Genomic DNA, 72089 nt, shown 5'->3' with positions numbered 1-72089 from the left:
CCAATGGAATAATATGGTGTCTTTAGCTATTGAGTGAAAATGTTACATTTCAGTTACATGTCGAGCCTGGTACATAGTCGCACATGGATACTTAATGAGTGCCTGTTTTTCAGTATCCTGTCCTTGTCCCAGTTAAAATGAGGAGGACCAGCTCAGCCTGGATCATGTATCTTATGATTGAAACAACTTAAATGCGTGACTATTGGATCTTAACTCCACTAATAACGGCTCATGGGCTAGGAAGATATGTAAAAAATGTTTACTACATGTAATTTTTATTTCATAAGCTAGTTTTAGTCTCAGTTAATTATACTGTTGTCTTTATGATGCCTAAACAGTAAATCAAAGGTGGGTACTTTTAGAGATTAATTTTATAATTAAGATAATGGGTAATAAACACCATAGTCAAAGTTCTGGTGCCTCCAATCAACAGAACTTTTTAAGTTGTTCTGGATTAATATAACTTTTTTCCCAGCATGTAATATAAATTACATAATCATGAGAATACTCATCAGTTTTTAGTAAACAATAATAAGACAATGTTTACATCACTGTTACTGCAGAATCAAACAGTATTTGGAATAGCAATGATTAATTGTCTCTTTGCCCAACTATCTCATGCTTGATCTCTGCCCAAGAATCTCATGTTTACCATATGATGCACTTTGGGGTATAGCTGATTCACAGAAAATAAAAATATTATGCAAACTTCACCAAGACTGGTGTTTATAAATGGACTTGAAGTCTGTGTAAAGCAAAGGATTTTTAATGGGTAAAAATTAAATGCTTAAAAATTAAGTGATTTCAGATTATTCAATAACTTCTTCTGACCTTGAAGGCTTGGTTCCATGAAATCAAAATGTTGTGCCCAAAATGCTTGTTTATGAGAATAGTTCAGTCACAGTTTTGTTCTGAAAAAGTGTGTGTTATTTCAGTCAAACGTTTAATGATTTTGATGCTATAGATATAACCTCATTAATATTTTAAAAAATTGTTAACATAGCTTACCTTAGTAAATACCATCTTGATTGAATTTGTAACTTTTGAAATGGATATTTTTTGGTATGCTTTTATTTTTGTGTATGTTGGCAATTCACATTTCTATCTCTTGCAAAAGTTATGTAGTCTCTGCAATACATTTATATTCATGTTAAAATAGATTACTACTCATGGAGAGTGTTTCCCCAATACTTCACTGGACACCATGCCATCAATATGCAGCATGCTCTGGGAGAAAAGGTTTCTAAGCAACAGAATGCTTAGGGAATTCTATACACTGTTTTTATGTTTGATATTCACAAAGCATTAAAAATGTATTGAAATCCTGTGGCAGAAGACATTGGTTCAGCTTTAACTTGGTATTTCAAAAACTCTTATATCCATGAAACCCTTTATTTGTACAATAATTTTTCTTGGAAAATATTTGAAGATTCTTGTTATAAGAAAAACGCTTTATTATCTGGTGATTCTTTTTTCGAAGAGTAACAGAATTCCTTGTAGGCAATATGTATACTTAAATTTGAATGAGGAAATTAATGTGAATAATGAGATAATGCATAAAACAAGATTTTTAATGTTTAGTTTTATTTTAAGTGGACATGTCTAGCTGCAATATCTTGTTTCTGATACTGAAGTCCTAGAGGCATTTCTTCTTTCAACCCAGGAAAATACTCAATTCAATAGCATTTATTGATTGCTCATTTTGTGCAAGACATACTTTCTAAGTACTGTTATGGATGGAAAGATAATTAAACATTAATCTCTGTCAAAGAGAATTTCACCATCTAGCAGGAAATTACACACATGCAGACTCGCTTATGCATACATACACATAACACTCAAACACATTCATTTATATACACACACACACTCACCACTCTACAGTAACTTGTGAAACATGCTGGAATGAAGAATGGACAAAATGTTTAGAAATTAGAAAGCAGAGAGAATAGGAGATGCATACTTGCTGGAAGGGGAAGGGAGAAAGCTTAGCAGGTTTGAGATGTAAACTGGATTTAGAATGATGGGGATACAACTTAAAAGGCTGAAAAAAGGCTGATTCTTGGGCATTTTCTTTTTTTCTTTTTTTTTCTTTGAGACAGAGTCTTACTCAGTCGCCTAGGCTGGAGTGCAGTGGCGCAATCTCCGCTCACTGCAGGCTCCGCTGCCTCCCAGGTTCATGCCATTCTCCTGCCTCAGTCTCCCGAGAAACTGGGACTACAGGGGCCCACCACCATGCCCGGCTAATTTTTTTTGTATTTTCAGTAGAGACGGGGTTTCACCATGTTTGCTAGGATGGTCTCGATCTCCTGACCTCGTGATCCACCTGCCTCGGCCTCCCAAAGTGCTGGGATTACAGGCGTGAGCCACCGCGCCCGGCAAAAGCTTAGCAGGTTTGAGATGTAAACTGGATTTAGAATGATGGGGATAAAACTTAAAAGGCCGATTCTTGGGCATTTTAAGCAGAAAGAAAAGTTTGAATGTGATCTGAGAAACAAAGCATTGTTTGTCTTTGAAAGAGTTGTGAATCCAGCTTGCACGATGTTTAAGGGTTGTGATATGATATTGCTACAGTCTGAATGATTGTGGTCTCTTCAAATTCATATCTTGAAATCCTCACTCTTAAGTTGATGGCATTAGGAGGTGGGGCCTTTGGGAGGTGATTAGGTCATGAGGGCAGAACTCTCATGATTGGGATTGGTGACACCCCCTGTCCTTCCCGACCGAGTGCCCTCTCATCACTTTCCTGTGTGAGGTTGGTGTGAGAATGAAACTCTCTGTGAGGATGTGAACCCTCACCGCACGACAAATTGCTGCTACTTTAATCTTAGTCTTCCCAGCCTCCTGAAATGTGACAAATAAACTTTTGTTGTATTTAAGTCTAGTTTCTGATATTTTGTTATAGCATCCAAAGATATGCAATGAGATTAGAAAAACAGTTATTGAAATATTGTAAAGGATCTATAACTCTAGCTAAAAGAATTTGGACATTGATTTTATCCTGTGAGTGAGTGAATATTAAATATGTCCATAAATGTGTCATCAATGTTAATATAATAGTATTAAATAGTCAACTAAATATTTAGAACAAATAATTATATCTTTAAGCAACATATTACCTATTTTATGAAGATAATTCAGGTGGTAAGAGATAGGATGAACTCAAGTAGGTATAACCTGAAGACAGAGAGACTCATTTGGAGGCTATTTTAAAAATTCAGAAGGGAACTGAAGAAAGCCTGACTGATAGCAGTGAAAGAGAACATGGAATTGAGACACATGTAGGAGATGTTATTTTTTAAAGTATACTTTATGTTCTAGGGTACATGTGCATAACGGGCAGGTTTGTTACATATGTATACATGTGCCATGTTGGTGTGCTGCGCCCATTGACTTGTCACTTACATTAGGTATATCTCCTAATGCTATCCCTCCCCCTCCCCCCACCCCCCAACAAGCCCCCAGTGTGAGACGTTCCCCTTCCTGTGTCCAAGTGTTCTCATTGTTCAATTCCCACCTATGAGTGAGAACATGTGGTGTTGGATTTTATATTCTTGTGATAGTTTGCTAAGACTGATGGTTTCCACCTGCATCTATGTCCCTACAACGGACGTGAACTCATCCTTTTTATGGCTGCATAATATTCCATGGTGTATATGTGCCACATTTTCTTAATGCAGTCTATCATTGATGGGCATTTGGGTTGATTCCAAGTCTTTGCTATTGTGAATAGTACTGCAATAAACATATGTGTGCATGTGTCTTTATAGCAGCATGATTTATAAAGCTTTGGATATATACCCAGTAATGGGATGGCTGGGTCAAATGGTATTTCTAGTTCTAGATTCCTGAGGAATTGCCACACTGTCTTCCATAATGGTTGAACTAGTTTACAGTCCCAGCAATAGTGTAAAAGCGTTCTATTTTTCCACCTCCTCTCCGGCACCTGTTGTTTCCTGACGTTTTAATGATTGCCATTCTAACTGGTGTGAGATGGTATCTCATTGTGGTTTTGATTTGCATTTCTCTGATGGCTAGTGATGATGAGCATTTTTTTCATGTGTCTGTTGGCTGCATAAATGTCTTCTTTTGAGAAGTGTCTGTTCATATCCTTTGCCCACTTTTTGATGGGGTTGTTTTTTTCTTGTAAATTTGTTTGAGTTCTTTGTAGGTTCTGGATATTAGCCCTTTGTCAGATGAGTAGATTGCAAACATTTTCTCCTATTCTGTAGGTTGCCTGTTCACTCTGATGGTAATTTCTTTGGCTGCACAGAAGCTCCTTAGTTTAATTAGATCCCATGTGTCAATTTTGGCTTTTGTTGCCATTGCTTTTGGTGTTTTAGACATGAAGTCCTTGCCCATTCCTATTTCCTGAATGGTATTGCCTAGGTTTTCTTCTAGGGTTGTTATGGTTTTAGGTGTAACATTTAAGTCTCTAATCCATCTTGAATTAATTTTTGTATCAAGTGTAAGGAAGGGATCCAGTTTCAACTTTCTATTTATGGCTAGCCAGTTTTCCCAGCACCATTTATTAAATAGGGAATCCTTTCCCAATTTCTTGTTTTTGTCAGGTTTGTCAAAGATCAGATGGTTGTAGATGGGTGGTATTATTTCTGAGGGCTCTGTTCTGTTCCATTGGTCTATATCTCTGTTTTGGTACCAGTACCATGCTGTTTTGGTTACTGTAGCCTTGTAGTATATAGTTTGGAGTCAGGTAGTGTGATGCCTCCAGCTTTGTTCTTTTGACTTAGGATTGTCTTGGCAATGTGGGCTCTTTTATGGTTCCACATGAACTTTAAAGTAGTTTTTTCCGATTCTGTGAAGAAAGTTATTGATAGCTTAATGGGGATGGCATTGAATCTGTAAATTACCTTGGGCAGTATGGACATTTTCACGATATTGTTTCTTCCTATGCATGAGCATGGTATGTTCTTCCATTTGTTTGTGTCCTCTTTTATTTCATTGAGCAGTGGTTTGTAGTTCTCCTTGGAGAGGTCCTTCACATCCCTCGTAAATTGGATTCCTAGGTATTTTATTCTCTTTGAAGCAGCTGTGAATGGGAGTTTGCTAATTATTTGGCTCTCTGTTTGTCTGTTACTGGTGTATGAGAATGCTTGTGATTTTTGTACATTGATTTTGTATCCTGAGACTTTGCTGAAGTTGCTTATCAGCTTAAGGAGATTTTGGGCTGAGACGATGGGGTTTCCTAAATATACAGTCATGTCATCTGCAAACAGGGACAATTTGACTTCCCCTTTTCCTAATTGAATACCTTTTATTTCTTTCTTTTGACTGATTGCCCTGGCCAGAACTTTGAACACTATGTTGAATAGGAGTGGTGAGAGAGGGCATCCCTGTCTTGTGCCAGTTTTCAAGGGGAATGCTTCCAGTTTTCTCCCATTCAGTATGATATTGGCTGTGGATGTGTCATAAATAGCTCTTATTATTTTGAGTACTTTCCATCAATATCGAATTTATTGAGAGTTTTTAGCACGAAGGGCTGTTGAATTTTGTCAAAGGCCTTTTCTGCGTCTATTGAGATAATCATGTGGTTTTTGTCTTTGGTTCTGTTTATATGCTGGATTACGCTTATTGATTTGTGTATGTTGAACCAGCCTTGCATCCCAGGGATGAAGCCTGCTTGATCATGGTGGATAAGCTTTTTGATGTGCTGCTGGATTCAGTTTGCCAGTATTTTATTGAGGATTTTTGCATCGATGTTCATCAGGAATATTGGTCTAAAATTCTCTTCTTTTGTTGTTGTCTTTCTGCCAGGCTTTGGTATCAGCATGATGTTGGCCTCATAAAATGAGTTAGGGAGGATTCCCTCTTTTTCTATTGATTGGAATAATTTCAGAAGGAATGGTACCAACTCTTTCTTGTACCTCAGGTAGAATTTGGCTGTGAATCCATCTGGTCCTGGACTTTTTTTGGTTTTTAGGCTAGTAATTATTGCCTTAATTTCAGAGGCTGTTATTGGTCTATTCAGGGATTCCACTTCTTCTTGGTTTAGTCTTGGGAGAGTGTATGTGTCCAGGAATTTATGCATTTCTTCTAGGCTTTCTAGTTTATTTGCGTAGAGGTGTTTATAGCATTCTCTGATGGTAGTTTATATTTTTGTCGGGTCGGTGGTGATATCCCCTTTATCAATTTTTATTGCGTCTAAATGATTCTTTTCTCTTTTCTTCTTTATTAGTTTTGCTAGTAGTCTACCGGTTTTGTTGATCTTTTCAAAAAACCAGCTCCTAGATTCATTGATTTTTTGAAGGGTTTTTTGTGTCTCTATCTCCTTCAGTTCTCTGATCTTAGTTATTTCTTGCCTTCTGCTAGCTTTTGAATGTGTTTGCTCTTACTTCTCTAATTCTTTTAATTGTGATGTTAGAGTGTCAATTTTAGATCTTTCCTGCTTTCTCTTGTGGGCATTTAGTGCTATAAATTTTCCTCTACACCTCACTTTAAATGTGTCCCAGAGATTCTGGCATGTTCTATCTTTGTTCTCATTGGGTTCAAAGAATATCTTTATTTCTGCCTTCATTTTATTATGTACCCAGTAGTCATTCAGAAGTAGGTTGTTCAGTTTCCATATAGTTGAGTGGTTTTGATTGAGTTTCTTAGTCCTGAGTTCTAGTTTGATTGCACTGTGGTCTGAGAGACAGTTTGTTATAATTTCTGTTCTTTTACATTTGCTGAGGAGTGCTTTACTTCCAACTATGTGATCAACTTTGGAATAAGTGCGATGTGGTGCTGAGAGGAATGTATATTCTGTTGATTTGGGGTGGAGAGTTCTGTACATATCTATTAGGTCCACTTGGTGCAAAGTTGAGTTCAATTCCTGGATATCCATGTTAACTTTCTCTCTCACTGATCTGTCTAATGTTGACAGTAAGGAGTTAGTCTCCCATTATTATTGTGTGGGAGTCTAAATCTCTTTGTAAGTCTCTAAGAACTTGCTTTATGAATCTGGGTCCTCCTGTATTGGGTGCATATATTTTTAGGATAGTTAGCTCTTCTTGTTGAATTGATCTCTTTATCATTATGTAATGGCCTTCTTTGTCTCTTTTGATCTTTGATGGTTTAAAGTCTGTTTTATCAGAGACTAGGATTGCAACCCCTGCCTTTTTTTGTTTTCCATTTGCTTGGTAGATCTTCCTCCATCCCTTTTTTTGGCCTATGTGTGTCTCTGCATGTGAGATGGATCTCCTGAATACAGCAAACTGATGGGTCTTGATTTTGTATCCAATTTGCCAGTCTGTGTCTTTTAATTGGAGCATTTAGTCCATTTACATTTAAGGTTAATATTGCTATGTGTGAACTTGATCCTGTCATTATGATATTAGCTCTTTATTTTGCTCACTAGTTGATGCAGTTTCTTCCTAGCATTGATGGACTTTACATTTTGATATGTTTTTGCAATGGCTGGTACCGGTTGTTCCTTTCCATGTTTAGTGTTTCCTTCAGTATCTCTTGTAGGGCAGGCCTGGTGGTGACAAAATCTCTCAGCATTTGCTTGTCTGTAAAGGATTTTATTTCTCCTTCACTTATGAAACTTAGTTTGGCTGGATACGAAATCCTGGGTTGAAAGTTCTTTGCTTTTAGAATATTGAATATTGTCTCCCCCGCTTCTGGCTTGTAGAGTTTCTGCCAAGAGATCTGCTGTCAGTCTGATTGGCTTCCCTTTGTGGGTAACCCGACCTTTCTCTCTGGCTGCCCTTAACATTTTTTCCTTCATTTTAACTTTGGCGAATCTGACAATTACGTGTTTTGGAGTTGTTCTTCTCAAGGAGTATCTTTGTGGCGTTCTCTGTATATCCTGAATTTGAATGTTGGCCTGCCTTACTAGGTTGGGGAAGTTCTCCTGGATAATATCCTGCAGAGTGTTTTCCAACTTGGTTCCATTCTTCCTGTCACTTTCAGGTACACCAATCAGACATAGATTTGATCTTTTCACATAGTCCCATATTTCTTGGAGGCTTTGTTCATTTCTTTTTTACTCTTTTTTGTCTAAACTTCTCTTCTCACTTCATTTCATTCATTTGATCTTCAGTCACTGATACTCTATCTTCCAGTTTATCGAGTCAGTTACAAAGCTGTTGCATTTGTCACATAGTTCTCGTGTCAAGATTTTCATCTCTATTGGGTCATTAAGGACATCTCTACATTGGTTATTCTAGTTAGCCATTTGTCAAATCTTTTTTCAAGGTTTTTAGTTTCTTTGCACTGGGTTTGTACTTTCTCCTTTAGCTCTGAGAAGTTTGATCATCTGAAGCCTTCTTCTCTCAACTCGTCTAAGTCATTCTCCATCCAGCTTTGTTCCATTGCTGGTGAGGAGCTGGTTTCCTTTGAAGGGGGAGAGGCACTCTGATTTATAGAATTTTCAGCTTTTCTGCACTGCTTTTCCCCCATCTTTGTGGTTTTATCTACCTTTGGTCTTTGATGATGGTGATGTACAGATGGGGTTTTGGTGTGGATGTCCTTTCTGTTTGTTCGTTTTCCCTCTAACAGTCAGGACCCTCAGCTGCAGGTCTGTTGGAGTTTGCTCGAGGTCCACTCCAGACCCTGTTTGCCTGGAGGCTGCAGAAGAGTGATATTGCTGAACACAAATGTTGGTGTCTGATCGTTCCTCTGGAAGCTTCATCTCAGAGGTGTACCTGGCTGTGTGAGGTGTGAGGTGTCAGTCTGCCCCTAGTATGGGATGTCTCCCAGTTAGGCTACTCGGGGGTCAGGGACCCACTTGAGCAGGCAATCTGTCCGTTCTCAGATCTCAAACTGTGTACTGGGGAACCACTATTCTCTTTAAAGCTGTCAGACAGTGACATATGCATCTGCAGAGGTTTCTGCTGCCTTTTGTTTGGCTATGCCCTGTCCACAGAGGTGGATTCTACAGAGGCAGGCAGGTCTCCTTGAGCTGTAGTGGGCTCCTCCCTGTTTGAGCTTCCCGGCAGCTTTGTTTACCTACTTAGGCCTCAGCAATGGTGGGTGCCCCTCCCAAAGCCTCGCTGCCACCTTGCAGTTAGATCTCAGACTGCTGTGCTAGCAATAAGGGAGGCTCCGTGGGCGTGGGACCCTCCAAGCCAGGCATGGGATGTAATCTCCTGGTGTGCCCATTTGCTAAGACCCTTGGTAAAGCACAGTATTAGGGTGGGAGTGACCCAATTTTCCAGGTGTTGTGTGTCATGGGTTCCCTTGGCTAGGAAGGGGAATTCCCTTCCCCCTTGCACTTCCCAGGTGAGGCAATGCCTCGCCTTGCTTCGTCTCTCACTCACTTGGCTGCACCCACTGCCCTGCACCCACTGTCTGACATGCCCCAGTGAGATGAACCCAGTACCTCAGTTGGAAATGCAGAAATTACCTGTCTTCTGTGTTGCTCATGCTGGGAGCTGGAGGCTGGAGCTGTTCCTCTTCGGCCATCTTTGCGCCAACTCCCAGGAGATGTTTTAGAAAAAGAACAGCCTAAATGATTGAGTGGCTACATGACAATGTGAAAAGGTTTGAGAAAGCACTGAGATGGATATGAAACCCTGGATTATCAGGGAAGGTGCAGGGGACCTGGTTTGCTAGGCAAGTAAGTGAACCTTCCTCTCCAGTTCTAAATCTGAGCTCTCTGATAAGAAAAGTGCCTGTAGACAGATAAGGAACATGTTCATTCCAGGGGCCCAAGAATCTCAATTTACCTTTGCAAATTGTGAACTTTTGAGTCCAAATGACTAGAGGAATAAAAATACTACCTATAAAGTAAAATGGGCAGAAGAAGCAAGAATGGAGAGGAAAGGGTGCTTTTTAATTTTTGCCTGAATTCCTACTGCGAGCAGGGAGTTATGCTAGGGCTAAGAAAACCAAGAGTTATAAGACATACCCCTTTGACAGCTCTGTGGTCTAAGGATATAGGAAATTGTCTAATGAATTAATAGGGAAGGCATCATATGTTTCATTCAAAATCAGTGTTAAAGAGAATAAATTCTTCAGAAGTTCAAATAAGATATCAAAGAGAGTTGGAGTGTTAAAATTATTTTTTAAACTTTTGTCTTAAATTCAGGGGTACAAGTGCAGGTTTGTTATATAGGTAAACTTGTGTCATGGGGACTTGTTGTACAGATTATTTTATCGCCCAGGCAAAACATTATTTAATAATATGAAAACTGGTCTTCTTAAGAAGGGCTAAGAATTTAGCTAAGCTTAAAGGAGTGGGATAGGGCATTCTAGACATGGAAAACAGTGTAAGTAAAGACAAAGACCCTTGTATATATGTAAGTTCATTTGTGTGTCTATCCATCCATTCATTTAATAAGTTTTGGTTACCTAATATATGCCAGGCACAATCTATAAAGAATATTCAGAAATAAAAAACTCATGCCAATTTTATGGCAATGAGGTTTTACATTTGACTAACACCTACTGGGCATTGCAGGAGGTGCTTCCCCCTACTTCATTTATTTAATCTTCATAAGGTGTCTTTACAGATAAGAAACTTTAGTTCAGAGAGATTAAGAACTTCAAAACTACATATAATGTCTTTTTAGGAAATAAAATCATATCAATCACATCTTTTGACTCTAAATGGTTCTTTTACACCATTACATGCCCTTCATGCAATAACCTTTGGGTTAATTTATTAATCCAATCATTTTTATATTTGGAGGTTAAGAACTGAGAGAGACTATGAAAGATCTCAAAGTTAAGTATAAAACTTGCTTTAGTCCTGAGAGAGGTGGGGTCATGGGAATTCTATACTTATCAGTCCCATCCGGGCTATATGTGACTCTCATGGGCTCTAGACACTTAATACTTTGATGACTCCTTCTTCAATTAAGTGTTAAATTTATTTTATGATCACATTGGTATAAAGATGAATATATGTAGTATAAGACCTAAAATGTTCAATATTGTGTGCTGCTTTAACATCTGGTGAAACCCAGAGGGTCTCGAATAGCCTAACTATGAGCCACATGGTTATTCTGCTTCCATGGAAAAGGTCTTCTAGGGCAAAATGTTTGTATTCCCATAAAACCATAAAATTCAAATGTTGAAGCCCTTTACCCCAACCTGATGGCATTTGTAATGGAGCCTTTGGAGGTCACTAGGTTTCTATTAGGTTATGATGACAGGACTTACAAGGTAATCCCTCAGCAGACACTATATCTGCAGGCACATGGATCTTGGATTTCTTGGCCTCCAGAACTGTGAGACATAAATTTCTGTTGTTTAAGCCACTCAGTCTATGACATTTTGTTATGGCAGCCCTAATAGACTATGACACCTAGCCAAACAATCTCCTTTATCAAAGGAACCAGGTTCAGTTCCTACTTATCCCTGAGTAATAGGATTCAGTTTCCTGACAGTTCATGGAGTTGCTCAAGCAAGCCAATTACATCCCCCTTTGAAAACCAGGGAGCACCATCCTCTTGTTACCATCAAGCCTGCTTTCCACAGTCTCTGCTTGTTTACTGTGTTCTAAGTACAACAACCTCCATGTGGCTGTGTATGGTGTAGTGTGTTCCTGCCCTAGGCTTTGAGTATATGTGACCAATGAACTGCTGTTGACATCATCTGTCCAATGTCATGTGTCGTGTGTTTGGCCATTGCTATAATCCTTGGTCAGGAATCCTTCCTTTCCCAATGAGGTGAATAGGAGGCAATGGAAACACCATACCAATAGTAGATATTAAGCCATTTCTCTGACCTAGCTCATTTTTAAATTCTGATTTTAAAGGATTAGGCCAGGCAGATGAAGAGGTCAGGAGAGACCATCCTGGCCAACATGGTGAAATCCCATCTCTACTAAAAATACAAAAACTTAACTGGGTGTGGTGTCGTGCACCTGTAGTCCCAGCTATTCAGGAGGCCAAGGCAGGAGAATCGTTTGACCCCAGGAGGTAGAGGTTGCAGTGAGCTGAGATGGCGCCACTGCACTCCAGCCTGTCAACAGAGCAAGACTCTGTTCAAATAAATAAATACATAAAAGGGGCCGGGCGCGGTGGCTCAAGCCTGTAATCCCAGCACTTTGGGAGGCCGAGACGGGCGGATCACGAGGTCAGGAGATCGAGACCATCCTGGCTAACACGGTGAAACCCCGTCTCTACTAAAAATACAGAAAACTAGCCAGGCGAGGTGGCGGGTGCCTGTAGTCCCAACTACTCCGGAGGCTGAGGCAGGAGAATGGCATAAACCCAGGAGGTGGAGCTTGCAGTGAGCTGAGATCTGGCCACTGCACTCCAGCCCGGGCGACAGAGCAAGACTCCGTCTCAAAAAAATAAAAAAATAAAAATAAATAAATAAATAAATAAATAAATAAATAAATACATACATAGAAGGAATTAAAATATTTTCATAGGCTCTGAAAAGTACTGTGGGGTCTAGAAAAGGTGCCTACTGTGCCTAATAGAGAATTTAGCCATGGCCCAATATCAAACTCTATTATATTTGAATTTTTTATTTTACTTTTATTTAATATAATGGCCTTTCATCTCAAATATATTCTAAAAGTGATGAAAATAGAAAGGCACTCCTCATACTTTTTGAGAAGAAAAAATTTTATTCTAAGTTAAACTAGCTTTTCTTTCCTCATTACACCTAGTACAACTAGACTTATGGTCACTCTTAAAAAGTCATTACCAGGTGCTTTTATAGGATATGCTTAAATAGAATCTGAATGTTGAGGCAGGAAAGACACAGATAATAAACTTTAAACTATTTTGTGAACTGTAAAACATTACAAGAGTGCAACGTGTAATTCTTATGTAGGTCAGTGATTTTTAAACAATGCTCAGAAAACCACAGGGTTTCCTCCAGGCTGTCTTGGGGGCTGCTGGGAAGGGCAGGTGTTGAAAGCAGGTGGGACTATGGGATTCTGCCCACTCTGCTCTTTCTCCTCTCTCACTCCTTGGTTAATCAGTCCAGCTCTGTCTATCTACATTGATCAAACAAAAGATTTAATTGGAAGCAAGGATCCTGCTGCACAAAATGTTTTAAAATCGCTAATTTTATTTATCTCTCATGTCCTACATCTAACAGGCATTTGATATAACGAGAAGCTAGAAAATTAAGCCAAATCTGAATTTGATACAATAAATCAATGTGAAAAAGAACCAGTTGATAACAACTTGGCAATAGTGACATACTATGAAGATGTAGGGATGACAAGGTAGAAATAAAATTTTACTTTCTTTGAAGATAAACACGGATACCTTGAGAAGCCACTAGACATTTTATTGAATTTTAAATGCTGCATCCCATTATTTATACCAGATACACACAAGCATCTGTTCAACCATGTCTGTCAGCAACGGGTTTCAGGGATACCATCCCTTGTTAACAATAAATCCTTTCTCTGAACAGCTAGCGTAACTCCTCTCTATGCTCCCTTCAACCTCTTTCCTCTTGTCTTGCTCCAAATTGAAATGGAAACAATTATCACCCTACTCATTATAGTCCTTATTTTGAAAGAATAGTTCTCCTCGTGGTTGTCTTTTTTCCTAAAACTAAATCCCAGTTTTCTCAGCCTTTTCACAAAGCTATTATTTCCAATTCTGCCAGCAAACTTTTGGTTCCTGTAAACATTCTCCTCAGTCTTAAGAAGTGAATCAACATATCCTTTACCAACAACTTGATATTTCACATTTTAAGGAAAACTTTGTCACACGAGGCAATGCTTTCCTTGTTAATAGACATCAAAAATAGCTTGTTTCATATCTTCTAAGGACCACTATTTTGGATATCCCCATTACTCAAAACTTTCTGAATGTCAGAATCATATTCTACATTCAGATACTCACCAAAATTCCTGCTGTGATTGTAAGTTATAGTCAAAATAGCACAAAGTTAGTAAAAGGCACAATGACAACATGCTCAGAGTCCATGTAAACAAAAGAAAAGAGGAGAGTCAAGAAGAATAAACTCAGCTTTTTCTAGTTGGATCGTTCATTGAATTATTGATATATATATCTTAGGGTTGTAAATGATTGTGTGTAGTTTGTGGCTTAAAATGATCTATGAAAGCATGTTTAACTCCCATTACCTGATGTGAGTGTTTCAAAAAAATTGTAGGTTTCAAAGTTTCAAAAAATATTGTTAAATGACAATTCTAGTGATTTATTTAAAAATTCAAATTAAGTTTCCATTGCGCTTGTGAGACTGTGCTGTGAGTGATTCCTGACACTTACCTTTTTGTGGTACCTTAAAATACCTGCAAATACCATAAGGGCTATTGTAACATTCTTATTCTTATTCTTATTTTTCTTATTATTATTATACTGTAAGTTCTAGGGTACATGTGCATAACGTGCAGGTTTGTTACGTATGTATACTTGAGCCATGTTGGTGTGCTGCACCCATCAACTCGTCATTTACATCAGGTATAACTCCCAATGCAATCCCTCCCCCCTCCACCCTCCCATAATAGGCCCCGGTATGTGATGTTCCCCTTCCCGAGTCCAAGTGATCTCATTGCTCAGTTCCCACCTATGAGTGAGAACATGCGGTGTTTGGTTTTCTGTTCTTGCGATAGTTTGCTGAGAATGATGGTTTCCATCTGCATCCATGTCCCTACAAAGGACACAAACTCATCCTTTTTTATGGCTGCATAGTATTCCATGGTGTATATCTGCCACATTTTCTTTCTTTTTTTTTTTTTTTGAATGCATTAATCTTTTTCCATGCATAACCATACTGGAGACTTTATTATGAATAATTTCACTCATCACAACAACACTATCAGATAGGCACTGTCATCCTCAATTTATAGATAAGAAAACTAAGACTCAGAAAGACTAATTCACTTAGAAAAGCTAAGCTAATGGGTGGTATGTGGTTAGGTAAAAAAGCGAACTCCAATGTAATATATATGTTATATGCTGTTCACTTGCTCTCTATCTCTCTGTATATATACACATACATATATATTTGCCTGTGTATATATTTATATGCTTATTTTTTTAATCAAGGAAATACACAAAAATATTAGGATGTTTACTTCTGGCATAAGTCATCTTTTCCTCTTTCTACTTATCTTTCTGCATAAAAGTTCTATTTATATGTATTATTTTTTATAAAATAGTTTTTAAATTTATTTTATTTTATTTTTTCTATTATTATACTTTAAGTTCTAGGATACATGTGCATATGTGCAGGTTTGTTACATATGTATACTTGTGCCATGTTGGTGTGCTGCACCCATCAACTCGTCATTTACATCAGGTATAACTCCCAATGCAATCCCTCCCCCTTTCCCCCTCCCCATGATAGGTCCCGATGTGTGATGTTCCCCTTCCCGAGTCCAAGTGATGTAATTGTTCAGTTCCCACCTATGAGTGAGAGCATGCAGTGTTTGGTTTTCTGTTCTTGCGATAGTTTGCTGACAATGATGGTTTCCAGCTGCATCCATGTCCCTACAAAGGATTCAAACTCATCCTTTTTTATGGCTGCATAGTATTCCATGGTGTATATGTGCCACGTTTTCTTAATCCAGTCTGTCACCGATGGACATTTGGGTTGATTCCAAGACTTTGCTATTGTGAATAGTGTAACATTCTTATACAAACTGGGCTTCTGCAGGCCACACCAACTGAAGATCATAGAACAGTTGTAGAAAACATTCTTTTGCTTTTGCCATCTTCAGATTACATGAGTTGGATTGTATCTTTCTCAGATATACCTCCAAATTGTTTTATAATTGTATAAGGCTTGCCTTAAGTATGATTCATTTTAAGAATTTATTCTACCTAGTCATATCTGACATTTTCTTCTTTTATTCTATCAATTTTTGGAAGTGATTTTTGCACGAGGTAGCTCATGCTTCCAATGACTGAAGCAAAGCAGTTACAGGTTTTGTGTGCTAATCCAGCTATGAAGCCACTACAAATCGCCACATGCTGACTCTTATCACTGACAAAACAGTGACATTGTCTGAACTAACTTGTACCAATGGAGCTGAACATTTCTTTTTCTGTCACTATGCAGTTGATGTCCAGTCGATAGTTTAGAGAGTTAGTTCTTTTTATTTTTACTCACTATTTTATTATAGACTCCTTTTCCTAAGGCTCAAAATAACATTCATAGAAACTGGATCAGCAGATAATCTGATGGAGAGATTTCTGACTGTATTATGGGAAAAATGTTGTTATATATCTTGATAGCTTTCTTCTGTGTTCCACCCCAGAAGCATAGTGAACTGCTTCTGCAAATAGAGCCCATGCGGCCCAATTCCTCCAGTTCTCTAGACTATCTCAGACCTTGTTTTCAATCCTAGCGTGAATATAGTTTCAGCCCAAGCTTAATTACAACTATATAGTCTTCCAATTACATGACTGTTAATGCCCAGGGAAATATCTACTCCAACTCCTAAGGATCCTTTCTTAAGTGGAATCCCAATACTTTTAGGCTCCCAGATAAATAGTTGCACAAAATTCCTGACATCAATGGAGTCTCTTAAATGAATCAAGCTTGACACTCAGTTGCTATTCTGACTCCTCTATGGAAACTAATAGTAGTTTTCTTCATTTCCTGCAATTATATACAGGGACCTACTAAGGCTAGGGTTAAAAGATATTTTTTACCCCTAGCCCTCTGTAACAGAGGCTGTTGGTCTCATGTCTTATTTGCTGACCACCTGAGTTCATCTGCAGTTGTGGTTCACAATTCCAGGCCTATATGAAGCACATTAAAAGAACCTTCTACACCACAGGCATTTGCTACCCAAAGTGAAGAGTATGGTGGGAATTAACACTCCTTCAATCCTCAACCAATGGAGGGTCCTGGCTTTCACGTTCTGTGGTGAAATTCTGAGCTACATTTCACATGGCTTCTCAGAGAGTCCACAGGGATTGAACACAGGTTTCCCAAAGCAATAAACCCTTTTATTAAGATATTTTGTTTTGTTGGCTTTACTCTCCTGTGTTACTTGCCCAATTTCCTCATTTGTGTTTTCTCTCAAATAAGCTTCCTTATTTGTGTTTCTCTCAAATAAGGCAATTACTTGTCTTGAGGTCTGTCTTTGTAGGAGCACAAACTAACAGGTGTTCTCTTTCAAGCATTATGTTCTCAGATGATCAGTAGCCGTGTTTTGTTTTATTTTATTTTTATTCTAACAATAAATTAAAACAGGCTGACTTCTTTGTTTATTTTTCTGAGACAGGGTTTTGCTCTCTCCCAGGCTGGAATGCAGTGGTGAGATTTCACTCATCACAACGTCTGCCTCTTGGGCTCAAGTGATCCTCCCACCTAAGCCTTCCAAGTAGCTGGGACTACAGGAGCAAGCCACCAGGCCTGGCTAATTTTTGTGTCTTTTTTGGTAGAAATGGGATTTCACCGTATTGCCCAGGCTGGTCAGGATAACTGTTATTTTACTCAAGTTTGCACACTATCTCTATCTATCTAATTCAACATTTCGTACATGATGAACAACCCTAGGATGCTGTTAAATAAATGAAAATTCTAAAATTTTGTATGGATTGTGTATTTTGTATTCGCCATTAAAAGAAATGGCAAAAACCGCAATTACTTTTGAACCAACCTAAAATTTTATATTTATATAGTCTATCTATCTACCTACTTACCTATCTAGCTCCTATCTATCTAATCCATTCACCATACACATCTAGTGTAATATTTTCTTAACATATACTCATGCTAGTATTATTTTTGGCATTAGGAAACCCAATGGTATTAATGGTTCCTGCTCTCACAGAATTTTGTAGTCTAATGGGTGAGGTGAACATTACATGAATACTTACACAAATTGTTACTCATGATTGCAAGTACTAAAAAAGAACAGTGCCAATCACATTGAAATTATAAATACTAAGGCACCTAAACATATCTTGGGTGAGAGAGTGTGGTGGAAAAATTTTCCCCAGAAGTAATGCTTCCATTACTTTCTTAAGCAAAAACAGCTAGAAGCAGAGGGCAGTGTGGATCACAAACTCTCTCTCACTCTGTTAGGATCTTAGATGGTACCTGAATGAGATGAAAAATAGTAATTGTCTCTTCTGTTTTGCTTTAAAACAATTTTAGATCTTCCTATTACAACATTTTAATGACCTAATTGAACCATGGTGCAGAGACAGTTTCAATTACATTAATTCTAATTACTTACCACACATTTAAATTGCATGGTATGAATTTGAGTTACTCCTCGTTCTAATATTTCTTTGTGCCGCAGTTCCATGATGGGTTTCTATTTCTGTGTGTAAATGTTATAGTTCTTGCTGTTTCAAGTATAATTCCATTTTCATTTGTTTTTAAGGAAAATAAGTTGAGTTAAAATTATTTTCTCTTTCTTGAAGTTTCATTGGCTCATTAAAGGTCAGCTGTTTCATAAAAATTTTCAAAATGATACAATGACATTTCAGAATAACATGGGTGCAAAGGAGGGCCAATTTTCAAAAAATAAAGAGTAAAAGAAGAGATGAAAAGTTTAAACAAACTATATATTCATGTTATACATTGCAGGCAATTTTTAGCTACAAAGTTATATTAATAATTAGTGCCAGTTTATAACAAAAACATTTAAATGGTAATGATCTTAAGTCTTAATTTTTCCCCTTTCTTTTATCTTCTCCATTTTTCTTTAAGAGATTTACAAACTCAGCAGAAAGGGAAAAAATCTAATAATATCTTTTGGGTGAGGCCATGGACATATATAGTAGGTGAAATCATTCTTGACTCTTGGTTGCACTTGAGACCTTTCATTGAACTCTTCATTAACAATTTCCTCCTGATCAAAGTCCAGGCCACAAATTCCATATAATATTACTTTGTTTGTTTGTTTGTTTGTTTTGTATTTTTGGTCACTCCTAAAAGAGTTTCTCCAATTCATTTACCCGAACTTCTTTACAATGATTTACTTCATACCTACTGCCCTTTGCCTACCTTCTTTGGACCTGATACTTCATTCTGTCTTTGGTTTCCTTTCTTTCCTTGTGACTTTCGGATCAGTTTCCCTTCTAGTCAGGCCTACAGTGGGACACTTTTTCTGTTTCCAGAAACCTATCTCAGGTCAGAGCCCCAGCTACTTGGTTACTAAAAAGGAAATTTTGAAGAGTTTTTGCCTTAGAATTAAAATATACCTAGAGTACTGGGCAGATTTTTGTCAGAGTTGTGAGAAAGGCAGAGCCATATTAAAAAATACAAGATAAAACTAATAAGGATGAAATAGCACAGAAGCTTTCATCAAGTGTGTTTCTATAATCAAGGTCTATGGAGGGATTTTCACAGGCTTATTTATACTAGTAGAAAAAGTAATGAAGCTTGAAATATTCTAGTGATACACTGGAGTGGAATAAACAGTACTATACAGAATTTTCAAACAACCATTGAATTTTTCAGCTTAACAGTGTGATAGTCAGTTCTAATTCTTTTTGGATAGTCTTTAAATGTTATTTAGTATATTTTTTTGAGGCAAGTAAAACAAATGGTTCTGTAAAGCCCTATATTCCTCTTTCTTCCCCCTTTGACTTTGTGAATATTTATTCCCCAGGTACCTATTGGCTTTACACAAGTTTAGAAATTATGAATTAAAATTCAAATAATGAATAGGTGCTTATTTTATGGTTTAGAGACTTTTTAAGAATTTTTTGTTTGTTTGTTTTGACGCAGGGTCTCATCTGTCACCAGGTTGGAGTGCAGTGGTGCAATCTTGGCTCACTGCAAACCTCTGCCCCCAAGGCTCAAGAGATCCTCCCACCTTAGCCTCCTGAATAGCTGGGACTATAGGTGTCCACCACCAGGCCTATTTAATTTTTGAATTTTTTGTAGAGAAGAGTTTTCACTATGTTGCCCGAGAGTACTTTTAATTATTGCTTCAAATATGTCTAAGACTGACAAGCCAGATTAGCCGTCATTATTTTTAAAAATTATAATGGGCCCTGTACCAGTCAATTTAATAATAAGAATTATAGTATATATTTTGACAACATAAGGAAACACCACAGTCTTTATTTTTATCCAATAATAGATAAGAATGCTAACTTCAGAAGCAATGATTACATAGCTGACTATATTGATCAGCAGATGGAAGCACAGATCTTCAAAAAGAAATAAAAAGAAGTTGAGAAGACAAGGTATAGACTTACAAATCTGTTAAAGGACTGTTATTCAGTGTGTACAAAGAACTCTTAAAACTCAGTGATAATGGGTGAAATATCTTGACAACTCACCAAAGAAAATATCCAGAGGGCAAATGGCATAAAAAAAGGTGCTGGGTGGGGCACAGTGGCTCACGTCTGTAATCCCAGCACTTTGGTTGGCCGAGGCAGGTGGATCACGAGGTCAGGAGATGGAGACCCTGGTGAAACTCCGTCTCTACTAAAAATACAAAAAAATTAGCCAGGCCTGGTGGCAGGCACCTGTGGTTCCAGCTACTCAGGAGGCTGAGGCAGGAGAATGGCGTGAACCTGGGAGGCCGAGCTAGCAGTGAGCCAAGATCGCACCACTGCACTCCAGCCTGGGCAACAGAGCAAGACTCTGTCCCCCCCCCCCCAAAAAAAAGGGTGCTCAACATTGTACGTCCTTAGGAGATTGCAAATTAAAATAACAATGAGTTGCTACTATACACCTATTAGAGTGACCAAAATCCCAAATACTTCCAACATCAAGTGCTGTCAAAGAAACTGGTACCAAAACAAGAGATATAGACCAATGGAACAGAACAGAGCCCTCAGAAATAATACCACCCATCTACAACCATCTGATCTTTGACAAACCTGACAAAAACAAGAAATTGGGAAAGGATTCCCTATTTAATAAATGGTGCTGGGAAAACTGGCTAGCTATACGTAGAAAGCTGAAACTGGATTCCTTCCTTACACCTTATACAAAAATTAATTCAAGATGAATTAAAGACTTAAAATGTTAGACCTAAAACCATAAAAAACCCTAGAAGAAAACCTAGGCAATACCATTCAGGACATAGGCATGGGCAAGGACTTCATGACTAAAACACCAAAAGCAATGGCAACAAAAGGCAAAACTGACAAATGGGATCTAATTAAACTAAAGAGCTTCTTCACAGCAAAAGAAACTACCATCAGAGTGAACAGGCAACATAATGGGATAAAATTTTTACAATCCACCCATCTGACAAAGGGCTAATATCCAGAATCTACAAAGAACTTAAATTTACAAGAAAATATATCAAACAACCCCATCAAAAAGTGGACGAAGGATATGAACAGACAGTTCTAAAAGGAAGACATTTATACAGCCAACAGACAAATGAAAAAGAGCACAGCATCACTGGACATCAGAGAAATGCAAATCGAAACCACGATGAGATACCATCTCACAACAATTAGAATGGTGATCATTAAAAAGGCAGGAAACAATAGGTGCTGGAGAGGATGTGGAGAAATAGGAATGCTTTTATACTGTTGGTGGGACTGTAAACTTGTTCAATCATTGTGGAAGACAGTGTGGCAATTCCTCAAGGATCTAGAACTAGAAATACCATTTGACCCAGCCATCCCATTACTGGATATATACCCAAAAGATTATAAATCATGCTGCTATAAAGACACATGCACATGTATGTTTACTGAGGCACTATTCACAATAGCAAAGACTTGGAACCAACCCAAATGTCCATCAAAGACACACTGGATTAAGAAAATGAGGCACACATACACCATGGAATACTGTGCAGCCATGAAAAAGGATGAGTTCATGTCCTTTGTAGGGACATGGATGAAGCTGGAAACCATCATTCTGAGCAAACTATTGCAAGGACAGAAAACTAAACACAGCATGTTCTCATTCATAGGTGGGAATTGAACAATGAGAACACTTGGACACAGGGTGGGGAACATCACACACCAGGGCCTGTCATGGGGTGAGGGGAGGGGGAAGGGATAGCATTAGGAAATATAGCTAATGTTAATGACAAGTTAATGGGTGCAGCACACCAACATGGCACATGTATACATATGTAACAAACCTGCATGTTGTGCACATGTACCCAAGAACTTAAAGTATAATAGAACAAACAAACAAACAAACAAATGAACAAAAACAAAGATTAGAGCATCAGGACATCTCATTTGTTGCTGGTGAGAATGTAAAATGGTACAATGACTTTGGAAGACAATTTGGAGGTTTCTTATAAAATAAAACACACCTATCATGCATTCCAGCAATCACACTTTTTGGTATTTACCCAAAGGAGTTAGAAACAAATTCAACACAAAAGTCTACGTATAGATGTTTATAGCAGTTTTATTCATAATTGCCAAAACTTGAAAGTAACCAATATGTCCTTCAGTAGGTGAATGATAAACAAATTGAGGTACATCCAGGAATAGTATTTAGTACAAAAAAGAAAGGAACCATCAAGCCGTAAAATGAAAAAACATAAAGAAATCTTAAAAAGCATATTTCCAAGTGAAAGAAACCAACCTGAAAAGGCTACATATTGTATGTTTCAATCAATATGATATTTTGGAGAAGGCTAAACTGTGGAGTTGGTAAAAGGATCAGTGGTTGCCAGGAGTTGAGGAAGGGTGGCAGAGATAAACAGGTGGAGCACAGAGGATATTTTGGGCAATGAGATTACTCTGTGTGAAGCTATAATGGTGGTTACATGTCATTATACATTTGTCCAAACCCAAAGAATGTACAGCGACAAGAGTGAACCAGTTTAGGACAAAAAGTAAATATACATCCTAGACTATAATGATGTATCAATATAGGTTTGTTGATTAAAACAAATTAACCATCCTGGTTGGGGAGGGTGTTTGCAGTGTGGGAGGTGTATGAAAACTCTATGTGCTTTCTGCTGAATTTTGCTGTAAAACTAAAACTGTTCTAAAAATAAAGTTCAGTTTTCTTAAAAAAAGAAATGAGGACCTCCAGAAATAGTAAAACTAAGGATAAAATACATTACTTTGTATTTTTTAACTCTCTAAAGATAACTGACTATCTAAAGCAAACATAGTAGCCATATATTGTGAGGCTTATAACATATATAAAAGTAAAATGTTAGCACCAAAGGTGGGAGTAGGAAATGGGGAGTACAGATTCTCAGAACTCCCTCTCTTAACTTGCACGGACAGTGCAAACCATGAGCCACAGTTTGCTGATGGCCTCCGAACAGATGAATCTTCCTGGTGTTGATTCATACTGTATTTTAAGAGCTGAATCAGTTGTATTTAAAAATCTGGCAATTTTGTATAAATTCCTGATACTTCATTTTTCTTGAAAAAGATCTGGCTTCAATTGGCCTGCATTTATGCATAGCAATGATCATCTGCAGCTGAGGATTCACTGCTTCCTTGGGCTGGGTAAGGGGCTCTCCAGTATTCTTTTACCTTCACCTTATCTTATTTAATTCTTGACAATAAGAATCAGTTTCCATTTGTCACCATACTCTGATATTGCTTTACTTGTTTCCTTCACTTCTTTTCTGATAGCAGTCATTTGATTTGTGATCACTGGTCTAAAATGCCTAAGGATGAAGAAAAAGAATAAAATAACCGTTCAAGAAATGTACCTATTGAGGCAAATATAACATAAAAATTTTGTGCTATACCCACATGAAGATCTACAAGATACAATCAAATTGTCGGTGGTGATATGGCGGGGGACAGCTCAACATCTTTTTTTCCTTTTTTTAATCATGGCACCTTAATTTTCCTTTGAGGAACTCTGCCCACCTCTCCTGCTTTTCTGAATTGTGAATGTTCTTGGTGCATCTGTTAATGAAATTGTCCTCCCCACTGGGCCAATAAGACTGGTAATTTGAGGCCTGAGGGATGTGAAACAAGGATGGAGAATCATTGACCCTCTTTTATTCTGGTTGCATGGCCTTATAAACTGGCCCTTTGTTCTTATCCTGGTTCCTGTCTTTTGTGATAGAAGAGATTTTCAACTCTTGTTTTTTAAATTTATAAGTCACTTCATATTACTTCAATAAACTGTGGTTTTCTTTAAATTTTTGAGACTTAGGAAATATTGCTTGCTGTCAAAAAATTCTAAGATAGGAATTGATACATTATTTTACCCTGTATTCTGGAATATGTACATGAGTAGAAGTGGGTGGTTGGAAACAGTTATCTGTCACAACTTATGTCTTCAAATAATTTGTATCTCCAGAATATAATGATTATTTTCCTTATCATATTGAGTGTTTTCTAATTTCTCTTTTTTTGCATCTTTTCCTGCCCCTCTTTCCTTTTGCCTTTTGTAGTAATTAAGTTGTCTCTATTCTGATTTTTTTCTTTCCATACTAATTTGGCTGTTGTACATTCTCTTAACTGATCTACCTTACTATTTTAATATGACATATTCTATTGAAACAGTTTAAGCAGTTTAAGAATGATCAGTATCAGGATACAAAATCAATGTGCAAAAATCACAAGCATTCGTATACACCAATAACAGACAAACAGAGAACCAAATCATGAGTGAACTCCCATTCACAATTGCTTCAAAGAGAATAAAATACCTAGGAATCCAACTTACAAGGGATGTGAAGGACCTCTTCAAGGAGAACTATAAACCACTGCTCAATGAAATAAAAGAGGACACAAACAAATGGAAGAATATTTCATGCTCATGGATAGGAAGAATCAATATTGTGAAAATGGCCATACTGCCCAAGGTAATTTATAGATTCAGTGCCACCCCCATCAAGCTACCAATGACTTTCTTCACAGAACTGGAAAAAAAAAAAAAAAAAAAAAAAAAATCTACTTTAAAGTTCATATGGAACCTAAAAAGAGCCCACATTGCCAAGACAATTATAAGCCAAAAGAACAAAGCTGGAGACATCACGCTACCTGACTTCAAACTATATTGCAAGGCTACAGTAACCAAAACAGCATGGTACTGGTACCAAAACAGAGATACAGAACAATGGAACAGAACAGAGCCCTCAGAAATAATACCACCCATCTATAACCATCTGATCTTTGACAAACCTGACAAAAACACGAAATGGGGAAAGGATTCCCTATTTAATAAATGGTGCTGGGAAAACTGGCTAGCTATACGTAGAAAGCTGAAACTGGATCCTTGCCTTACTCCTTATATGAAAATTAATTCAAGATGGATTAGAGACTTAAATGTTAGACCTAATACCATAAAAACCCTAGAAGAAAACCTAGGTAATACCATTCAGGACATAGGCATGGGCAGGGACTTCATGTCTAAAACATCAAAAGCAATGGCAACAAAAGCCAAAATTGATAAATGGGATCTAATTAAACTAAAGAGCTTCTTCACAGAAAAAGAAACTACCATGAGTGAACAGGCAACCTACAGAATGGGAAAAAAAAAATTTTGCAATCTACTCCTCTGACAAAGGGCTAATATCCAGAATCTACAAAGAACTCAAACAAATTTACAAGAAAAAAATCAAACAACCCCATCAAAACGTGGACGAAGGGTATGAACAGACACTTCTCAAAAGAAGACATTTATGCAGCCAACAGGCAAATGAAAAAATGCTCGTCGCTAGCCATCAGAGAAATGCAAATCGAAACCACGATGAGATACCATCTCACAACAATTAGAATGGCGATCATTAAAAAGGCAGGAAACAACAGGTGCTGGAGAGCATGTGGAGAAATAGGAATGCTTTTATACTGTTGGTGGGACTGTAAACTTGTTCAATCATTGTGGAAGACAGTGTGGCAATTCCTCAAGGATTAGAACTAGAAATACCGTTTGACCCAGCCATCCCACTACTGGGTATATACCCAAAGGATTATGAATCATACTGCTATAAAGACACATGCACACATATGTTTACTGAGGCACTATTCACAATAGCAAAGACTTGGAACCAACCCAAATGTCCATCAAAGACACACTGGATTAAAAACTGAGGCACACATACACCATGGAATACTATGCAGACATAAAAAATGATGAGTTCAAGTTCTTTGTAGGGACATGGATGAAGCTGGAAACTATCATTCTGAGCAAACTATCGCAAAGACAAAAAAAACAAACACCACATATTCTCACTCATAAGTGGGAACTGAACAATGAGAACACTTGGACACAGGGTGGGGAACATCACACACCAGGGCCTGTCATGGGGTGAGGGGAGGGGGAAGGGATAGCATTAGGAAATATAGCTAATGTTAATGACGAGTTAATGGGTGCAGCACACCAACATGGCACATATATACATATGTAACAAACCTGCATGTTGTGCACATGTACCCTAGAACTTAAAGTATAATAATAATAATAAAAGAATGATCAGAATCTTTACTATTCCTTAGAACGGTATGAAGACCTTAGAGTGCAGACGATGATTATTATCTTCCATTTCATGTACTATAGTTGTTTACTAATTTAGTTTTACCTGGTGTTTATATGCTCCAAATTAGGAGTTACTATTATTATCTCTATTGCTGACATATTGTCTTTCAATTTTTTTTCTTTCTTTTAGGTTCATGTTGCTTTTTTTCCAAAAGGTACAGCATTTATTTCCTTGTGAACCAGAAGCTAAACCAGAAAATGTTAGCAGTAAACTCAAGGCTTGATTATGTATTTATTTATTTTGGCTTCACACCTGAAAGGTATTTTAGCTGAATATAGAATAATATGTTGCAGCTATATCCTCTCAACTCTGCATAGTTATTGTTCCATGGGAAAAGGTCTGTTTCATTATTGTTCCTTTGTAATAATTTTAATTCTTCCTTTTAAAATATTTTCTATGATTTTAATTTGTGTAACTGTATTACAGTGAGTATATATGTGGATTTATTTTTATTTACACCTTCTTTGAGAGTCTACAACAAGAAAAATATATCTTTCATCAACTCTAGAACATTTTCAGGCATTATTGCTAAGAATACCATCTTTTCGTCGTTGTCTGTAGTCTTTTCCTCTAATCCCTATCAGATTTATGTTAGACTCTTAATCCCTCTTTTAGGCTTCCTCCCATTTTAGTTTTTGGGAGTACATTCTGAATAATCTCTTTAATGTCACTAATTATCTCTGTGGCTGTGGATAATCTAACATTTAATTTTTCCAATGAAGCTTCTACTGTTTCTTAATAATTAAATACTTTTTATTGTTACTTGCTCTATTTGGTTCTTATCTACTTATTTTTCATTTTAACTCATCCTTTTTCTTATTTTTTTATGTCTCTGATCATTTTAAAACTACTTTATCCTCTGCATCTCACAGTTGTACTATCTGATGTTTCTGCTTTTTGGCCTGCTGATATATAATCAGAGGGCTTTATTCAAAGGAATCTCATATGGTCTGTGTTCAGAGATAATTCATCAAGACAGGATTTTAGTTTGTGTTGGTCAAAAACTCTAGGGGTCTCCTTAACCCAAGAACACTTCATTAAATTTCTAGTCTCTCAAAAAATGTAAGTGGTTAAAATTGAGCATCAGTAAAGGTAACTTTTGGCACTTTTTTTTTTTTTTTTTTTTTTTTTTGAGACAGTGTCTTGCCCTGTTGCCCAGGCTGGAGTGCAGTGGCGCGATCTGGGCTCACTACAGCCTCTGCCTCCTGGGTTCAAGCAATTCTCCCGCGTCAGCCTCCTGTGTAGCTGGGATTACAGGTGCATGCCACCACGCCTGGCTAATTTTTTGTATATTTAGTAGAGATTGGATTTCACCGTGTTAGGCAGGATGGTCTAGATCTCCTGACCTCATGATCCACCCGCCTTGGCCTCCCAAAGTGATGGGATTACAGGCGTGAGTCACCGTGCCCGGCCAAATTCTTAGAGGAGATGAAGGTTTTCACCTAGAGCTCAGGTGTCTAGAAATGCACTTCATAATTTCTTCCTTGTGATAGTGCTTGCATCTTTAAAGTTGATTCTTTCACTAAGAGTATAATAGCTTGAGTGTTCTGACTTTGTGCAGAGATGTCAGTTTCAAGGTTTTATTTTGCACAAGTTTGTCACCTATCCTCCTAAGAGCATCAAAACCCAAGGCACTAGGTTATTGAGGCAAACAATTTCTCAATGGCTAGGCTGCTGAATGTGAGTTCTTGTGCTTACTAGCTTGGTTTTTAATGGCCTCTTTGCTTTAAGACCCTGGGAATTTTAACTGCTCTGCTAGCACAGCTTTGAGTTTAAAAGTACATGTCTAGTATTTTATCCAGCATTTTTTATTTGCTTTGTTTAGAAGGATGTTCAGGCTATGTAAACTGTAATAATACAGGAAACAGAATTTTTTATACTCATAAGAAGCTTGCATGTATTCCTTCGTTTATTCCAAAGCCATTGCTGTGTGTCTCCATTGACAAGCAATGTCACTACTCTCTCTATATATATAGATGCATAAATCAATAGAAAAGAAATAAGTGAATGTAGTGACACTGCCAATTGTTATTGCTAAAATATCCTTGTTTTTTACTTTTATTCCAATGTGCTTTATACTTTAAATACACTCAGGAAATAACACATCTTATATACACATTTTAAAAAATTTCATAGCTCAACAATACTTATTTTACTCTGACCATATTTCATTTCATTCTGACATTTACTTTCTGACCTTTCACTCAAATGTGAATAAGTAAATGTTTATATAAATAACACATTTCATATGTGGCATATCTTTTAATAGCCACTTTCAATTCGAGTGTCAGAAACCATAGAATACTGTTTTCTATCTGACTACGAGTAGAGTTATAAAATCTTTGAAGATTTGTGATCTTCCAAGTTCGTACATGTTTTGAGGTGATTTCAAATATAGGAAATAGTTGTAGGCATGAGCTCTAGAAAGGCCATATAGAGATGAAGGAGGCTTTAGCTCTCCTAATCTCTATTAATTTTTACCATCTCCCCCTTTCAGGCTCCCTATAAACACGCGATCTGAATAAAAATAAAGTATTTATTATGGAATCGTAGACTAAAGATGAGTCCCTTAAGACAATACTTCTCAATTTAATGTACATGTGAATCCCCTGATTTTGCTAAAATGCAGATTCTGATTCAGTAGGTCTGGACTGTGACCTGAGTTTGTGCATTTCCACCAACAGCATGACTTGAGTTGCAAGACCTAGATACACACTTTCCAATCAGATTATCTGCTCCTAAATCCTTCTAATTAAAAAATCTGAACAAAAACAATAGCAGAACTGGAGGGAATTATACATTGCATATTGGACTCATCTAAATGAAAATAAAATATAATTATAATTTACTCAGTAACTAAAACAGAGTATTCACCACTTTTATGTGGAAATTACTAATATATAAAAACAGAAGATTATTTTTGTCTTCCATAAGCTTTATTTCTGTAAAAATTTGTGTTTTTTAAATTATAAATCTACTTAATTATGCAAAAAATCAAATATTGCAGATATTTGCATAATAAGTAAAAATGCTTGACCTCTCAGTTTCCTTTCCAGAAAGCAACTGAAGTTGGTTGTGTAGCTTCCAAATATTTTTTATGTTCTCTTTGAGAGACATGCATGTATTCAACTTTTGTTGGTATAAAAAACAAAATTTTACTTGGTTATATCATGCAATTTGTCTTTTTAACTTAATTTTTTTTTATCACTTTCCATTTCAGTACCCATATATCTTCAGTATTTTGAGTGGTTTCATGGATATGCTGTTCCATAATATTTAACCATTTTTAAGTTGATGGGCATTTAAGCCAATTTTATTTTTTGTACTTAATTGAATATTCTATAAACTAAGAAAAATTATGTATCCAAACAATTATAGCTAAAAAAATATGATCTGGATGGAACGTGTATACCTCTCACACTCTTTACAGCTTCACTTGGTGCTATGTAAACCAAATCCAAAGGGGTTCTGAGTCCTGCTCCATTGACAACATCACCTCTTTCCAAGCTCCAGATAACCTCCAGATGCTCCATTTTTGGTTTTATAGTGGGAAAATGGTATTTCTTCAGATTTATAATTCTGATTTCCAATAAGAATTCTTTAACAAAGCAGGCATGAAAAGAAGTAGACAAACTGGAGGAGTTAAAATGGAGTATATAATATGTTTCCATTTTTCAAAATTGGCAAATGAATGCTCTATGTGCATAGCCCAGCTATGTATTCTAAAACCATACTAAATTAATGTGTTAAAATGCCTTTTTTTGGTCTGGATAAATAGCTTATGATTTGCAAAAGAGACATGATATGTTTATTCTGGTTTATAAAAAGCCATTTTAGAAATACAAATTGGATGTGGACCTTGAGAGTTATGAGACTTTCTAACTCATAAAATAAACATAGCTAGTTTCCATATATTTAAAAGATCCAGTCTACAGTGCCTTAAGTCTAGACTCTAAAGGGAGAAAAATCATTTCCTCTAATGTATATTTAATAAACAAAACTGTCTACACAGAATTTCTAATAGAAACTGCTTGGCCTACCAAATATTATCTGATATGAAAGACGATCATTAGAGAATGTTCTTGCAATATTTTGGAGAAAAATCAGTTGTCTTTATTTTACATTTATTGACCGACTACTTTTAGTGACTGGTGCAATGAAAAATATCTTTTCTATTGTGTTCTTCTCAATAATCATTGTACATTTTTTCTACTGACTCTGAAATAATAAACCCACCTCTAAGATCTATGGGCAAATTCATTTACTACTTATTAAGAAAATAAAAGCCTGACATGCATTGTCTGTAGTTTCCTCTCTTCATCCTAAAAACATGTCTATAGCTTTAGCAATCATCTTTTCCTCAAGTTTATAGGAAGAGGTATCCTGTTCTCTTTCTAGAAACAAGCTCTTACCTCTGCCCTTGATTTTATGCTGTGGTTTTATTATTTTTTAAAAAATATGCTTTTCCTCATGGGTTGTAAGCCCCTAGAAGACAAGAGCAAAATCTTTCTTATATTTGTATTTCCCAAGACCCCGTCTCTTTGTTTCATTTTTTTACCTTTTAAGTGCAGAAGTACATGTGCAGGTTTGTTACATAAGTAAACTAGTGTCATGGGGGTTTGTTGTACAGATTATTTCATCACCCAGGTATTAAGACCTGAGTACTCTTTATTTTACATATCAATCCTGACTTCTAAGGTGTCCAGAGCGAAATTTGATGCACAACAGTAATGATCTCATAATATGGGTCTTGCATACCCTTTTTACATCTTTTTTGTTTCATAATGGTCTTTAAAATTCTTCTTCGCTATTGTATCTAATAGCTCTTTAAATAATATTTTGGAATAAGTTTGATATAAACTAATACACTTAGTGGTTAATAAATATTGAAGGCATGAGAAATCTTGTTGCTTTATATTTTGTAAAGTAAAAATAAAACTATATGGAATAATTGTTACTATTTTTAACACAGCGCAATCCTATTAAAGATGCTTCTCTCTCAAATCTAATTCTACTTCTCCTTTTCATTTCTCTGTATTGTCCTTAGTCTTTAAAATTTATAAAGTGTGTATTCGCATTGTATTTGGTCTTTGAAGCAACTGTGCGGTTAATTAGACTGCTAATTTTGTGCTTCTTTTAAAAGAAGAAGCAGTTTTTACTTTATTTTCTTAGATTTAACCTTAAGGAACTGAAAAATTAACCTTCTATATGTTAAGAAGACTATATCTTGTCCAACCCTTTTCCCCAACTCCCAGAACACAAGTATTACCACAAAAAGATTTGTGAGGATAGTTGATATGGTCATTTCACCTATAAAATGAGATAGTTGGGAAAGAAACCTGGACTCAATGACTAGGTCATGGCATACTTTGGCATTACTGTTCTAAAACCTCAAGCCTGAATATGGTTTGTGCAGCTTGAGATGTGACAGAAAGGTCTGAGAGGAAGAAAAAAAGGTCTCAACCCTGACATAGGGTTGGAGTGAATGGTAAGATTTACTGATGTCCTTATGGTGAGATCTCACCGATCAAGAGAAAATACAATGTGAAAATAGATTAGAAGTAAGGAAGACAGAGAACTCTGAAACTAAAATGCACTGCTGTAGTTACTTATGTACTTTGCTTAAATAAATGCAAAACAGCAACAACAAAAAACAAAACCCTGTTCTGTTCGATATCTGCTTTACATGAGGAAAATTGCCAGAGTATTCATGGGGACAGGAGAAACCTACATGAGCATTCAGCAGGCCAGAGATCCAGATATTCATGTTTTTCAGTAGAGCTCATGGCCACTGCCCCTTTGCAAATAGAAGCTATCACCTTTTTGGTGAAATCCTTAGTGACAGTGCAGTGCCAAATGACTGCTCAGTTTTTGCACCAGCTGGAATGTAGAACCTGAAACAGTAAAGTTCTGTCTTCAATGGTTCCGCAGTGAAAGACTCAAATAAAACTTTTTCAAAGAGGAAAGCCACAGCAGGAGAAGGAGGTGAAAATACATTTAATAGTGCACATAACAGATGGTGGGATGGGAAAGCAGCGGAAATCACAGCTAAGAGACAGGCCTTTGCAAGGCAGGAGGAATGTGGAGAGAAGCAGCAGAGCGCGATGAAAGCAGACAGAGCCACGCTGTTACTGAGAAGAGAAAACTGTAAATACAACGGAATTCAGGATAGAAGAGAGACCTGACATAGAGACAGAGGAAGCACACCCTGAGGAAACTGCAGAAAGCCAAGAGACAGTGGAAGAAAGAAGCCTTACTTTTGAGCATGAGAAAGAGTGTGGGCAGGAGGCAGTCCTCAATTGACAGAGAATGGCCATGGTGACATTGCACTGGTACAGAGAACAATAGTGCTCTGGAGGTGAAGTCAATGCGGATCCCATAGCAAAAGGTGAGAGAAAAGAATTCATTCTGCCTTGTTCTATGTGTCCTGAATACATTTTACAACTGATATTATTTTTTGAGAATAAAGAGAAGATTGGCAGCAACACTTTTTGATAGAACTTTCTGCTGTGATGGAAATATTTTACAGTGGTACTGCCTGATGCGGCTGTGTAGCACTCGAAATGTGGGTGGTGCTGTGGAGGAACTGGATTTTTAATAGCACTCAGTTTTAATTGATATCCATTTAAATGTAAGTAACCAAAATAATGGAGTGCCAGCAAGTTTTTTGAGGGAATGGAAATATTCTTTGTCTTGATTGTGATGGTAGTGGTAGGTGTGCAGGTCTTTTTTAAGATTCATCAAGCTGTAAACTTAGAATGGATATATTCTAATTATATAATTCAATAATGTTGAAAAATAAATAGCTACAAGTAGCCAGGAGCTACTATACCGTACAATGTGCTTGCTTGTTAAAACATTATCTCAATATCACTTGACATTTTTATAAATCTTAACTTATTAGTGGTGGGAGATATCTGAGTTGTGATGGCAGGTATCTGGTGGCAAATCCGTACGGGTATACAGCAACCTCAATTCTTGCCTCCTTGTAAGAAAGAATACGACTGAGGGGCATATGGTAGAAAAAGAGATGGAGGCAAGTTTCAGAGAAGAGCGGAAGTGTATTAAAAAGCTTTAATGCTGGCTAACACGGTGAAACCCTGTTTCTACTGAAAATACAAAAAAATTAGCCGGGCGTACTGGTGGGCGCCTGTAGTCCCAGCTACTTGGGAGGCCGAGGCAGGAGAATGGCGTGAACCTGGGAGGTGGAGCTTGCAGTGAACCGAGATCGCACCACTGCACTCCAGCCTGGGCGACTGAGCGAGACTACGTCTCAAACACACACACACACACACACACACACACACACACACACACACACACACACACCAAAAAACAAAAAGCTTTAATGCAGGAAAGAGGAAAGTACACTTGGAAGAGGCCCAGGTGAACATCTTGAAGGTGCAGTACCCTTTTTAACCTTGAACCTGGGATTTTGTATGCTGGCCTACTTCAGGCGTTTTGCTCCCATTTCCCTTCATTCTTCCCTTAGGGTGAGCCGCTCTCATGCCTGGTGCCCTGTGTGCACCTGGGAGTTGAGCTATGTGCAGTGTGTTTACCGGAGTCATATGCATGTTCACCTGAAGCTTTCTTCCCTTTTCCAGTGGAATGTCTTGGAAGGTCACACTCTGCCAATTTGCCTCTTAATGTGCATGCTCGAGCCCACTTGCCCAATTTGTGAAAGCTGCTGATTACCTATTCCAGGTGTTTTTATCTATTGGGAAACTGCCTCTGCCTGGCACTGGCTGAGACCAATTATTATTTCAGAGAGGCAGGACAAGTGCCTAACCATCATCTGATGGTCGCCTGGCATTCCTGATGGGTGGGGGGAACCCTCTCTTGCCCTGCTCATGCCTGGCTAGCTAGCTACTATAACAGACTTTCAGTCCATTGCTTTTATTTTTATTTTTTATTATATTTGTTAATTTGCTCCTTAAGAAGGAAGAGGGCATTACATTTGGGTAGATTAATTGTTTCTGCTAAGAAGACATTTATTGAGGTAAATAAAGGAGAATAAGAGGAAATAACCTTTCTCTATGTTCTTGCCTACACAGTAATTTTGTAGAGATCAACTCAAACAGTTGATGAATGAAAATCTCGAGACCACTTCTTCTAAGATTTTTTTTTTAATGGATAAACCTATGACTGTTGAAAAAAGATATGGGAATTTTTAAGAAGGAGTTTTACTACTAGTAATACATCCTATCTAGAATGCACATGCCCACAAAACTATACATAAATTTGCATAAAATACAGGTCATAAAACATGAATACAATCTTCAATTCTCCCTAATTAAGTTTTGTGTATTGGTATTAATTAAATCCGTAAATGGCAATCAGTATTAATGTAAGTTAAAAGTGAGTTATTGCAGTGAAAGATTGAGATCAGTGATTTACAATGAGTTGTTCCATTCGGTAGAATTTTTAAATAATAGTTTCATAGAAAAAAGAACGAAGATGGCCGAATAGGAACAGCTCCAGTCTCCATCTCCCAGCGCGAGTGACACAGAAGACCGGTGATTTCTGCATTTTCAACTGAGGTACTGGGGTCATCTCACTTGGGAGTGCCGGACAATCGGTGCTGGTCAGCTGCTGCAGCCTGACCAGCGAGAGCTGAAGCAGGGCGAGGCATCGCCTCACTTGGGAAGCGCAAGGGGGAAGGGAATCCCTTTTCCTAGCCAGGGGAACTGAGACACACAACACCTGGAAAATCGGGTAACTCCCACCCCCATACTGTGCTGTAAGCACACCAGCACACCAGGAGAATATATCCCACACCTGGCCGGAGGGTCCCACGCCCGCGGAGCCTCCCTCCTTGCTAACACAGCAGTCTTCGGCAATCTAACCGCAAGGCAGCAGCGAGGCTGGGGGAGGGGCACCCGCCATTGCTGAGGCTTAAGTAGGTAAACAAAGCCACTGGGAAGCTGGAACTGGGTGGAGCTCACAGCAGCTCAAGGAAACCTGCCTGTCTCTGTAGACTCTGCCTCTAGGGACAGGGCACAGCTAAAGCAGCAGAGGCCTATGCAGATGCGAACGACTCTGTCTGACAGCTTTGAAGAAAGCAGTTGATCTCCCAACATGGAGGTTGAGATCTGAGAAGGGGCAGACTGCCTGCTCAAGTGGGTCCCTGACCCCTGAGTAGCCTAACTGGGAGACATCCCCCTCTAGGGGCAGGCTGACACCCCACACCTCACAGGGTGGAGTACACCCCTGAGAGGAAGCTTCCAAGGCAAGAATCAGACAGGTGCACTCGCTGTTCAGCAATATTCTATCTTCTGCAACCTCTGCTGCTGATACCCAGGCAAACAGGGTCTGGAGTGGACCTCAAGCAATCTCCAACAGACCTATAGCTGAGGGTCCTGACTGTCAGAAGGAAAACTATCAAACAGGAAGGACACTTCAGTACGTCACTATCATCAAAGACCAGAGACAGATAAAACCACAAAGATGGGGAAAAAGCAAGGCAGAAAAGCTGGAAATCCAAAAAATAAGAGCGCATCTCCCCCTGCAAAGGAGCACAGCCCATCGCCAGCAACGGATCAAAGCTCGTCAGAGAATGACTTTGACGAGATGAGAGAGGAAGGCTTCAGTCCATCAAACCTCTCAGAGCTAAAGGAGGAATTACGTACCCAGCGCAAAGAAACTAAAAATCTTGAAAACAGAGTGGAAGAATTGACAGCTAGACTAATTAATGCAGAGAATGTCATAAACGAAATGACAGAGATGAAAAACATGACACGAGAAACACGTGACAAATGCACAAGCTTCAGTAACCGACTCGATCAACTGGAAGAAAGAGTATCAGCGATTGAGGATCAAATGAATGAAATGAAGCAAGAAGAGAAACCAAAAGAAAAAAGAAGAAAAAGAAATGAACAAAGCCTGCAAGAAGTATAGGATTATGTAAAAAGACCAAATCTACATCTGATTGGGGTGCCTGAAAGTGAGGGGTAAAATGCAACCAAATTGGAAAACACTCTGCAGGATATCATCCAGGAGCACTTCCCCAACTTAGTAGGGCAGGCCAACATTCAAATTCAGGAAATACGGAGAACGCCACAAAGATACTCCTCGAGAAGAGCAACTCCAAGACACATAATTGCCAGATTGACCACAGTTGAAATGAAGGAAAAAATCTTAAGAGCAGCCAGAGAGAAAGGTCGGGTTACCCACAAAGGGAAGCCCATCAGACTGACAGCAGATCTCTTGGCAGAAACTCTACAAGCCAGAAGAGAGTGAGAGACGATATTCAATGTTCTTGAAAAGAATTTTAAACCCAGAATTTCAGATCCAGCCAAACTAAGTTTCATAGTGAAGGAGAAATAAAATCCATTACAGATAAGCAAATGCTTAGAGATTTTGTCACCACCAGGCCTGCCTTACAAGAGACCCTGAAGGAAGCCCTAAACATGGAAAGGAACAACTGGTACCAGCCATTGCAAAAACATGCCAAAATGTAAAGACCATCAAGGCTAGGAAGAAACTGCATCAACCAATGAGCAAAATAACCAGTTAATATCATAATGGCAGGATCAAGTTCACACATAACAATATTAACCTTAAATGTAAATGGACTAAATGCTCCAATTAAAAGACACAGACTGGCAAACTGGATAAAGAGTCAAGACCCATCAGTCTGCTGTCTTCAGGAGACCCATCTCACATGCAGAGACATAATAGGCTCAAAATAAAGGGATGGAGGAAGATCTACCAAGCAAATGGAGAACAAAAAAAAAAGCACGGGTTGCAATCCTAGTCTCTGATAAAACAGATTTTAAATCATCAAAGATCAAAAGAGACAAAGAAGGCCATTACATAATGGTAAAGGGATCAATTCAACAGGAAGAGCTAACTATCCTAAATATATATGCACCCAATACAGGAGCACCCAGATTCATAAAGCAAGTCCTTAGAGACTTACAAAGGGACTTAGACTCCCATACAATAATAATGGGAGACTTCAACACTCCACTGTCAACATTGCACAGATCAACGAGACAGAAAGTTGACAAGGATATCCAGGAATTGAACTCATCTCTGCACCAAGCGGACCTAATAGACATCTAAAGAACTCTCCACCCCAAGTCAACAGAATATACATTCTTCTCAACACCAGATCACACTTATTCCAAAATTGACCACATAATTGGAAGTAAAGCACAACTCAGCAAATGCAAAAGAACAGAAATTATAACAAACTGTCTCTCAGACCACAGTGCAATCAAACTAGAACTCAGGACTAAGAAACTCAATCAAAACTGCTCAACTACATGGAAACTGAACAACCTGCTCCTGAATGACTACTGGGTACATAACGAAATGAAAGCAGAAATAAAGGTGTTCTTTGAAACCAATGAGAACAAAGATACAACATACCAGAATCTCTGGGACACATTTAAAGCAGTGTGTAGAGGGAAATTTATAGCACTAAGTGCCCACAAGAGAAAGCAGGAAAGATCTAAAATTGACACTCTAATATCACAATTAAATGAACTAGAGAGGCAAGAGCAAACATATTCAAAGCTAGCAGAGGGCAAGAAATAACCAAGATCAGAGCAGAACTGAAGGAGATAGAGACACAAAAAACCCTCCAAAAAATCAATGAATCCAGGAGTTGGTTTTTTGAAAAGATCAACAAAATTGACAGACCGCTAGCAAGACTAATAAAGAAGGAAAGAGAGAGGAATCAAATAGACGCAATAAAAAATGATAAAGGGGATATCACCACCGACCCCACAGAAATACAAACTACCAGCAGAGAGTACTATAAACACCTCTACGCAAATCAACTAGAAAATCTAGAAGAAATGGATACTTTCCTGGACACTACCACTCTTCCAAGACTAAACCAGGAAGAAGTTGAATCCTTGAATAGACCAATAGCAGCCTCTGAAATTGAGGCAACAATTAATAGCCTACCCACCAAAAAAAGCCCAGGACCAGATGGATTCACAGCTGAATTCCACCAGAGGTACAAGGAGGAGCTGGTACCATTCCTTCTGAAACTATTCCAATCAATAGAAAAAGAGGGAATCCTCCCTAACTCATTTTAGGAGGCCAACATCATCCTGATACCAAAGCCTGGCAGAGACACAACAAAAAAAGAGAATTTTAGACCAATATCCCTGATGAACATCGATACAAAAATCCTCAATAAAATACTGGCAAACCGGATTCAGCAGCACATCAAAAAGCTTATCCACCATGATCAAGTGGGCTACATCCCTGGGATGCAAGGCTGGTTCAACATTCGCAAATCAATAAACGTAATCCAGCATATAAACAGAACCAAAGACAAGAACCACATGATTATCTCAATAGATGCAGAAAAGGCTTTTGCCAAAATTCAACAGCCCTTCATGCTAAAAACGCTCAATAAATTCGGTATTGATGGAACGTATCTCAAAATAATAAGAGCTATTTATGACAAACCCACAGCTAATATCAAACTGAATAGGCAAAAACTGGAAGAATTCCCTTTGAAAACTGGCACAAGACAGGGATGCCCTCTCTCACCACTCCTATTGGACATAGTGTTGGAAGTTCTGGCTAGGGCAATCAGGCAAGAGAAAGAAATCAAGGGTATTCAGTTAGGAAAAGAAGAGGTCAAATTGTCCCTGTTTGCAGATGACATGATTGTATATTTAGAAAACTCCACTGTCTCAGCCCAAAATCTCCTTAAGTTGATAAGCAACTTCAGCAAAGTCTCAGGATAGAAAATTAATGTGCAAAAATCACAAGCATTCTTATACACCAGTAACAGACAAGCAGAGAGCCAAATCAGGAATGAACTTCCATTCACAATTGCTTCAAAGAGAATAAAATACCTAGGAATCCAACTTACAAGTGATGTAAAGGACCTCTTCAAGGAGAACTACAAACCACTGCTCAGTGAAATGAAAGAGGACACAACCAAATGGAAGAACATACCATGCTCATGGATAGGAAGAATCAATATCGTGAAAATGGCCATACTGCCCAAGGTTATTTATAGATTCAATGCCATCCCCATCAAGCTACCAATGAATTTCTTCACAGAATTGGAAAAAACTGCTTTAAAGTTCATATGGAACCAAAAAAGAGCCCGCATTGCCAAGACAATCCTAAGTCAAAAGGACAAAGCTGGAGGCGTCACGCTACCTGACTTCAAACTATACTACAAGGCTACTGTAACCAAAACAGCATGGTACTGGTACCACAACAGAGATATAGACCAATGGAACAGAACAGTGTCCTCAGAAATAATACCACACATCTACAGCCATCTGATCTTTGACAAACCTGAGGGAAACAAGAAATGGGGAAAGGATTCCCTATTTAATAAATGGTGCTGGGAAAATTGGCTAGCCATAAGTAGAAAGCTGAAACTGGATCCTTTCCTTACGAAGATTAATTCAAGATGGATTAGAGACTTAAATGTTAGACCTAATACCATAAAAACCCTAGAAGAAAATCTAGGTAGTAGCATTCAGGACATAGGCATGGGCAAGGACTTCATGTCTAAAACACCAAAAGCAATGGCAGCAAAAGCCAAAATTGACAAATGGGATCTAATTAAACTAAAGAGCTTCTGCACAGCAAAAGAAACTACCATCAGAGTGAACAGGCAACCTACAGAATGGGAGAAAATTTTTGCAATCTACTCATCTGACAAAGGGCTAATATCCAGAATCTACAAAGAACTCAAACAAATATACAAGAAAAAAACAAACAACCCCATCAAAAAGTGGGCAAAGGATATGAACAGACATTTCTCCAAAGAAGACATTCATACAGCCAACAGACACATAAAAAAATGCTTATCATCACTGGCCATCAGAGAAATGCAAATCAAAACCACAATGAGATACCATCTCACACCAGTTAGAATGGCAATCATTAAAAAGTCAGCAAACAACAGGTGTTGGAGAGGATGTGGAGAAATAGGAACACTTTTACACTGTTGGTGGGATTGTAAACTAGTTCAACCATTATGGAAAACAGTAAGGCAATTCCTCAAGGATCTAGACCTAGATGTACCATATGACCCAGCCATCCCACTACTGGGATATAATTTATATACCCAAAGGAATATAAATTATTCTACTACAAAGACACATGCACACGTATGTTTATTGCAGCATTATTCACAATAGCAAAGACTTGGAATCAACCCAAATGTCCATCAGTGACAGACTGGATTAAGAAAATGTGGCACATATACACCATGGAATACTATGCAGCCATAAAAAAGGATGAGTTTGCGTCCTTTGTAGGCTACATGGATGCAGCTGGAAACCATCATTCTTAGCAAACTATCACAAGAGCAGAAAACCAAACACCACATGTTCTCAGTCATAGGTGGGAACTGAACAATGAGTTCACTTGGACTCGGGAAGGGGAACATCACACAATGGGGCCTATCATGGGGAGGGGGGACGGGGGAGGGGGGAGGGATTGCACTGAGGAGCTATACCTGATATAAATGAATTGATGGGTGCTGACGAGTTGATGGGTGCAGCACACCAACATGGCACAAGTATACATATGTAACAAACCTGCACGTTATGCACATGTATCCTAGAACTTAAAGTATAATAAAAAAAAAAAAATGAAAAAATAAAATAATAGCTTAATAATGGAGGGGTGGCCTGGGTAATTGTTCCCAACCTTCATTTTGCCCAGACAACATTAAAAACCAAACAAAAACAACAAAAAGGGACCTATTACCTACTGACCTCACCATTTACAAAATAGAAGATATTTTAACAAAGGTTCTCTTAAAAAAAAATAATTATAATAAAGGGAGAAAAGAAATGATGTCAAAAACAAAAGAAGACAAATTGAGTAATTTAACTTTATGAAAAATTCACTATTTTACCATATGTTTCTCATTTTTCACAAATTGGTGAAAAGTTTAAAATGGACTGTGCAAAGTCCACAGAAAAGCATTTGGGAGCCACTGGTTTAGCTTATACTGTGGTGCATCTGTAAGGGGCGTGGAGATCATCGGCTCAGTCGCCTAACTTGACAATTGCAAACGCCAGTTCTCTAGGGCTTCAACAGTTTGTGAAAGATCACAAACTAAGAGAGTAATAGAGACTCACCCTGTGCTCAGGGCTCCTAATTTCCATTTTCAACCCAGTGCTCAAGTAGATAGATGAGATGTTTCTGTATCGAAGAGAAAATATCAATAGATTATTTCTATAACAATATGGTAATAATAAACTTTCTATTCTTAAGCCTTTGATTACAGATATTTATAATAGAAAATGAATTTATAATTATTTTGGGTTCACTGAAGTTTTATTCGGTAAGTTTACATAATAAATTCTAGAATGCAAAAAGATAACCTATTAACTATTTTCCTTTTTAAAAAGAAGTTTTGAATAAAAACATAACTTAGTGTAATGCCAGACACTCTTATTTTATGATGTATAAAATAAAGACTGAAATTTTTTTTTTTTTTTTTTTTTTTGAGACGGAGTCTGGCTCTGCCACCCAGGCTGGAGTGCAGTGGCCGTATCTCAGCTCACTGCAAGCTCCGCCTCCCAGGTTTAAGCCATTCTCCTGCCTCAGCCTCCCGAGTAGCTGGGACTACAGGCACCCGCCACGTCGCCCGGCTAGTTTTTTGTATTTTTTAGTAGAGACGGGGAAGACTGAAAATTTTAAATGTCTTTCAAAATGTCATGAAGTTACAAATCACTGTCTGCCAGGCTCTTAAAATCAATCATAAGTACTGTAAACTTTACATGAAATAGGGATAACACTGTTAGCTTTACATAAAATAGAGATAACTCTATTAACTTTACATAAAATGAAAATAAAATTATACGGGCATAACTTTATTGAAATATTAATTTTACAAAAAAATCTGTACTAGGATGATTTTCTCAGGATACATTTTAATCTCTTAGGAAAACAAATGTGCAGACAAATAAAAGCAAATATGAAGTCGACCTGTGCACTAGAATGACTAACTACTCTCAAATTATATTTCAGGTTGAAATATTCAAAAAGTGTATTCCAAACAACAAAAGAAAACTTTCTTAAATCAATAACACCATTCCTCTTGAATGTTTTTGCCGATTCAACTCCCATGACTGGAGCAGAATTGATGTCCTTCTTTTTAGATAATATTGTATAATGAAAGGTTGTTGAGAACTGCTGACGTTAGAATTTATTGTGGTGTTTTATAATGGTAATCCAGCCTTTGAAACCAAAATCAAAGAATGGACAAAATTAACAACATACTATAAACTGCAGATTATATTGTCTTTTTTTGGGATGAGATGCTTATAGTCTAGACTGGGGAAATATAAATGACAACTATAACAGTTTTTTAAATTAAGAGGTCCTCACCTAAAATATGCATCCATTGTTGTGCAAAGGTGCCTGGATTCATTTCTACTCACGTATCATTTTGTAATATGACGTTACATAGTAAAACTAAAATTTTCATTGTCCCCCAAATCCTTCTTCTCTAATAGGAGTGTCTCTACACGATGGGATGCCAACTTCATAGTGCAATTGACAAATTGATACTGATTCTTCTATTTCTGTGTTTAATGATATTTGAAATTGTCTCTGGATTTAGAACGAGAGAGGTGTTTATCCATTAGCATCGGTGGCCATGGGCTCATATAGGTAGCACTGGGGGTGCGGGAAGGTGTTAATGTGCTTGCTCAGTTGCCAATTCTGCTTTAAACATTAGGTAGTGGTTTCTTAGACCAATTATTTGTTTTCTCGTATGCTGTAAGAAGAGTAGCCGCTACTCCTATGCTGTTGCTGTTACTTTATCTTTTTAGTCTCTTGTTTTGCATTTGTCCATTTACAGAACTCATTGCAGTGCTGTCTGGACGAGGTTTCTTTTGGTATAATCAGAAAAACCACACTTCCTGTTTTACTGCATCATACATCAATTCATTTACGTGAAAAAAATGTATTGCTTGCCTGCTTGTGCAAAGTGCTGGAGGTACAAAGAAAAACTAGACACAGTTCCCATCCTTGCAAAATATGCAATGGACAGAGAATTCATGCTGGAGGTACAGATTTCTGAATTTTAAGAAGACTCAGGGAAGGATTCATAGAAGAGGAAGTTGTTTTAATTGTGAATGGAAGGAGAAGAAAGGGGCTGGTGAAACAGCAATGTACAGGCATAATGCCATATAATAAGGTAAAAGTTAACCTGATTGTGGGTAAGCATGAAACTATTGAAGTGTGTGTATTGGCCAGTTAGGGTCCCAACAGAATACAGATGTCACACAGAAAGTAGAATACTTTTAGAAGGCTTTCTTTTTCCCCATAGGTAGGATTTATAAAAGTATACAAGGAAAACACAGGATAAGACAGTGATCTGTGCAAATAACAATGGAGAAGCTGTTTTTAAAACCTGAAAGGGTAAGATGAGGGAGCAATTGTCAGATCCCAGAAGGAGAAAGTCTGGTAGAGAATGTTGCCTTGAGAGAAGCAGTAAACTGAGGCGGAGCCCAGGAGGATTTGCAGAGAGGAATGCAAGGCATTAAACCACATGAGGCTACTCTTCTCCCTCACTCTGATCTCTTGGGGCTGAACAAGCTTGGAAGCTCATTAATGTAGTCCCACTGCACAGAGCAGGATGGAGGGGTGAAAATGGATCTGCAGAGTAAACAAATCACATCCAGCAAAAAATCCGTGCAGAAAACTTGCAGAAGGCGTGTTGGGTGGGGTGAATGGTGATATGATTATAAAGTAACTTGAATACTAATTACAACTTTTGCTTTATTTTGAATTTTTAGGGAGACAGTGAAATATTTAATGCTTTAAATTGGGAGAGGGACAGGTTTGTATTTTAGAACATTCACTCTGGCAGTGGTCAAGAGGATTGACAAGGTCAGACTGGGTCTAGAGAAACTAGTTAGAAACTTCTTCAGTATTTGGCTAAAAAATCTGAAAAAGAGAAAACTGTAGGTGCTAGACTTGGGGTAGAGATTAACTTAATAAACAGGGAACTTAAACAAATCAACAAGCAAAAAACAAATAACCCCATTAAAAAATGGGTAAAGGACATGAATGGACACATCTCAAAAGAAGACATACGGCTGGCCAAGAAACGTATGAAAAAGTGTTCAGCATCAGGAATCACCAGAGAATGTAAATAAAAGCCACAATGAGATATCATTTCCCACCAGTCAGAATGACTCTTATTTAAAAATTCAAAAAACAGATGCTGGTGAGGCTGCAGAAAAATGGGAAAGCTTATACACTTTTGGTGGGAGTGCAAATGAGTCCAGCCACTGTGGAAAGCAGCCTGCAAATTTCTGAAAGGTCTTAAAATATAATGACCATTTGACCCAGCAATCCCATTACTGGATGTATACCCAAAGGAAAATAAATCATTCTATCGAAAGGACACAGGGACTCATAGGTTTATTGCTGCACTATTCACAACAGCAAAGACATGGAATCAACCAAGTGCTAATCAATGATTGACTGGATAAAGAAGATATACCACAGAATGCAATTCAGCCATGAAAAAGGAAATCATTTCCTTTGCATCAACATGGATAGAGCTGAAGGCCATTATCCTAAATGAATTAATGTGGGAACAAGAAGGCAAATACCATATGCTTTCAGTTATAAGTGGGAACTAAACACTGAGCACCAATGCACATAAATATGAAAACAGTAGACTCTGTGGATTACTGGAGGGTAGAGGGAGGTGGGGACAGGTAAAAAACCTACCATCTGGGTACTACACTCACTGCCTGTGTGACAGGATCAGAACTACAAACATCAACATCATGCAATATTCCCATGGAATAAACCTACACATGTACCTCCTACATGTAAAATAAAAGTTGAAATAAAAAAGAAGAAAGAAGAACTGAGAGGGCATCCTGCAAATTAACTGGCCTGTTCTCCTAGAACATTTCACAGTAATGAAAGTCAAGGAAAAATTGGGGCCTGTCCCAGAATGAAGGAGACTAAAGAGACATGACAAAGCGCTGAGAAAAGTAGTCATAAATTAATTATCTTTTCTGTAGAGAAGACAATTCGTGAAATTTGAAAGGATCTGAAGACTAGACAGTATTGATATATCAATGTTAATTTCTTCGTTTGAATGATTATATTATGGTTGTAAGAATATCCTTTTGTAGGAAGTGTACGCTGAAGTACTGGGTGGTATTGGGCATTTCATCAATGACTTGAACTTAAATGATTCGTTAAAAAAATTACACTGTACTTACATTTTTTAAGGTTTGAGACTGCTTACAGTTTATTAAAATTATTTGGTTTTGCAACAATAATGGAAACACAGACACTGTGTGACACAATGTCACTGTAAAAACGACGTTCTTAATTACAAAGGCTGTGGAGTGGAAATGTACTTTGAATAGTTGTGGCACATATATAGTTCATAATTATGTTATTAAAGAGACTGTTATATTCAACCAATGAAAGTTTAAGCTGAGGATGTTAAAATTTACATGTATTTTTATATTTAAGAGTTAGAGTCCCTGAATGACCCTGAGGGATCAGGCTGTCATGGACTTCATGTGAAATTGCACTTTTGCTTGGCTTGTTCTCCTTTTATTTCTTGCTTCCCCTCCTCTAAGACTGGTTTCTATGGGAGAAAGCTTCTTAATAAGCACTTTCACCTAAATCCTTAGCTTAAGCACTGCTTTGGTGGAATGCAACACAAGACAACAAGTAATTAGAATTACCACATTTTCTTTATCTGGTCTACTGTTGACAGGCATTTAGGTTGATGCCATATCTTTGCTATTTCGAATAATGCTGCAATGAACACACGTGTGCAAGTGTCTTCATGGTAGAACAATGTATACTCCTCTGGGTATATAGTCAATAATGGGATTGCTGGGTTGAATGGTAATTCTGCTTGGAGTTCTTTGAGAAATCGCTGAACTGCTTTCCACAGAGTTAACCTGCAGCCTGGAAAACAGCAGGGGCTTGAAATTTAATTCTCAATGTTCTACCTCAGTATTGAGTCTTTGGCGCTTTATCCTTTCGACCTTAACAATAGTACTGTAAGGACCAGCAGTTGGTATTGGGAGACACCTTATAAAGGTAGCAAGATAGACAACTGTTTTTCTTTCTCAATAAGGTGACTATTCTTCTGCTACATCTAAGACCCAGAAGCATTACAGAAACAAACAAAACTGAACAAAACATCATCGGGCTGCAACTTTTCCAAATTTTTATGCCCTGCTTCCTCTTGAATGCTTTGCCACTTAGAAATTTCTTCTGCCAGATACCCCTAATCATCTCTCTCAAGGTGAAAGTTTCACATATCTCTAGGGCAAGGGCAAAGAGCTGCCAGTCTCTTTGCTAAAGCACAACAAGAGTCACTTTTGCTCCAGTTCCAAAAAAGTTCCTCATTTCCATCTAAGACCATGTCAGCCTGGGCTTTATTGTCCATATCACTATCAGTATTTTGGTCAAAGCCATTCAGCAAGTCTCTAGGAAGATCCAAATTTTCCAACATCTTCCTATCTTCTGAGCCCTCCAAGTTTCTAGGAAGTTCCAAACTTTCCCACATTTTTCTATCTTCTTCTGAGCCCTCCAAATTGTTCCAACCTCTACCTGTTACCCAGTTCCAAAGTCACTTCCACATTTTCAGGTATCTTTAGAGCAGCACCCCACTCTACCAGTACCAATTTACTCATCTGTTCTCATGCTGCTAATAAAGACATATTCATGACTGGGTAATTTATAAAGGAAAGAGATTTAATAACTCACAGTTCCACATGGCTGGGGAGGCCACACAATCATGGCTAAAGACAAACAAGGAACAAATTCACATCTTACATGGCAGCGGGCAAAACAGCTGTGCAGGGGAACTCCCACTTATAAAACCATCAGATCTCATGAGACTTATTCACTACCATGAGAACAGTATGGGGGAAACTGCCCCCATGATTCAGTTATCTCCACCTGGCCCTGTCCTTGACACATGGGGATTACTACAGTTCAAGGTGTGATTTGGGTGGAGACACAGCCAAACCATATCAGTACACCACCACAAAGCAGTCATGCATCCATAGCAATTTTTGTCTCTTGATTAGGTCCAGTTCTGTCCCCGAAAAATGACTCTTTATGGCCCCAGATTTAACTCCACTGAAGGCAGTACATCTTAATGGCTAAGACTGAAGGCTTCATGATTTGCAAACTGTGCAATGCTTGGCAGATGAAAATTTCTCTGAGCCTTCATGCCTTCATCTCTTACTTTGGTATTTTTTTAATAGTACTTACTGTGAGACTTATGTGTTGTGAGGTTGTTGTGAGCCTTAAGTGAGGTAATACTTATAAAATCAGTAAATTTTTATATATGAGTTATTACTTCTAGAATGGGCTAAGTATATGGCATATAAAAATCTTAAACACTGCCTGGAATACCACAAATCCTCCATAGGTGTGCACTGCAGTTATTATTTTACATGTGTCTCTTCTCTGTAATATGTAGTGTGAAGACTTTAAAGATGTTGGGTCTAGCAAAGTGCTATACGTGCTTAGAAAATTTATACTGTGCATGTGTAACGTATAGTTTTTCGTTCCTACGTTTTCATTTACATAAAACATTTGAAAATGTCAGCACCCTTCTTGCAGTTGGAAAGAAAGGGATGAAATAATGCAGAAGGTCTGAGTGGAGTACAAATCTTAAAATAAAACTGAAACATAGATTGATTTGGATTATATAGGCCACAAAATAGGTGTAAAAGCTGTAATTTAGTTACATTTTCCAGCAGGTTTAAAGCATGCTTAGGTCAGTAAGGGATTCTGTAATGGTCTCTTTTGTTATGAAAAGGGCACAAAATGTAAAATCAGATGTCATGTGCTCTCATTGCTGGGAGGATGGTATCCAATTATCCTCATCCATTACTAGCAGGCTATGGTAAAACATTACTGGATGGTTGCTTGCAAAGTCCAAAGTGACAGTTCTGTTACAGAGTCATATCCTATCTGTCCCTCCAGCAGGCACTGAAATATTGAAAGAAATCAAGAGGAGTTGAATATTTTCAGAAGACTTTTTGGGGGTGATATATATTGTAAGGAAAACAATGGGTTCATTAGATGCCAGAACCATTCTTCATGTTAAATGTCTTCTAAAGCCTACCGTCTGCCCCTATCTAACTTTCTTGGAATCCGTCTTTTATGGTTTCTCTTGAATCCTTTCTCTTTCCTAGATAGATTTGGATTATGCCAAGTTTTTAAGACAGTCTGGAAAGGAGCAAGGTGGAGATCAATGTAAAAATAATACTTTCTAAATAATGGAGAATTACTTGAAATTAAACCATAAATTCACGTCTAGAAGTCTGTGGCCCAAGACTTGCTCTTAGGTTAGTGGGTTTACACCCTGAGTCTCCTTGTTTGTGTATCTGACCCAAGATTTCACAGAATTTATGTCACAGAATTTTATAACTTAACTATTCGACCTCAACTACCAACTTCCTCATTTAGCAGACTGATTTTTCCTAGGTGCTTGCTATTTTAGGCTATTACTCCTACTAATACAAATGTACCACCTTTACTAAGTGATAGAATGCAAACTATTTTTTACTGACACCCATATGCCACACCTGGCTAACAGCTGCTTTTCACCTTTTGAAATATGAGGTTCAGTCTTTTGGTGATGGTTGCATTAGAAACATTGTCTAAAATGACTATCAGAATTTGCTATTCTGAATTCCCTGCTGCCCTACCCCATTGAGTGACTACTTCTGTCAATTTCTTTAAAAAAAAAACAAAAACCCTCAGATTACTAGTGTCTCTTGGGTAAAACTTTTATATCCCCTATATGCTCCTTTTAAAAATAAAAACTATTTCCCTCATTAGTTCTTTGTAGCTCTCTGTAAAATTCTCTTCATTACATATCGCAACTTTGTATAGTCAAAGAACAAATGGACCTCATACCTTAACTATTTAATTAGAATGGTGTGTTTTCAGTTTTCATATTTAATGTGCTACTTAATGCTGTTGAGCTAAAAGCCACAGCCGTAAATCAGCAGCTTTGTCTTTGTTTTGTAATTAAAATATCCCAGTAGATTTCAGCCAAAGGAAGTGCTACACTTATTGACTAGTTTAACTGAGCAGGACATGTTCTGTATGAAATAATGAGTCTTTATAGGAAATTCTTTTTAAAAAATGGGACTAGTCAATGATGCTAATCAGGGCAAAAGAAAACAAGTATGCATCATTGAAAGCTAGAGATCATCCACACATTCTGCCTTTGGTAAATAGCATCTCTCTCTCTCTCTCTCTCTCTTTTTTTCTTTAACTGAGCATTGACTGTAGCAGAGTGGCTAATGGCATAATTAAGAGGGCTGATTGGATTTTTTCATCTTGTCTTTTCCATTATTTGATAAAAGGAACATTGGATAGAAAAATCACCAGTAGAAGGTGGGAGCAGAGAAATGTTCCCAGAACTGACTGTTTCTTATTTATACCAGTATCACCCTGAGGTAGCTGGCAGAGGAGATTTGCTCACCGGAAATATCTCAGGAAACTGCCCTGTAGCTTGAAGTAGGTTTAATTTTTCAGCTGTTGCAAGAGGAAAGCCACACATGATCCTCCAATTCAGTGAGTCCCACCAGTGAGTTCTGCCTGTAGACTGACATCTTCGTTGTACTGAGGATCTATACGACTAATCTCTGAATAGATATGATAGATTGCATTTTTTAAAAAGACCAAGGCAGTATTTCCAGTCACACATGATTTGCCACTAGATCAAATTTTGGGTCACAGAATACACTTTAGCAATTTAAAAATAATGGGAATCATACAACGTTTGATCTTCGAACACAGTGGAATTGAACTAGATATCAATAACAGACAGATGGCTGGAAAATGCCAGAATGGTTAGAGATTAAAAATTATACTTCTAAATAACAAGTGGTTAAAGAAAACAACTGAAAAGTAATCAAAATATATTTTGAACTAAATGAAAATGAAAATACAATGTATCAACATTTGCATGCTGTATCAAAAGCAGTGCTTAGAAGGAAATTTATAGCATTTAATGCAAATATTAAAAAAAGAAAGATTTAAAAGCAACAGTTTAAATCAAGATGTCCTTGAATAGGTGAATGGAAAAGCTAACTGTGGTACATCAACACCATGAAATATTGTTCAGCAATAAAAAGAAGTTAGCTATTAAGCCATAAAAAGACATGGAGAAAAACTAAATGTGTATTAATAAGTGAAAGCAGTCAATCCAAAAATCCTACATACTATGTGATTCTAATTATATGACATTATAAAAATGACAAAACTACGGACACAGTAGTTGCCAGTGGTTCAGGAAAAAATCAGTAGTTGCCAGTGGTTCAGGAAAGGGATGAATAGATGGGGGCACAGGGGGTTTTTACGGTAGTGAAACTAATCTGTATGATACTGTAATGACAAACACATGTCATCATGCATTTAAAAAACTCGTTAGTTGTATAAGAGAGAGTGAATGCTAGTATAAACTATGGAGCTTAGTTAATCATAATGCATCAATATTGGCTCACCAGTGATCATAAATGTACCACATGAATGCAATAGGGTAATAATAAGGGGAGTCAGTGGGGAGGGAGGCAGTGGTAAAGGGAACCTATAGAAACTCCGTATACTTCCCATTCAATTTTCCTGTAAATCTAAAACTTCTCTAAAAAAATTAAAAGTCTATTAAACAGAAATAAAAAGAGGTGGGGTCTATTTTTTCTCCCTTTGAACCTGGGTAGGCTTGTGACCACTCTGATCGATATAGTACAGCAGAAGTGACACTTTGCTTTCTATGATGTGCCTTCAATCTGGCTGTGTCTTTCTGTGACATTCCCCCTTAGGACTCAGCCCTGTGAGGAAGCACAGGAAACCTTTGGACATCATATAAAGGTATTTGGGCCAATGACTCCAGCTAATGTCTCTGCCTACTGCCAAAATCACCTATTTGAGACAACCTTTGAGACTTAGCAGGCCTTAGACATCATGGAACAGATACAATTCATTCCTGCTGTGCCAGTAGGAATTCCTGACCCACAGAGTCCATGAACACAAAAAATGTTTGTTTTTTGAACTGAGTTTTGGAATAATTTGTTTTGCAGCTTTAATAATCTGAACAACAGGTATTGGCTGGCTGCTTCTTAAACTAGCCTAATTAGACTCAGCGTATGTCCCCATATTATTTGTAACATGGAATGCAGAAATCAAACAAACAAAACAAACCATAATTCTTTTTCTCTCCTCTAACTGGAAAATCAGATATACTTTCTCCTCTCTTTTCAGTTATGGCTTCTGTGTTTTGTATCATGCTTTTAAAGACTTTGCTCATGCTGAGATTAATAAATTTCATTTCATAAAATTGTCAAATTTCTGCAAGGCAAATTCGAAAGGTTATTAACTGAAGGGGAAAATATGCAACTTACTGCACAGAAGGCTAATTTCTTTGATTTATAATGCTACTACAAATCAATATGAAACAATAACAACCCAGTAGAAAAACTGGTGCTTTAGTCTATTTTCTGTTGGCATAACTAGATATCCGAGGCTGAGTACTTTTTAAAGACATGTATTTCTTACAGTTCTAAAGGCAAGGAAGTCCAAGGTCAAAGAGCTGCACCTGGTATGGGCCTTCTTGCTGGTGAGGAACCTCTGCAGATTCCTGAGGCAGCGCAGGACATTACATGGCAAGGTGGGCTCACAAGAGATGGCCAGACCCACTCTCATGATGACTAAGCCACTGTCTCAATAACTGATTAATCTGTTAATCCCTGAATGTATTAATCCATTCATGAGAGCTGAGCCCTCACGACTAAATTACCTCTTAAAGGCCTCACCTGTTAATACCGTTACACTGGGGATTAAGTTTCAACGTGAGTTTTGAAGGAGACAAATATTCAAATCATAGTAATCAGTAATACAGATGTCCAGAGAATGCAAAGAAAATATAAATTGTTCTTAAACATTTGAAAGACACCTAATCTCACTCATAAGAAAAAAATGCAAATTAAAGTAGGACACAGATTTTGTTTTTTTCCCACATCAGACTGATGAAGATCAAAAGTTTGGTAACTTAACTAGGTTGGTGAGGATGCGCAGAAATAAGCGTTTTTATGCTTTGCAGTGTAGTTCAGATTAGAAAAATTTTACACATGTATATGCATAAACACACATATGTACATATGTATGTATACTATTCATCATGGCATTGTTTATACATGGCAAAATATCGAGAAAAACCAAAATATTTTTCAATCAGGGTTTGGTTATATAAATACTGGTATATTCTTCTCGTGGAATAGTATATAGCCAAATTTAAAAACAAATCAGAAAGTTCTTTACATACTAATCAAGTGATATGTAAAATATTGAAATATAAAGTAAAAAAGCAAGCTATAAAATCGTGTTTTGGTTTTATAATAGTTGTGTGAAAAATATTTTAAATGTATATGTAATATATAAAAATATATGTATATGTATGGTGTATATATATTTAAATATATGTATTTATATATACATTTAAATATTTTTAAATATGTGTGTATATGTACACATATGTACATATATATACTTAATAGCTTACATATTTATGAAGTATCCCTGGAAGAATGTACAAGAGAACTGTTAACATTAGTTGCATCTGGAGAGAAGAACTGAATAACTGGGAAAAAAGTTGGAAAAGAATTTTCACTGTTTCACCTCTCTGTAACTTTTATATCATAGGAAAGTATTGTCTATTTTAAAATAAGTAAAATAAAGTATTAAAAAACAGTAATTCTAAAATCAGCTATATTATAAGTTTCGTTGTATGTTTGCACCTCCCTGTCAGACTAGGAGCATCTGCAATATACTCCTTATCTGCGATATACTCCTTATCCACAATATACTCCTTTCACAACTCCGGTGCCTGCCTACAATAGTGCTTAGCACAGAGTCGCACTCACACTTTTCTGGAAGGAATGCAAGGCACGCTGTGGTAAGCAGGATGACACAGTCACAGTCCACTCTGATAACGGGATGCAGGATCCTTGAAGGTGAAATTCTACATCGCCTTGAAAGGCTTCTGGGAAGACCTACGGTTTAACTTGGTCCATCACACAAAGAAAGAAAAGATACATGCAGTGTTTTGGAGGGAGCAAGAGGGTATTACAGACACAAGAGGACAGGAAGTCTTCTGGAAACTTGAGTTGCCTGTGGTGCTGTGTAGGCTTATTATTAATAGCAGGGATGAGAATGTGCAGTGAGAAGAAAAACTCAAGGATGGTCTTTGTTTTGTCAGTTTGAACAGGAAACACCAGTTGTTTATTTAGTTAGTGCAAAGGCCCTGGCAGTCACAACAAAGCTTAATGTGGTTTAAATGATTGGTAACTAATTGAAACACGTGGTTGATGCCTACTATAATTCTTTATCACTTCGCTAACCAAGTGACCATATGTGGCTTGTGTGACAGATGCTAGCTGCTTGGAATAGGGAAATGTAATTCAAAGAAACAGTTTTTAATGCTATAGTGCAGATTTAAAAGCCATTCTGTTGGCCTCTGAAGATGAAAAATGGATATATTCATCTGGTAGTTTTAAGTTGATGAATTTGGTTTACATTTACATTTTAAAAACACATCTTTCATATACACACAAACTACCATTTCTAATATGAACATCTGGTGTTTATATAGTGCAGACAATCCCCACCTCACAGTTGTCAACCAAAAATTCATCTAGGAGTATGTTATTTTCCCAAAGAAATCATGTTAATGATGCCCCAATTATCTGGCCAGTTTGCAGAAATTAATGTAAACATCATGTACCTAAAATTTTATATGGAACATTCTTTTAAGTCTATATTGCTATTATTCACCACTATCTCTGTGTGTGAGAAAACACATTGCAACAACACTAAGCTGGAGTGCAGTGGCACGAGATCTCTGCTCACTGAAACCTCCGCCTCCTGGGTTCTAGCGATTCTCCTGCCTCAGCCTCGCGAGTAGCTGGGATTACAGGAGCGCACCACCATGCCCAGCTAACTTTTCTTGTATTTTTAGTAGAGACGGGGTTTCACCATGTTGGCCAGGATAGTCTCTATCTCTTGAACTCGTGATCCACCCGCCTTGGCCTCCCCAAGTGCTGGGATTACAGGCGTGAGCCACCACGCCTGACCCAAGGAGCAAGGTCTTAATCCTTTGTTGTTTCTACCTCTCTGCTCCTTCACATTAAATATTGTAATTTAGATGCATTGTACTCCAGATGTTCACAGATGAGTAACAAAAGACAATTGCCCATGGGCTTTGACACCAGAAAACTTTCAGGTACAAATCTGACCTCTGCCACTGACCCACTACATCTTTTGATGTTAGGCAACTGCTTTGAAGCTCAGGTGCTTCACCTGTATAATGGGGATACATTTCGGCATATTAAATGTTCCAAGGTACACATAAATTAGACGCAGAGAGTATTAAGATGAGGATGCCCCACTTAGGCTGCAAGGGTTCAAATATTTGACCTATGTGGTTCTACATGGTTGACCTTGGGCTGGTAATTTAACCTAGTGGCACTCAAACTTTGCTGCATGTTAGAATCACCTGGGAAGACCTTAAAATTCCTGCTGCACAGTCTCTTCTCCACATCAGTTAAATAGAAAAATTCTGGCAGTAATACTCAGACAGAGGAATTTTTACATCACCCTTGACAAGTGATCAAAATCTACAGCCAAGTTTTGACTTCTGTTTGTTATCTGTAGAATGGGAGAATTTATGTTTCCATCTCTTCATAGAGTTAAAGGATTGAAAGCAATAATAATGCAAGTAAAACATTTATCACAGTGCCTGGCACATTCTAAACACCTGATGCAATTTTTGCTCTAATTCTATAGACTATAACAGTAAAATTGTCCAACATATCTCTGCTTTTTAGAAAATTCAATGATTGTCTACTGCTACAGTTCTCTTCTGTACTTCATTTGATTCTCTGTGCCCTGGATCATTTTTCACAGTTTTCCTGTATGATAAAATTGTATTATGTGTGTAAAAAATGGACACTTGGCTTCCAAAAGCAGATCTGCTCCTAAAACGCCTTGTGATATTGGGCAAGGTTTTGAGTTTGTCTGTGCCTATTTCCTCTTTGTGTTAAGTTCACCAAATGCTTGCATACTTGAAGGGAAAGAAAGACATTGTCAGGCTCAAGGAGCCAGGACAAATAAATATCCAGGACCCTATGACCCTCCTAGCCTTTTGTGGCAGTGATTTCTGTTGTTCCCTGGAGGGAGAATGAAAAGACCAGAAAAGAAACCATTTCTTCCATCTATTGCTTATCATCCCATATTCCAAGATTGAAGGAATGGGGATGAATTAAGTTTGCTCCTTCATTTTTTAACATTAAAAATAAGTTAGGATCAGCAGAACTAGAAGAGGTACTAGAAATCATATAATTCAATGCCTTTTCTTTGATGAAGAGGTGAAAGACCTTAAAAGGTTACCTGAGCTCATACAAGTAGTTGATAGCAGAGCCAGGACTAAAACTCAAAATTTCTTAGTCCCTTACCCAAAAAACTAACTTTTTCTTTCCATTTTACTACTGGAAAAAGGTCATAGAAACAAACAACAAACAAAACCCAAACATTATCCAAAACATAAAGAAGCCAACATGTCCTTCTACTAAGAGGATTGATTTTATATATCTCCACTGAACAAGGTACTTTGCACTAGTCAATAGTAGTCAACCCAAACCAACTTTATTTCTTTTTGTTTGGTAACACGGGGGAATGAGGGTTGGGTTAATGCTTTTCCCAAGGCCAAAGACCTAGAGAGCTCTCTGTCTATATAACTAATTACATATTTACCTATATTTATATTTAATGTATATATAGGCATTCACCTGGTGAGGGTATGATGTCATTTATAGACTCTTCTAGAAAGTAAGTTTTGTGATGAAATGGTTGGACATTGGTTATCACTGTACTTCTGTCAGATTTTAAGATCTATTGGGAAACCTTCATTAAACACCAATCAATTCTCAGTCTGTGTATAATGAGCATAGTAAAGTTTCACCAGGCTTTCAAAGATGTGATGGTCTTTGATCCACATTTCCCAACTATCTTTAACCAGATACCTCCTCCCTTGTTATATTTAGTCTACTATACAATATCTCTAATGAAGAGACATCATCAGGTCGGCATCCTCAGAGCCTTTTCCCTGAGAGAACGTTTGGAATAAAACTTTGACATGTGCTTATAATCTATTTGAGAAGTTGTTTTTAACGTATTCCTTATCACTGGGCAACCAGGTGGTTCCACCAGCAGGCAACTTTCCCTGTTTCAGAGGATTGAGCTCAAAGTCAGAGATTAAACATGGGTATTGGTCCAGCCTCTCATCAGCATTTAATCTAGGAGAGGTTTAATGGAGTTTTTCAAGTCATGTGCTTTCTAATTAACTTTGTTGAAGCCTGATTTATTAGACAGACATTTCTGAGAACTAAGTGTTTTCTTCCCAAGCTTCAGCTGCAAGAGAGGCCCTGAGTCTCCTGCCACAAAAGCCCTCAGTTATTCATAATTATAATTCACAATCATTCCTTTGTGAATTTTTTCTAATATTTTCATTTAGAAACTCAGAACAGGCAAAAGGTAAGAAAATTAAACGTGGAGACTGGTAAGGAATAAGAAGCTAAAAGCTTAAGGACATTGGTTGGTTTATAGACACTCCTTGAAAACGGTACTTTTTTGTCCTCCATCCCCCATACTCTCTCCCCTCTCAGACTTGCTTCCTTTCATCTTTCATTCAACAGATGTTTGTTTGTTGCCTTGTATAGGCTTGGCAATGGACTAGGCACTACAAGACAGCAATGAATGAAATGGATTGGACTCCATCTCCAAGGAGCATTCTGCCTGGTGGGAAGACAGGCACTGAATAAGTAATTACATTTACAAAAGAAGCACAGAACAAAAGCAGCACAACCTAGACTTAAAATTCAGGGCAGGTCTGGCTGAGAAAGGGATTTTTAAGTAAGAGACATGATGATTGAGAGGGACATAAATGGTTAGAGAGCAAGGAATGAAGCATCTGGTCACACAAGAGACTCAGAAAGTTAACCCTGAAATGTCACAGTCCAGGTGAAAAAAAAGCAAATAATAGAGCCGTAGAGCAGGAATGAACTGCCTGTGTGCTTCTTATTCTTGATCTCAAAAGCATATGGCCGCTCCGATACAGATTTTCTGCATGTGACCTACTTGGAAACTGAACTAGAGAGTAGGTTTCTGATATTCTAACACTACAGCTTATTCCTTTTGATAAAAGCATTCTTTCTTGGAGCAGTGTTAAAATACATTGTCTTAAGATAAACATCTTAGATTATAATTTACTACTGAATAGAGAAAATTATATCTAAAACTGCAAGTGTAAGGGTTGAAGAGAAAGGAATCAGGGCACCCGTTGAATGGCTACAGGAAGGTTAAAACTGTATGGAATTTGATAAAGTAAGGATTACTACAATTTTTGTTTGTTTTTATATTGGAAAATGCTTTAACATATGAAAAATTCATAGATTATTCAAAGAAATGGTTTTTACCACTACCCAGAACTATTAATACGTTGTCATATTTGACATCATTTTAAATTTAAATAAATTACAGATTACAAATTGAACATGAGATTTGTGTCTAAAAAAGTACAGCAAGTTAAGAATCAGAGTTAAGGTTGAGCATCAGAAGTTGAAAAGCAGAGGTCCTGATGCTGGGGAGACCATGTCAATGCAATATAAAGAGAAGAATAATTACAAAAAATGAAGTAGATACTTATGAGCAAGGTTGGGAGTTATAAACCCAAATGCTCTCAGAAGCTAGAAAGGTCAAGTAGATAAGTGAAGCTGGCTAGATGTAAGATGATACAGACAGGGAAGGTTGTGGCAAAGTTCAGACTATGTGGCCCTCCTAGAGAAGAGGGAGGAGGAGGAGAAGGAAAAAGAAGAAGAAGAGGAAGAGGAAAAGAAAGAGGAAGAGAATAAAGAAGAGGAAGAGAAGGAAGAGAAGAAAGAAGGAGAAACAAAGCAAAACAGACTGATGCAGAGTTTAGTTCTTGATGTCTTGTTTGTGATCTCTGATCAAGACAGAGAATGGAGGAAAGTGGGAGAAGGTGGGTAAAAGCAGAAGCTGCAGGCAGGGTGCTAATGGCAGCCCTGATTCATGCACACCCCAGACTGGCTTTCTTTGTATCCTTATCTGACCTTAAAGACCAGATACTATGAGAAGAATCTGAGTTGTCATCAGACAGTGGTGTCTTGGTGGGTGTGGCTCTTTCAAGTCACTGACCATGCTACTTCTACCTGAGAACCGGGCCTTCCAGAAATGGGCCAACAGCATTGTTAAATTGTAAAGGTCAAGAAAAATGTTCAGAGTCCAGAGAATTACCTAAGAAGGGAAAATCTGAATAGTTTCTTACTGGTAGGCTCAGGGATAACCTGCAGCCCTGGCTTGCTAGGTACCTAAAAATGTGGACCAGGATGGAGAAGGAAGGAGGGAAGGAGAGGAAAGAGGTGAAGGACAGGAAATGGAGAAAGAACTAACACAAATGTGAAAGGGATCCCAAAGCAAAGTTCTGCTCCTTAATTACCTAAGCTATGGGTCTTTGTGGAGAAAGATCACTGAACATTTTGTCAGAATGCCTGGGCTTGTGTTCTGGAACCTGTTGCTACTAAGATGAGTGTTCTGGAGCTAAATACTTCAACTCTCTTAGACTCAGTTTTCTTTTACTTAAAAGTGGCATGATAAACATCTCATAGATTTAGTGAAAATTCATTAATATAATGTATATGAAATAGTCTATAAATAGTATCATGTTATTAAAGAATGTAGTATCATTATAATCTACTAAACAAATATAATTTCTATATATATTCAGTTCAATATAAATATAAATATCAAATATATATATATATATATTCATTCTTGGGGACTAGGCACACAGGCTGCCTAGGCAGAGAGAAAGCTAATTTTTGTTAGCATCTCCTGATGTACCATTTGTGTGGTACATAAAAACAAACACTTTTAGTGTTGTCTTTCCAATGGAATCTTTCATAACCATAGAAAGAAATATTTGTGTGATCACCATAAGGCCATATATTCAGATCCTCGGTAGTTTAGAATTGGAAAATTGAATGCTAAGGATTAATGAGACTCTGCTAGGGGCCTTTGTTGATCATAAATTTTTCTTCAACATTTGCAATTACTTTAATTCCCAGAACTCAGATATTTAGTATAAAAAATAATCCATGCTAAACTGCAGTATGGCAGTTGTAATTTTTCCCCCTAGAATGTAATTGTCTGTCTGCCTGCTCCATCATCTGGCTGCTTCTGCATGATGCTTCACTGTCATCCTAATAGTTTGTGCCAGCTGAAAATACTGTTTCCTCCACCTGTCAGGAAGCCTACATTTCTACATTTACAGATTTATACCTCAGGAATCTTCAGTTAGAATGTAAAATTCTTTGCAAGTGAAGGAGAGTAATATATCAGGGTAGTATAAATTGTTAAAACATTGTTGTGAATTTTGTTCACAGTATACATTAAACTACTTAGCTATCAGTTATATACAATAGGTTCAATAAACTGGATCATTTTGCCCTCTTCTTGATCTTACTCCCTAAATATCTCTTAAATCTCCCTGAATCTTTTCATCCTCACTGTTCTTTTGTTCTTTCATCTGAGTAATACCCCTCTAATTAGACTTCTAGTGTGGAGTCCAGTGTTCTCAAATTCTAGTGTGGGTAAGAATTATCTTGTGGTGCTTGTTAAAATATTCCGGGTCTCAGAACCTACTTTCAGAAACTCTGATTTATCCAATATGGGGCTGGGGTCTGGGAATTTGCATTTTAACAAGTTTCCACATGATTTTGATGCAGGTGGTTCATGGATCATACCCTGAGAAACACTTTCCTTGATCATCTAATCTAAAATACCCCTTCCACGCTACCAGGTGGTGCATGCCTGTAGTTTCAGATACTGGGGAGGCTGATGTGGGAAGATAACTGGAGTCCAGCTTGGGCAACACAGGGAGAGAGACCCTGTCCCTAAAAAAAGAAAGAAAAAGAGTTAAAGTAGCACATCACCTTCCAACCCTTGCCAAAGTTAGTCTTATCACATCACCTTGATTTTCTCCCACAAAGCACTCATGAGGCCTTCCTTCTAGCATTAGTAGAAGGAAGTGTACCATAGTGTACATAATTAATTTATTATACATACCATAGTACACATAATGTATACTGTGGACAAAATTCACATCTTTTTTATTTTTATTTTTATTATTTTTTTTTAGACAGAGTCTTGCTCTGTCACCAAGGTTGGAGTGCAGTGGCGCGATCTCGGCTCACTGCAAGCTCCTCCTCCCGGGTTCATGCCATTCTCCTGCCTCAGCCTCCTGAGTAGCTGGGACTACAGGTGCCCACCACCACTCCCAGATAATTGTTTTTTTTTATTTTTATTTTTAGTAGAGACGGGGTTTCACCATGTTAGCCAGGATGGTCTCGATCTCCTGACTTCATGATCCTCCCACCTCTGCCACATGAAGGTTTTAACATTAGAATGTAAGTTCTCTGAGGGCAGGGCCTTGTCTGCCCTGTTCACTTCTGTATCTGTATTTCCTAGTCTTAGGGCCCGGCCTACAATGGTACTTAGTAAGTATTTTATGAATGAGTGGATGATTGAATAGATGGCTTAGGCATTGGTCCTAGTCTTCGGTACACTTTTCTCACTTTTTTTTTTTATTATTATACTTTAAGTTCTAGGGTACATGTGCATAACATGCAGGTTTGTTACATATGTATACTTGTGCCATGTTGGTGTGCTGCACCCATCAACCCGTCAGCACCCATCAACTCATCATTTACATCAGGTATAACTCCCAATGTAATCCCTCCCCCCTCCCCACTCCCCATGATAGGCCCCGGTGTGTGATGTTCCCCTTCCCGAGTCCAAGTGATCTCATTGTTCAGTTCCCACTAATGAGTGAGAACATGCGGTGTTTGGTTTTCTGTTCTTGCGATAGTTTGCTGAAAATGATGGCTTCCAGCTGCATCCATGTCACTACAAAGGACACAAACTCATCCTTTTTTATGGCTGCATAGTATTCCATGGTGTATATGTGCCACATTTTCTTAATCCAGTCTGTCACTGATGGACATTTGGGTTGATTCTAAATCTTTGCTATTGTGAATAGTGCCGCAATAAACATATGTGTGCGTGTGTCTTTATAGCAGTATGATTTATAATCCTTTGGGTATATACCCAGTAATGGGATGGCTGGGTAATATGGCACTTCTAGTTCTAGATCCCTGAGGAATCGCCATACTGTTTTCCATAATGGCTGAACTAGTTTACAATCCCACCAACAGTGTAAAAGTGTTCCTATTTCTCCACATACTCTCCAGCACCTGTTGTTTCCTGACTTTTTAATGATTGCCATTCTAACTGGTGTGAGATGGTATCTCATTGTGGTTTTGATTTGCATTTCTCTGATGGCCAGGGATGATGAGCATTTTTTCATGTGTCTGTTGGCTGTGTGAATGTCTTCTTTTGAGAAATGTCTGTTCACATCCTTTGCCCACTTTTTGATTGGGTTGTTTTTATTTTTCTTGTGAATTTGATTGAGTTCTTTGTAGGTTCTGCATATTAGCCCTTTGTCAGATGAGTAGATTGCAAAAATTTTCTCCCATTCTGTACGTTGCCTGTTCACTCTGAATGTAGTTTCTTTTGCTGTGCAGAAGCTCTTTAGTCTAATTAGAAACCATTTGTCAATTTTGGCCTTTGTTGCCATTGCTTTTGGTGTTTTAGACATGAAGTCCTTGCCCATGCCTATGTCCTGAATGGTACTACCTAGATTTTCTTCCAGGGTTTTTATGGTATTAGGTCTAACATTTAAGTCTCTAATCCATCTTGAATTAATTTTCATATAAGGAGTAAGGAAAGGATCCAGTTTCAGCTTTCTGCTCATGGCTAGCCAATTTTCACAGCACCATTTATTAAATAGGGAATCCTTTTCCCATTTCTTGTTTTTCTCAGGTTTATCAAAGATCAGATGGCTGTAGATGTGTGGTATTATTTCTGAGGACTCTGTTCTGTTCCATTGGTCTATACTTCTGTTTTGGTACCAGTACCATGCTGTTTTGGTTACTGTAGCCTTGTAGTATAGTTTGAAGTCAGGTAGCGTGATGCCTCCAGCTTTGTTCTTTTGACTAAGGATTGTCTTGGCAATGCGGGCTCTTTTTTGGTTCCATTTGAACTTTAAAGCAGTTTTTTCCAATTCTGTGAAGAAACTCATTGGTAGCTTGATGGGGATGGCACTGAATCTATAAATAACCTTGGGCAGTATGGCCATTTTCACGATATTGATTCTTCCTATCAATGAGCATCGTATGTTCTTCCATTTGTTTGTGTCCTCTTTTATTTCACTGAGCAGTGCTTTGTAGTTCTCCTTGAAGAGGTCCTTTACATCCCTTATAAGCTGGATTCCTAGGTATTTTATTCTCTTTGAAGTAATTGTGAATGGAAGTTCATTCATGATTTGGCTCTCTGCCTGTTACTGGTGTATAAGAATGCTTGTGATTTTTGCACATTAATTTTGTATCCTGAGACTTTACTGACGTTGCTTATCAGCTTAAGGAGATTTTGGGCTAAGACAATGGAGTTTTTTAAATATACAATCATGTCATCTGCAAACAGGGACAATTTGACTTCTTCTTTTCCTAACTGAATACGCTTGATTTCTTTCTCTTGCCTGATTGCCCTAGCCAGAACTTCCAACACTGTGTTGAATAGGAGTGGTGATAGAGGGCATCCCTCTCTTGTGCCAGTTTTCAAAGGGAATTTTTCCTGTTTTTGCCCATTCAGTATGATATTGGCTGTGGGTTTGTCATACATATCTCTTATTATTTTGAGATACGTTCCCTCAATACTGAATTTATGGAGGGTTTTTAGCATGAAGGGCTGTTGAATGTTGTCAAAGGCCTTTTCTGCATCTATTGAGATAATCATGTGGTTCTTGTCTTTGGTTCTGTTTATATGCTGGATTACGTTTATTGATTTGCGAATGTTGAACCAGCCTTGCATCCCAGGGATGAAGCCCACTTGATCATGGTGGATAAGCTTTTTGATGTGCTGCTGAATCCGGTTTGCCAGTATTTTATTGAGGATTTTTGCATCGATGTTCATCAGGGATATTGGTCTAAAATTCTCTTTTTTTGTTGTGTCTCTGCCAGGCTTTGGTATCAGGATGATGTTGGCCTCATAAAATGAGTTAGGGAGGATTCCCTCTTTTTCTATTGACTGGAATAGTTTCAGAAGAAATGGTACCAGCTGTTCCTTGTACCTCTGGAAGAATTCAGCTGTGAATCCATCTGGTCCTGGACTTTCTTTGGTGGGTAGGCTATTAATTATTGCCTCAATTTCAGAGCCTGCTATTAGTCTTTTCAGGGATTCAACTTCTTCCTGGTTTAGTCTTGGAAGAGTGTAAGTGTCCAGGAAATTATCCATTTCCTCTAGATTTTCCATTTTATTTCCGTAGAGGTGTTTATAGTATTCTCTGATGGTAGTTTGTATTTCTGTGGGGTTGGTGGTGATATACCCTTTATCATTTTTTATTGCATCTATTTGATTCTTCTCTCTTTTCTTCTTTATTAGTCTTGCTAGCGGTCTATCAACTGGATTCATTGATTTTCTGGAGAGCTTTTTGTGTCTCTCTCTCCTTCAGTTCTGCTTTGATCTTAGTTATTTCTTGCCTTCTGCTAGCTTTTGAATGTGTTTGCTCTTGCTTTTCTAGTTCTTTTAATTGTGATGTTAGAGTGTCCATTTTAGATCTTTCCTGCTTTCTCTTGTGGGCATTTAGTGCTATAAATTTCCCTCTACACACTGCTTTCAGTGTGTCCCAGAGATTCTGGTATGTTGTATCTTTGTTCTCATTGGTTTCAAAGAACACCTTTATTTCTGCCTTCATTTCATTATGTACGCAGTAGTCATTCAAGGGCAGGTTATTCAGTTTCCATATAGTTGAGCGGTTTTGATTGAGTTTCTTAGTCCTGAGTTCTAGTTTGATTGCACTGTGGTCTGAGAGACAGTTTGTTATAATTTCTGTTTTTGTACATTTGCTGAGGAGTGCTTTACTTCCAATTATGTGGTCAATTTTGGAATAAGTGTGATGTGGTGCTGAGAAGAATGTGTATTCTGTTGATTTGGGGTGGAGAGTACTGTAGATGTCTATTAGGTCTGCTAGCTGCAGAGAGGAAATCAATTCCTGGATATCCTTGTTAACTTTCTGTCTCATTGATCTGTCTAATGTTGACAGTGGGGTGTTGAAGTCTCCCATTATTATTGTATGGGAGTCTAAGTCCCTTCGTAAGTCTCTAAGGACTTGCTTTATGAATTTGGGTGCTCCTGTATTGGGTGCATATATATTTAGGATAGTTAGCTCTTCCTGTTGAATTGATCCCTTTACCATTATGTAATGGCCTTCTTTGTCTCTTTTGATCTTTGATGGTTTAAAGTCTGTTTTATCAGAGACTAGGATTGCAACCCGTGCTTATTTTTTTGTTCTCCATTTGCTTGGTAGATCTTCCTCCATCCCTTTATTTTGAGCCTATTATGTCTCTGCATGTGAGATGGGTCTCCTGAATACAGCAGACTGATGGGTCTTGACTCTTTATCCAATTTGCCAGTCTGTGTCTTTTAATTGGAGCATTTACTCCAGTTACATTTAAGGTTAATATTGTTATGTGTGAACTTGATCCTGTCATTGTGATATTAGCTGGTTATTTTGCTCTCTAGTTGATGCCATTTCTTCCTAGCATCGATGGTCTTTACATTTTGGCATGTTTTTGCAATGGCTGGTACTGGTTGTTCCTTTCCATGTTTAGGGCTTCCTTCAGGGTCTCTTGTAAGGCAGGCCTGGTGGTGACAAAATCTCTAAGCATTTGCTTATCTGTAAAGGATTTTATTTCTCCTTCACTTATGAAACTTAGTTTGGCTGGATATGAAATTCTGGGTTTAAACTTCTTTTCTTTAAGAATGTTGAATATTGGCCCCCACTCTCTTTTGGCTTGTAGAGTTTCTGCCAATAGAGTTGCTGTTAGTCTGATGGGCTTCCCTTTTTGCGTAACCCAACGTGTCTCTCTGGCTGTCCTTAAGATTTTTTCCTTCATTTCAACTTTGGTGAATCTGGCAATTACCTGTCTTGGAGTTGCTCTTCTCGAGGAGTATCTTTGTGGTGTTCTCTGTATTTCCTGAATTTGAATGTTGGCATTCCCTACTAGGTTGGGGAAGTTCTCCTGGATGATATCCTGAAGAGTGTTTTCCACGTTGGTTCCATTTTCTCCCTCACCTTCAGGCACCCCAATCAGACGTAGATTTGGTCTTTTTACATAATCCCATACTTCTTGCAGGCTTTGTTCATTTCTTTTTCTTCTTTTTTCTTTAGACTTCTCTTCTTGCTTCATTCATTCATTTGATCCTCAATCACTGATACTCTTTCTTCCAGTTGATCAAGTCAGTTACTGAAGCTTGTGCATTTGTCATGTATTTCTTGTGTCATGGTTTTCATCTCTGTGAGCTCGTTTATGGCCTTCTCTGCATTTATTATTCTGGTTATCAATTCTTCCACTCTGTTTTCAAGATTTTTAGTTTCTTTGCGTTGGGTACATAATTCCTCCTTTAGCTCTGAGAAGTTTGATGGTCTGCAGCCTTCTTCTCTCATCTCGTCAAAGTCATTCTCTGTCCAGCTTTGATCCATTGCTGGCGATGAGCTGCGTTCCTTTGGAGGGGGAGATGCGCTCTTATTCTTTGACTTTCCAGCCTTTCTGCCCTGCTTTTTCCCCATCTTTGTGGTTTTATCTGCCTCTGGTCATTGATGATGGTGACGTACTGATGGGGTTTTGGTGTGGGTGTCCTTCCCCTTTGTTAGTTTTCCTTCTAACAGTCAGGACCCTCAGCTGTAGGTCTGTTGGAGATTGCTTGAGGTCCACTCCAGACCCTGTTTGCCTGGGTGTCAGCAACAGAGGCTGCAGAAGATAGAATACTGCTGAACAGTGAGTGTACCTGTCTGATTCTCGCTTTGGAAGCTTCCTCTCAGGGGTGTGGGTGTACTCCACCGTGTGAGGTGTGGGGTGTCGGTCTGCCCCTAGTGGAGGATGTCTCCTAGTTAGGCTACTCAGGGGTCAGGGACCCACTTGAGCAGGCAGTCTGTCCCTTCTCAGATCTCACCCTCTGTGTTGGGAGATCCACTGCTCTCTTCAAAGCTCTCAGACAGAGTCGTTTGCATCTGCAGAGGTTTCTACTGCTTTTTGTTGTTGTTGTTGTTTAGCTGTGCCCTGTCCCCTGAGTTGGAGTCTACAGAGACTGGCAGGCCTCCTTGAGCTGCTGTGAGCTCCACCCAGTTCGATCCTCCAAGCGCTTTGTTTACCTACTTAAGCCTCAGCAATGGCGGGCGCCCGTCCCCCAGCCTCGCTGCTGCCTTGCAGTTAGATGGCCGACTGCTGTGCTAGCAATGAGGAAGGCTCCGTGGTTGTGGGACCCTCCTGGCCAGGTGTGGGATATAATCTCCTGGTGTGCCCGTTTGCTGAAAGCGCAGTATTGAGGTGGGAGTTACCCGATTTTCCAGGTGTTGTGTGTCTCAGTTCCCCTGGCTAGGAAAAGGGATTCCCTTCCCCCTTGCACTTCCCAGGTGAGGCGATGCCTGGCCCTGCTTCAGCTGTCACTGGTTGAGCTGCAACAGCTGACCAGCACCGATTGTCCGGCAATCCCTAGTGAGATGAACCCAGTACCTCAGTTGAAAATGCAGAAATCACCCATCTTCTGTGTCGCTCACGCTCGGAGCTGGAGACTGGAGCTGTTCCTATTCAGCCATCTTGCTCCGCCTCCCCCTACTTTTCTCACTTTTTAAATTAATTTTCAGAATGACATTTCTGATCTTACCATTCTCTTCCTTAAAATTTCTGTGGTCTCTGGCTCACTTACAGGAGGAATCTAAACCCCTTCACACAAAAGACTTGCACAATCTCACCCCAAACTTTCCTACAGACTCATTTAGAACTACTATCCCAGTATCCTCTCGTCTTTGGCTAACTCATTCCTCACATTTTACCAGGTTTTATTTCACATATCCATGCTTCAGTTCATGCTGTTTTCTTGCGTGGATCGTCCTTCCTCCTTTTCTGCTCTCTCCAACTCCTGTTTGAATTCTTGTTCTTCTGAATTTTAATACACGTCACTTTTTCTGTGAGGCCTTTTTTGTTCTTCCAGTTATTTGTTATTGGTGATCCCACCTCACCCTTTTCATGCACTTTAGCCATTTTCTATATTACTTTGTGTCTCTTATCTTTGTATCCTAGGGGTTTAGGACAGTGTCTCTCACGTGGTAAATATTTAATAAATGATCCTCAAAAAATTTATAAAAATGTACTTTTTTTTTCCAGAATTGAGAATGGTGCTATAAAGTGTCAGATAACTTGTTCTTCAATATCAAATCTCATTTTTAATCTTGGCTCTAGTGACATCAGAAGGAGTAAGTCAAGAGAAGGCCTTAGAGTGCCCTGAATTCCTTGGACAAATACATTTCTTTTTCTTACTTGGCTCAATGCCTGAAATTTTCAGCAATAAATATCTTTTTTTCCTTAATGGCATCAAAGATTTTTTAAAACCAAAAGTGTAATACTGGGAGTTTTGTTCTGTGATTTGACCAGTTGGGGGTTGAGAAAGATAAATTCTAAAGGGAGAAGGAAAAAGTAATAGCTAAGGATTTATGAGGGCACTGAAATGGCAGATCCAGCTCAGTCCATGTAATATGGTGAAGGAAAAAGGTCTCTCAAGAGTATGGGCAAAGTTCCAGTATGACTTTTATCACATAATATCCATTAAAATTCATTCAATCATTAATTCATCCACCTGTGTATTAATTTTTCTATTTTTAATCTAATTGTCCACCAGACTAGGAGAGGGGCCAGCAAAAGAAGATAATAAATGTATCAGAACACAGGTGTGCTCAGAAGTAGAGGCACTGCATACCCCTGATGGTGGGGTATAAAGAGTTTGTGCAACAGATTTTTACACCTGAGTTTTTAGTGAGACACAATAATATGGTAGATGTGAAATTTTAGAACAAAGTTTCAGATCATCAAGGGCAGCATTATTAACAAAAGAAATAGAGGAATTTGTTCCATGTATCTTGGTTTCATCACTTATTTGTGAAATCTTCCCCAAAAATGTTTAGAGAGTAGAGAACAAATTGCTTCACTCCAAAGTTCGTTAATACAACTTTGATATATTCTCCACTCTCTGAACATTTTTTTTGGGGAAAATTTCTTACCAGTTTCTTAGGAGAGAGGTTTTAAAATTCCTCTTTTTTTCTTCAAATCTAGTGGAGAAGGCTTTCTTTGGACCACTTAGAGATATTAAATGTGTTCCCTGTATTGGGGGAGAGGGACAGAATACTGAGATCTGACTCATGCTTGAGAAAGGTAGTAGAACTTAGGTTACCATGTACTTCCTGGATTTGCTAGGACAAAGTGAGAGAGCTATCTGGAAGCTCTTTAATCCTAACCCAAGAGGTCTTCTGCTTCTGGACAACTTGATCCCAAGATTAATGTCTCTCTGGGGTAACAATCTCTGGGAAACCAGAGTTTGAGGGAACATTCCTACTTCCATTTAAAGGAAAACATGCATTTCCCATGTCAAGGAGCTACAAGAAGTTCCTAATGCATGGAAATTTCCCAGGATCCCACACAGATACCTAGGAGAGAGTGAGCCTTAAACAGCTGTCATCTAGAGCACCCTAACTCAGACAGTAATGCCACTCTATGAAAACATCTCTTTTCCCCCAATCTCTAACATGAGAGTGGAGAGAAACTTACATAAGCAGACGGGAAGGAGGTGAAAAAATGGGGATGAATAAAAGAAAAACTGACCACATACCCATTCCTGGTTTTGTCTGTTGAAGACCGCAGACTGGGGAAGGGAACAAGATTTGCCACTAAATTAAAATGTAGAGCTTGAGGATTGTTCAAGATAGAACATGCTAATTAATTACAAATTGAGTCTGTGTTTGGGAGTCACAGGGGACTGTGAGTCTAAGGACAACCCTAGTGTGTAGGTCAAGCGGATATTTCCATCTCAGGGCAAGGAAAATAGTGTTGAATATAATTTAAAGTTGCTGCAAGAGATAAGCCAATAAGTAAAAAGAAAATTAAACAAACAAACAAAAAAACAAAAGTTAAATGCATCGTGCTTTGATTCTATCACAAGTTCTGCTTATGTAACATTTACACAATAAGCACAGTTAGATGCTCAGAAACTTGCCAGCAGGCGAGGGAGTTTTTCCTACCCTGTGGGAAATGAGAATTTTACTCTCTGAAGAGTGAAACCAGACAATCTTTGAGTTCCAGGTCTCAGACAGAGTTGAAGGCAGAAGTTAGTTGCCATAGTGATGACAGCAAGATTATTTGAAAGTCTGAATACTGAAGGACAAATTCCCTTTCCCCTGTCACACTCAGTTCATAAAATTCTGGAATCCTCCAGGGATAAGAGTGTAAGACTTATCTCTGGAGAAAATGCACAGATCAAGCAGTGTGATATACACGTAATAGCACAGTGGTATTATTTTTAATGAAACCCAACACTTAGCTCTGATTTTCATCTCCATGCACACCCAACTTCCACTGAGATTTTTCACACTCTTAAATAAGAACAGAAATCCATGAATCATCCAAGAAAATGTCAGTTGTGAAAGATGGTGACCAAAGTTAATTAGGAGGAAATAGAGACAATACAGGAAAAAAGGGAAGAAAACTGAAAGAAAAAAGAAACATAGTTTATAACTTCAGAAAGATAAAAGAAGATGTTACAAAAAAGAAAAATGAGAAAGAATGTAATAAGAATCAGGGAACAAGAAAAGATCTTGGAAGTTTAAAAGTCATTACGTTGTGCTGGGATAGCAGACAGAAGAATGAATCTGGACCCTTACCTTTCACCATAGGCAAATATTAACTCAAGATGGATTTGGAGTCTTTTTCAAATGTTAATTTTTGGGGGTATATACTTGATGTATCTATTTATGGGATACATGAGAAATTTTGATACAAGTATACAACATGTAGTAATCATACCAGGTCAATCACTCAAGTATTTATCATTTCATTTCATTGTGTTATGAACATTCCAATTAAACTTTTTAAGATATTTTTAAATGTATAGGACACTATTGTTGACTGTAGTCACCCCGTTGTGCTATCAAACACTAGATCTTATTTACTCTATCTAATTATACTTTTGTATCCATTGGCCATCTGCACTCCCCCGCCCCACTGGCTTTTCCACCAAGTGAGTAAGAACATGTGAAGTTTGTCTTTCTGTGTTCAGCTTATTTCATTTAATATAATATCCTTTAGTTTCATTCATGTTGCTGCAAATGACAATATTTTATTCTTTTTATAGCTCAATAGGACTTCATTGTGTATATGTACCATATATATATATATATATATTTTTTTTTTTTTGAGATGGAGTCTCGCTCTGTTGCCCAGGCTGGAGTGCAGTGGCGTGAGCTCAGCTCACTGCAAGCTCCACCTCCCGGGTTCATGCCATTCTCCTGCCTCAGCCTCCCAAGTAGCTGCGACTACAGGTGCCCATCACCACGCCCGGCTAATTTTTTGTGTTTTTAGTAGAGACCGGGTTTCACTGTGTTAGCCAGGATGGTCTCGGTCTCCTGACCTCGTGATCTGCCCGCCTTGTCCTCTCAAAATGCTGGGATTACAGGCATGAGCCACTGCGCCCAACCCGTACCACATATTCTTTATCCTCTTGTCTGTTGATGGATACTTAGTTTGCTTCAAATTTGGCTATTGTGAATAGTGCTGCAATAAACATAGGAGTGAGGATACCACTTCAATACATTGATTTCCTTTCTTCTGGGTATATACTCAGCAGTGAGATTACTGGATCATCTGATAGTTCTAGTGTCAGTTTTTTGAGGAACCTCCAAACTGTTCTCCCATGGATTGTACCAGTTTACATTCCCACCAACAGCGTTTGATGGTTCCCTTTCCTCCATTTCCTCCCTTCCTTGCCCGAATTTGTTACTGCATGTCTTTTGGATAAATCCATTTTGACTGGGACGAAATGTAGCTTTGATTTGCATTTCTCTGAAGACCATTGATGTTAAGCATCTTTTCATATGCCTATTTGGCATTTCTATGTCTTCTTTTGAGAATGTCTGTTCAGATCTTTTGCCTATTTTTTAAATTGAATTGTTAGATTATTTTTTCCCTGTGGAGTTGTATGAGCTCTTTGTATATTCTGGTAACAAATCTCTTATCAGATAGATAGTTTGCAAATATTTTCCACCATTTTCTGGAGTGTTTCCTTAGCTGTGCAGAAGCTTTTTGACCAGGTATGAACTCATTTGTCCATTTTTTCTTTGGTTGCCTGTGCCTTGGGATATTACTCAATAAATCTGCCCAAACCAATGTCCTAGAGAGTTTCTCTAACATTTTCTTTCAGTAGTTTCATAGTTTGGAGTCTTGCATTTAAGTGGTTACTCCATTTTGATTGGACTCTTGTACATGGCAAGAAGTAGGGGTCTAGAATCATTCTTTTGCATATGGTTATCACATTTTCCAATTTATCGATGGGACTGTCCTTTCCCCAATGTATGTTTTGGCACATTTGTCAATAATGAGTTCACTGTAGATGTATGGATTTGTTTCTGAGTTTTCTATTCTGTTGCATTGGCCTGTGTTTCAGTTTTTATGCCACTATCATGCTGTTTTTCGTTACTACAGCTTTGTGGTATAATTTGAAGTCAGGTAATGTGATCCCTCCAGTTTTGTTCTTTTTGCTCAGGATGACGTTAGTTATTCTG

Source organism: Piliocolobus tephrosceles, chromosome 3 (assembly GCF_002776525.5).
Source record: "Piliocolobus tephrosceles isolate RC106 chromosome 3, ASM277652v3, whole genome shotgun sequence".
Classification (NCBI taxonomy): domain Eukaryota; kingdom Metazoa; phylum Chordata; class Mammalia; order Primates; family Cercopithecidae; genus Piliocolobus; species Piliocolobus tephrosceles.
Note: the sequence above shows the minus strand (reverse complement) of the source record.